The sequence below is a fragment of the Primulina tabacum genome, chromosome 15 (genome assembly GCF_025594145.1).
Source record: "Primulina tabacum isolate GXHZ01 chromosome 15, ASM2559414v2, whole genome shotgun sequence".
NCBI classification, from domain to species: domain Eukaryota; kingdom Viridiplantae; phylum Streptophyta; class Magnoliopsida; order Lamiales; family Gesneriaceae; genus Primulina; species Primulina tabacum.
Genome location: NC_134564.1, coordinates 10110975 through 10183063, shown reverse-complemented (window position 1 = coordinate 10183063; position 72089 = coordinate 10110975). Strand labels below are relative to the sequence as shown.

General features: G+C 37.8%; 2 protein-coding genes across 2 annotated transcripts in view; one reads left to right on the top strand and one right to left on the bottom strand.

Moving 5' to 3' along the window:
• Positions 1-31652: 31652 nt before the first annotated feature.
• LOC142525869 (uncharacterized) lies at positions 31653-36611 on the bottom strand. Its single transcript, XM_075630154.1, has 7 exons — positions 36441-36611; positions 35930-36394; positions 34897-35809; positions 33988-34287; positions 33237-33684; positions 32255-33152; positions 31653-31697 (listed from the first exon to the last, which is right to left on the bottom strand). The coding sequence occupies exons 1-7, from the start codon at positions 36609-36611 to the stop codon at positions 31653-31655; spliced, it is 3240 nt and encodes a 1079-aa protein (XP_075486269.1).
• A 35172-nt stretch (positions 36612-71783) lies between these two features.
• Positions 71784-72089, top strand: part of LOC142525868 (uncharacterized) — a 4365-nt gene continuing 4059 nt past the window's right edge. The window contains exon 1 of the mRNA XM_075630153.1: positions 71784-72089. This exon is cut by the window's right edge and continues 274 nt beyond it. Within this exon, the coding sequence (XP_075486268.1) occupies positions 71784-72089 (306 nt within the window).

Here is a 72089-nt window from a genome sequence, read left to right as displayed (position 1 = left end):
AATCTCTTCCTTAATATCCCCATTAAGAAAGGCTGTCTTGACATCCATCTACCATATCTCATAGTCATACCATGCATCTATGGCTAGCAATATCCTTATAGACTTGAACATTGAAACTGGAGAAAAGGTTTCCTCAAAGTCAACTCCTTGCCTTTGAGTATATCCTTTTGCCACCAATCGCGCCTTGAAGGTCAATACCTTCCCATCCGCCCCAAGTTTCCTCTTCTAAATCCATTTACACCCTATGGGAACAGTTCCCTCGGGTGGATCCACGAGATTCCACACTTGGTTCGAATGCATGGAATTCATCACAGATTCCATTGCTTCAAGCCATTTGGATGAATCGGCATCAGATAACGCTTTCTTGAAGGTCCTTGGATCACATCCATGGTTAGGCTCATCATGGCCCTGTGGGGACCCGGACGCTAACTCATTCTTTTTAATCATCATTAGAATTTAATGGATCAATTAAATAAACTGGGTCATAAATGTTTTTTTTTAAAGTTGAACACTTTATAAACAAGTGTACAAAGTTCTACAACAAGTTAGGACCCATCTCATTCAAATGCACGATCAAGTTTGATATCTACAACAAGATCAAAGTACAAGTCTTGTACAAAAGAAAATCATAACAAACTAATGTTCATTCACTACATATCAAGTGATGAAAATAAACTCTACTTCTGGGTCCGAATCTCCAGTCTAAACTCAATCTCTCATCCTCTTCTCGACCCTGATCCTGTCCCACCTGCTGTCATGCACACATACAAACACAACAACAGCTGGATAACTCCGATGAGAAATATATTTCCAGTATAAACAACGTATATATGCAGTCATATAAACATATAGAAAAGCATATAACATTTGTAAATTAATATGCATCGTAGTCTACGAAAGCATAAATTGATACAAAGCAATAAATCAAACTCTTTAACTCATAATCTTGACTCGACTCTTATTTAGGGATCCCGGTTTGACTAAGAACGCAAGAGTCTCCCACCTACTCTTCCCAGCTTGATGGTTGTACGTTCTTATTCCCAGACTTCGGCCTTCTATATCGAATCTCTACAATAGGAGTCGATCTACCCCCAAGCAACATCGATATAAACCAAATGTCCAGTGACTTGGCACTTCTGCCAAAGACTTGGCACCTCTGCCAAAGACTCTAATTCATGCTTTGCTATAAATCAATAGACTAAGCATATCAATCTCATGAATTGCAAATATCAAAGAAATTACAATAAAGTATGTGGTTTTGGGAAACTCAAGCTATCTCTTACTCGAGTCGTATCTTTCCGGTTTAATATTGATTTATACCTTTCTTTTGTCGATCTGACGAAGTCGAAGTCTTGAATTTGAAGCTGTCAACACTCAATCTGGCAATGACATTCGAAATATACAATATCACTGTACAACTCAAATCAATACTGGATATGATCAGAACTCAATCTAATTCTGTTTCGACGGCATAACAGCACAATCTCAATATATCCAGCAACTCAATATCAACAGATACCAATCTCAACTCATAAACAATCAGCAAATACAATTCTAATATCGACTCTATATATTCTCAATCAAATCAAATCTGAAAATGATAACAATTTCATACGGCATCCGTTCTTCAATCTGATTTCGATTATACGATCATCACAATCTCAGGAACACATAATATAAATCAAACTCTGATTCCTCTAATACCAAGTTTTCAAACCATGCTAGAACATAAGAAAACTTACATCCTTTTGAAAGCTCTTGACAAGAGGAGCACGGTACTACACTCGGATTGAAATTCTGACGGACGGATCTGGCAAAATCAACAATTTAAAATATAAGAAAACCTTGAAGCTTTCTCTCGGTTTCTTGCTGCTGATTCTGAATGAAAAATGAAGGAAGGTCAACCTTTTGTTGCATGCCAAGAACAAGTGGCTTAATCTTTATGCTGCATGTCTCGCGTATATGCGCGACCATCATCGACGCATATGCGCGAGACCTACTATCTCGTCGCATAACACTTCAACTGCTCGCGCATATGCGCGCCCCGTCTTCGAGCATATGCGCGAGACCTACTGTCTCGGCAGTTCCTCATTTCACATGCTAGCGCATATGCGTGGCTCGTTTTGCGCATATGCGTGAGACCTTATGTCCTCGCACAACACAATATCACATGCTATCTCAAATCGTGCCTCGAAGTGGTCCTTCTATAATTACATCAATTCATAATCAATAATATCAGATTAACAGAATAAAATCTCGGGCATTACAGGCCCTCTTCAAGAAGCAGACCATACCTCATAGGTAGTCTCGAGACTCTCTCGGATCTTCTAGGAGCTTGTATCTCCTCTCTTGGCTCTTCGGGTGTGGGTTCTTCAATTGTGGGTGTCTCTCGAATTTCTTCGAGTTCTATCATCTCCTCTTTTCTATCAAATAGAAATTCCTTTTTCAAAAAGGTTGCATTCCTAGAAACAAACACCTTTGTTTCTTTGGGATGATAGAAATAGTATCTAACTAAATTCCTTGGATATCCCACAAAGTAACAAAAAATGGATCGACTATCCAATTTATCTCCCACTACCTACTTCACATAAGCAGGGCATCCCCATATTCTAAGATAAGAATATTTGGGATGCTTACCCATCCATATCTCATATGGTGTCTTATCAACTGCCTTTGAATGGACATTGTTCAACAACTGTGCCGCTGTTTCAAGCGCATATCCCCAAAAGGATGGCGGCAACTCCGTGAACCCCATCATAGACCGAATCATGTCCATCAAAGTCCGGTTACGACGCTTTGAAACACCATTCAACTGTGGTGTAGCAGGCGGAGTCCACTACAAGAGAATCACATTCTCCCTAAGATACTCTTGGAACTCGGCACTCAAGTACTCACCAACTCGATCCGATCAAAGTGTCTTGATGCTTCGTCCCAACTATTTCTCTACTTCACTTCTGAATTCTTTGAACCTTTCAAAGGCTTCAGACTTGTATTTCATCAAATACACATACCCATACCATGAAAAGTCATCGGTAAAGGTGATGAAGTAGGCATGTCCATGCTTAATGGTGATGCTAAGCGGACCGCACACATTGGTATGGATCAAATCCAATAACCCTTTGGCTCGCTCCACATGGCCCTTCAAGGGAATTTTGGTCATCTTTCCTTTTACACAAGATTCACAAGTTGGGAGAGAATTAATATCAGACATATCAAACATGCCCACTCCCACTAGCTTGTTCATCCTTCTTAGAGAAATATGTCCTAATTGAGCATGCCATACTTGTGCCGTTTTAAGAGTATCTTGCTTTCGCTTGTTTGTTGTTGTTATTGCTTGGACATTGTTTAGTGGAATATATTTCAATTTTAAGTTATAGAGATCGTTTTCAAGTTCTCCAGTACCAATTAAACATTCATTCTTGTAAATGTTGCAAACACCTTTGCTAAATAAACAAGAATATCCATCTTTATCAAGCATAGAAATGGAAACAATGTTTTTCACCAAATCAGGTACAAACAAAACATCTCTTAAAATCATTGTTCAACAATAAGTAAGCATCTCCCACGGCCTTGGCAGCAACTTGTTAGAGTAGGTGCCCGTCGAGCCAAGTGTTGGCCGAGTGTTCACAATGAAACTCTATGTATAAACAATCTTTATTTTAATTATATTTGAAGTTATTGTTTTGGCATATCTTTATCTGTATACCCATGCTAATTGCATAGATAAAGTCCTTGAATATACAAATAGTATAAAGAATATGAGATGCTCATATGATGAGTATCATGAAACTCGTATTTGCAATACTGTATATTCTAAACAGTTCCTATTCGATTCAGCCGCCGCTAAGAAGGATATAGGTCGCTCGAGTTTGAGACTAGTATCTGCGATGTGAGTACCATGTTTCATTGGTAAGGGACATTGTGATGTCCGAACATGCAGATAGGTGCTCCTTGTAGAGTGCAGTGAACAACCCTCCATAAAGGACTCCAAGTGGTTCTCACTTATCGAGTGGAAACGTCCTAGTTTATGGTTGTACACCATTAGTCCTTATGACCCGGGACAACATTGAGACTCTATATGTTAGCATTTCACTTTGACTTGTTTACCGACTCTCATGGGGTCATCAAGGTGGTAAAGGTTGGGTGTTTTGTCGAAATATATAGGAGTCGATGCATTGTAGTCGGGGATTCACCGCTTACCTTCGGGTATGGATATCCTATGTGATCACATGTATATGTAGTATGAAATCTCTGATCAGAATATGGTGGTAATTATGAAAAGGGTTTCATAGATTACACCATCGATGCAACTAAGACGTGACACATAGTATCGATTCTTTGACAGCTCTCGATATACCAATAGTTGTCGAATCGGTCGGGATATATGAGATGAAGGGACCGTACTGTACGCTAACCATAATTGAATGGTTCTTGCAGGCACTATCATTTGATACCTAGGGAATCATGTAAGCGATGCTGCTAGGCGTTTAACATGATTGGTTGGGTAGTATCAGACTTGAGTTCTAACATTCTTATTATCAAAGAGTTGATAAGTAAGAATGGAGCAATTGAGGTATGCTCATATAAGGACATGTTTAGTCCCAAATCACATAGAGATGTGAACCCACGGCTAGTTGTATCAATGAACCCTTGACGACTACACAAGTGCTAACTTTCTAGATCCCGTTGAGAAGTTAAAATAGTTCAATGTGTTGAACGGCTTATAAAGAAGTTTATAAGCGTAAATAAAATTGAAGTATGACTTCTATAAGGAGAATGTAACTTATAATTTGAGGAAGTGTTCCTAAATTAAAAGTTGGCCAAACAAATAATGTGTTTGAAAATTGTGATTTTCATAAACATTATTATGGACTAAACTAAATTAATTCAAGTGTTGAATTAATTAAACACTAGTGGGCCTAATAGAGTCCAAATAATTAAATTAATTCAAGTGTTTAATTAATTAAACAACATTGGTCCTTGTAGAGCCCAATTAGAAATAATTATTAAACTAGTGGGCTTGAGTAAAATCAAGTAAAGTTTAAATGGTCTCAAATGTGTTTGAGACATTTAAATAAAAGTCCATGGGCCTTGTAATTGTTACAAGTCCAAGTCAAAAGGCATGCAAGGGAGGTGAAAGGTTGGAGACAACTTTTTCACAAAACAATGAATGGCATGCTCATGCATTGAATAACTTTTTCAAGCACCAAGAAAAGTCTTTCAACCCCATTTCTCTTACCCTTGGCCGAAACTTGAAGAGGATTCTCCTTCAATTTTCTCTTCATTTTTGTTGAGTAAAACCATACACTTCTCATTGAAAAATCCTCTTATTTTTCTAGTAGGTTCTAGCTTGCAAGTGGTGTACCTAATTTTGAAGCAAGAAGAGCTTGAATATTGTCTTGCCATTCAAGAGCTAAGGTGTTTAGACCTTAGTTGGAGCCATCATCAATCTCAAGAGATTGATAGGTAAAAATCTTAAAACACCATATGAATGTCATTTCGTGTTTTTCGTATTTTCTACACATTATAGGCTTAAGGTGTTCGATTTTCTTGCTACAAAAATTATTTTGAAACTTCCGTTGCGCATTTCGGGCACCTTAAATGATCCCTTTCACAACTCTTGCTCCATTGCCCAACCTCAAGAAGGTCTCACCTTCTCTAAGTCTCCTACTGCCCATCCTCTGTAAATCATTACAGAGATGTGAGCCACAGCCGGTATCCAATACCCAAGAAGTAGAGTTAATTGAAATGTTTACTTCAAAATAGAACATATCGTTTCCAGAACTCTTCTGGGCAAGATATTCTCTGCAGTTATGCATTCAATGTCCAGGCTTTTTGCAGTGATGATAAATATCAGCAGTCTTGTCAGCCTTTACTGGTGTGGCTGCCACAACGGGATTCAGAGCTTGCCTCTTCAAGGGCACGTTCTTCTTGGGACGTTGGAAAGAACGCTTCTTTCTCTTCCCAGATGGACCAGTCTTCATACCAGATGAAGAGCCCACATAAAGAACCGACTTCTCATCTTTCATAGAAGCCTGCATATAACACTTGTTGTAACGTACCGTACTATTAAACTACTTGAAATTTTGCACAAAATAAAATTTTTCTTAAATATGAAATAAACTTTCAAATTGCGATCATCCATAATCCGTTCTAAAAAAAATAACCGCAACCAAACGTTCGAAATTAAAAAATTTTCTAAAACATTTGACTAGACATCATGACAGTAACATAAAATCATAGTATTTTAAACTTTCATAAATTCTTAAAAATATGGCGGTCCTCGGGTTTAGCCTCCCGCTCAGTCCAAGCAAGCTCACTGATCCTCACCCCTCGTCTCCTCAAATGCATCCTCACCTGCATCGATCAAGTCTAGTGAGTCTAAAGACTCAACATGTATAAATTGGGAGTAACGAGTAATACATAATAAAATCACATGAAACTTTAAAATAGAGTGTACGTACTTGAAATTTGAACTTGCATACTTAAAAGCCGGAACGTAACATACTTGAAACTTGTGCATACATACAAAAACATAGACGTGACATCATCATAAGACTTTTCTTAAACATGCTTGCATACTAGTACATACTTGAACATTCATAAACTTCATCATTTTTGCGTAGAGGCATGTTTCAAAGCAAGTGACCCATACATAAATACGCCTGATCAGACTAAACCATAGTACTGGGCTGACAGGGAAGATCCACTATCACATACATGAGATCCCCGTTCATGCTTTAACGTTTCTCAATCCTAATCTAAACCCGTTCATGCTTTAACGGGGTGGAGAGGTCCTCGACCATTCATAATTTGGTCACGAGACATTTAGCATACCTAAAAAACTTAAAATATTTTCTTTTGCACGTCGAACATACTTAATTGGCGTTGAGGGATTCGTTGGATCTCGCTTGGGGCCGCTGTTGCAACATACTAACATGAGTTCAAACACGTGTCTTTCATAGCTTAGACGTAGGTACTCGTGCTCACCACCGAAGTAAATAAATAGCTTATGACATTCTAAATCTCTCGGGACTTGACTTCGTTTAATAATCGTACTAAGCCATGATATAGAACCCAAAAACAAATCCTATATTTTTACATAAATAAATTTAAACCATCGTACTAAACCATGATATAGAACCCCGACGCAAATAAAAAAAAAAATTTTTTTTAGAGGGGGGATACACGGACCCCGTGTAGGGGTCCGGGTATGGGTCCTGGTAGGCTCGAAAATTTCGTATTTTTGAAGGAAAATGGACACGGACTCCGTGTCGAGGTCCGGGAAGAGGTCCGTGTAGCCTCTGGACGTGGAAATTCACTAACTTAGTGATTCATTCTTCCAATCCAAGCCTAAGGACCATGAACCAACACCTCAAGACTCATCCTAGGATGCTATTACATTGATTCGAACCCGTACAAACACCCCAAACATCCCCAAGCGTCGTTAAACAACTTCAATACACAATAACCCGTAATTCGATATCGTTTCGCTTCCTACGACTCCTATTACATCCCAAGCCAAGCCCGACCCAAACGAACCACCAAATAACACCTAAACACATCTCAGAACATATCTAAATGTATTAGCACAAGCCCGGCGGTACCCAATGAAGCCTGCAACAAATAACTTCAAAACATGATAACATCATTTTCATAAGATCGCAGGTTTGAGCAGTCCCACGAAAACAATCATAACTCACTAATTTCTTATCCAAATATTTCGAATTTTATATCAAATCGAAGATATCAAAAATTTCTACGTTTCATACGCTGTGTCACGCCCCGAGACCGGGGTTAGTTGACACCGGCGTTGTTTTACAACCACACAATTGAAAACAACAAGCCTCGTAGTACAGTATAAACCAAAAACCAGTTTATTACTCATAATCAATCAAAAGATTGTCTTTACAATGTAGATTCTTAAAATGATAAAAATAATATGCGGAAGCTTTTACAACTTACTAAGCCAAAACTAGAATAAACTTCTTGAATCATCTTATTATCAGCCCCAAAACTGGTCTTGCTCATCCTCTTCGATTTTCTTTTCTGATTTATCTGGGAAGAGTAAAGTAAGGGGTGAGTGATATGGTCGTCACTCAGCAAGTGGGGGCCGTTCGAGCACAATATAAAAACATGCATAATTTCAAAAATCACATGACTTGCCTTTACATAACATCATTCATATCACATGCATAACATTTACCAGCACTGAGATTCATCCACTTTCTATGGTTTACTTATATCAGTCCCTAATTTTTACTCCTTTAAGGGGGCGAGGCCGTATAGCGGTTATGTCTCCCACCGCGTAAGGGTACGTCATGGTTGGGATTCCCACCCATATACAGTCGACTCCTCACAGTGCTTAAAAACGAATGACAACAACACAAGAACGGAGTAGAAGAAGAACGTACTCGACCGTATTTTCAAAAAACGAAATAAATATGCATAAACGAAAGTTTAATCTTTAAAACAAGCCCACTTACCTTAGACTAGAAGAAAACGTGAAGAACTCTGAAACTATAGAAGAATCATGCAACCAATCCCTCGAAAACGCAGCAGCACATCTACCGAAAAATCAGCCGTCTTGAAAAATTCACTGCGCCTTATTTACACCGTTGGATCGGACTCAAAATTTTTCAGTACGTTCACAAGTACGTTAAATATATTATTAACGGTGGAGATCGGGTTTGGAAGTCGTTTAGGCCTATTCATACAGAAAAACCATAGGTATGTTGAATTCCCGCCTAAAATTTGAGCAGTTTTCTTTCAAAGGCTATAAACAAAAAACTAACCGTTGGATTTTGCTGAAATTTGGATATGTTATGTGAAATATACCGAAGCATATTCTGAACGGTGGAGATCGGATTCTGAGTACTCGACAAAGAGAAACGAATTTCTGAACTTCGAAAGAATTTTTACGACTCGTGCAGAATTTTTGGGAGGAATTTCGAAAATTGAAGAGCAAAATTTCGAAATTTGCTTGCTAGAATGAGGGGTGAATTTTGAATGAGAGTGTCTTCTTATTTATAGGGGTGAGATGAAAATCTTACCATAATTCGATTGATACTCTTTCCAAAATTTGGAGATAATTATTCCATAATTATCGAGATACTCATTCCTTAAATATTAGGATGCTACCTTGTTGAGAAAATCTACCTTGCGTGTAATATTTTCTCCCAAATTTAGTAGTTGTCCAGCCTTAATTTATCGTGTATCTTGCACGGATTTCGATTTCCATGTATTATTTATATTTTCGAATTTATTATAACTCGAAAATAAATTCTTATACATGTCTATATTTAATTAATTGCATGTCCAAAAATTTGGGTTCTCACATCCCTCCCTCCTTATTAGAAGTTTCGTCCTTGAAACTTGAGTCGGCTAGACCTTGGAAAAGGTAGGGGTATTGCTTGCACATTTTCTCTTCAAACTCTGAAGTAGTTTTCTCATTCTGTGTGTTTGACCATTGCACCTTGACATAGGGAATGATACATCATCTCGGTACTTGGTCTTTTTATCCACAATATAAATAGAGACATCTTCATATTTCAGCTCTTTCCCCATGTTACCTTTGATCATGAGCGGTTCAATTTCCATAACATGGCCTGGGCTCGAGGTGTATTTCCTTAGTTTGGACTTTTGAAATACATTATGGATTCTAGACATATCTGATGGCAATGCTATTCTGTAAGACAACGTGCCAATCTATCAAGAATTTTGAATGGTCCTACGTATCGATGATTCACTTTTACAGCTTTACTAAATCTAAGGATTCCTTGCATTGATGAGACCTTTATATAAGCCTTTTCACTCACTATGAATTCCACTTGTCTTATTTTAAGATCAGACTAACTCTTTTGCTAGTCCTATGCAGCCTTGAGTATATCTTTGATAATGGCCAATTTTTCCATTGTCTCTTGGAATAGTTCTGGCATGTCATGGATGTCTCCTTTATTTTGTCCCAGTACAGTGGTGATCGACACTTCCGTCCATAAAGGCTTCAAATGGAGTCATCCCAATATTGACGTGATAATTGTTATTGTAGGCGAATTCTATCAGGGGTATATGTTCACTTCAATTACTACTGAAGTCTATGACACATGCCCTTATCAAACCCTCTAGGATTTGAATCATTCTCTCTGTTTGACCATCATTTTAAGGGCGATAAGCCGTATTAAGAGTGACTTTTGTTCTCATGGCTTCTTGAAAGCTCTACCACAAACGTGACACAAATCTTGGATATCTATCCGACATTATGATTGTTGGCACTCCATGTAGCCGCATAATGTTATCCAAGTATAGAGTAGTCAACTTGTCAATATTATAATTCCTTCGAACAAGTGGAAAGTACGTAGATTTTGTGAGTCTATCTACGATTATCCATATCACGTCTTGACTCTGTATTGACTTTGGAAATTCTACACGAAATCCATGGAAATATGTTCTCATTTCCATTCTGGAATTCTAACTGTTGCAGTAATTCTCCATGTCGCTGATGATCGACTTTCACTTGTTGGCATACTTGTCACTTAAATATAAATTTGGCGACATCTATTTTTATTCTGTTTTGCCAGAAACTTTTTTTTCAAATCTCTATACATCTTTGTACTGATGGTATAGATCTGGAATGTTGACTTATGCGCCTCTAACATCACTTCTTATCGAAGATTGTCGATGTCTGGCTCACACAATCGTCCTCTCATCCCCAAGATTATGTCTGGGCCCACTTGAAAATCTGACGACTTTATTTCCTTGGCTTGTTCTTTGAACTTCTCTAGTGTCATGTCTCGACTCTGATTTAGCTTGACTGCTTCTAGAAGACATGATTGCACAGAGAGTGATGCTAGGGTTATCTTACCCATGTTTGACTCAAAGTATTGGCTACCTTATTTGCCTTGCTGGCGTGGTAGCTTATTGTCAAGTCACATTCTTTGAGTAACTTTATCCACCGTCCTTGTCCCATTTTTAATTCTTTTTGAATGAACAAATATTCGAGACTTTGTGGCCAGTGAGTGAATACTTCACACTTGGCATCGTAGAGATAGTGTCTCCAAATTTTCAAAGCAAAATCACTGCTGCCAACTAGAGATCGTGAGTAGGGTAGTTTTGCTCATGCGGCTTTAGTTGAATACCCTGTCGTTCATGAGTACGCCTCTGAGATCTTCCTTTGATACTTCGCTGTAGATGGTAAAATCCTTGTCCTCAGTAGATAATACCAACATTGGTGTAGATGCTAGCTTCTCCTTTAATGTTTGAAAACTATTTCACATCTTTATCTTCAGTTGAATTCATAGTTCTTTTGTGCGAGTCTCATTGGTGATACGACTACTGAAGAGAAGCCTTCGACAAATTTCAGCTAATAGCCTAGTAATCCAAAGAAGCTTCTAATTTTGGTTGCATTCTTATGTTTCGGATAATCTAGAATTGCCTCTACTTTCTTAGTTCCACTGATGACCTTATTTTGAATGCTGACATTTGGGTGTCTTCTGCTCTGACCTTTAGCTGATTATAGCTTGACCTCAGGTCGAGTTTGGAGAAGACTGTAGCTCATTTAAGTTGATCGAAAAGACCGTATATTATTGGAAGAATATATTTATCTTGATTGTGATCTTATAGAGTTCTCTATAATCTATACACAATCTCATACTTTAATAATGCTTCTTTACAAATAGGACTGGGGCTCGCCAAATAGATGCATTTGGCCTAACCCAATTTTTTTTGTCTAACAACTATTGGAGTTATTATCTTAGCTCCTTGAGTTCATCTGGACCCATTCGGTACAGTTTATTGGAGATTAATGCATCACTGGTACCAAATTTATCTCGAACTCTACTTCTTAGTCCGAGAACATTCCAAGAAGCCTTTCTGGAAAAACGTCTGAAAATTTTCGTATTACTTGAATATCTTCCAATTTCAGCTTATCTCATTCTTGCACTTTGTTCACCATTGCTAGGTAAACTTCTTCTCCCGATATTATGGCTTTCCAATTCTGGGTAACAGAAAAATGCATTTCTGTTCCTTGGCATCGCCATGGTATCTGATTTCTTCTTGGTTTGGGGTTCAGAGTTTGACATTTTTACTCTGGCCATCTACTATCGCACGGCTCTTAGCTAATCAGTTCATCCTTAGGATGGCGTCGAAATCTACCGAAGTGAGTTGAATTAAGTCGGCACTGAATATATGCGAATTGATACTAATTTTATCTTATTTTGAAATTACCCCAATTATTATCTCAAAACTTAAAACCCATATAGAATATTGAAACTTAACTCAGTATTGATCTATAGCTTATTGACTTAAATCCCGAAAATTATAACTTAGTCGTTACCTCAAATAATTATTCTTTTGCTAAATCTTATTTTCATCAAGATCACGAGCCTATCACGCTCTAAAACAAAGGAGTTCATTGAATGTCATTCTCTTTGAATCATTCTTAGTACCATAAAAGTCAAAACTTATTGTACTATACTTTCCTTGATACCCATCAATATCTCATAACTTACTTTTTTTTCTTTTTTACGTAAGGTCGTAGCCTACTTGTTATCCCAAAATAATATAAATTCCTTAACCTGATGATATTTTCTCACAAGATATTCCAATGTTCTACATATTTAAAGTTAGCGCTTAATATTCTTAATAACCCAAACATATTGCTCACACAATTAACTATCGACACAAAATCAACTTCTATAGTACAGTACCCAAAACTTATGATATAATCCTTATATCAACTTTTCTCATATTAGTTTTCATAAATAACTTATCATCCTCGAGTCAATTTTTTTTTTACTTAAATCAGAAGCTTAAGTCAACTTATCTCTGATAGATATATTCCCAAAATAAATACAAATACTAATTGTCCTCATAATAAAATTTCAAAAAATCGACAAGTAGTTCAAGAAACACGTTGAACAAGATTTTCGAGAAAGTTTCCAAAAATAGAAAGTTTGGACATTGACCCATGGATAGAAAGAATACGTCGAGAGGATTCTAGAACAATCGACGGAATTAAATTCTGAGTTTCCTATGAAAAGTTAGGAATTTTACGAAACTTTCCTAAAATAGCAAAAAACGCGATTTCGGAGGTCTAAACGAAAGATTTTCTTGTTTTCGGACCACGCCTCACATCAAAGTTGTGAATAATACTTGTTGGGAGTTCCGAAAGGGACTGCATCAGCCTTTTGCCATAACCTGACAAATTTTTCTTCCCAACTGGATTATGAACATGGCGGCTCTGATACCACTTAAATGTCACGCCCCGAGACCGGGGTTAGTTGACACCGGCGTTGTTTTACAACCACACAATTGAAAACAACAAGCCTCGTAGTATAGTATAAACCAAAAACCAGTTTATTACTCATAATCAATCAAAAGATTGTCTTTACAATGTAGATTCTTAAAATGATAAAAATAATATGCGGAAGCTTTTACAACTTACTAAGCCAAAACTAGAATAAACTTCTTGAATCATCTTATTATCAGCCCCAAAACTGGTCTTGCTCATCCTCTTCGATTTTCTTTTCTGATTTATCTGGGAAGAGTAAAGTAAGGGGTGAGTGATATGGTCGTCACTCAGCAAGTGGGGGCCGTTCGAGCACAATATAACAACATGCATAATTTCAAAAATCACATGACTTGCCTTTACATAACATCATTCATATCACATGCATAACATTTACCAGCACTGAGATTCATCCACTTTCTATGGTTTACTTATATCAGTCCCTAATTTTTACTCCTTTAAGGGGGCGAGGCCGTATAGCGGTTATGTCTCCCACCGCGTAAGGGTACGTCATGGTTGGGATTCCCACCCATATACAGTCGACTCCTCACAGTGCTTAAAAACGAATGACAACAACACAAGAACGGAGTAGAAGAAGAACGTACTCGACCGTATTTTCAAAAAACGAAATAAATATGCATAAACGAAAGTTTAATCTTTAAAACAAGCCCACTTACCTTAGACTAGAAGAAAACGTGAAGAACTCTGAAACTATAGAAGAATCATGCAACCAATCCCTCGAAAACGCAGCAGCACATCTACCGAAAAATCAGCCGTCTTGAAAAATTCACTGCGCCTTATTTCACCGTTGGATCGGACTCAACATTTTTCAGTACGTTCACAAGTACGTTAAATATATTATTAACGGTGGAGATCGGGTTTGGAAGTCGTTTAGGCCTATTCATACAGAAAAACCGTAGGTATGTTGAATTCCCGCCTAAAATTTGAGCAGTTTTCTTTCAAAGGCTATAAACGTAAAACTAACCGTTGGATTTTGCTGAAATTTGGATATGTTATGCGAAACATACCGAAGCATCTTTTGAACGGTGGAGATCGGATTCTGAATAGGCGACCAAGAGAAACGAATTTCTGAACTTCGAAAGAATTTTTACGACTCGTGCAGAATTTTTGGGAGGAATTTCGAAAATTGAAGAGCAAAATTTCGAAATTTACTTGCTAGAATGAGGGGTGAATTTTGAATGAGAGTGTCTTCTTATTTATAGGGGTGAGATGAAAATCTTACCATAATTCGATTGATACTCTTTCCAAAATTTGGAGATAATTATTCCATAATTATCGAGATACTCATTCTTAAATATTAGGTTGCTATCTTGTTGAGAAAATCTACCTTGTGTGTAATATTTTCTTCCAAATTTAGTAGATGTCCAGCCTTAATTTATCGTGTATCTTGCACCGGATTTCGATTTTCATGTATTATTTATATTTTCGAATTTATTATAACTCGAAAATAAATTCTTATACATGTCTATATTTAATTAATTGCATGTCCAAAAATTTGGGTTCTCACACGTTGAACATTTTTCCAGAAAACCGACCTAAAAAACACAGTAATTAAAAAGACAACAAATTCGAGTTTTCAGAACCAAAAACCGTTTCAAAAGTGATCCAACCATATTTGCTCAAACTCTTACATAACATATACATGATTTTCATACAATAAACATCAAAATATTAACTATGACAAGATCGATGCAGAAACGAAAGAATATACATGCCTTTGATCTTTAAAACTCACGATACGGTGAATATCGAAGCGACATGGTGCGGGAAATGATCCGGGCGACTTGAGGCAGGATATTTTTTTTTCTGCTAAACCAACGAAGGATTGCTGAAGGAAATATGGAGAGGTAGATGATGAAAAAGGAAGTTGATGGAAGAGAGTTTCAAAGAAACTTCTCTTCTCCTTCACCAAACCAAAAATGAAAATGTACACGTGTGTATTGGTAGAATAAATGGGTGATGTGAGTTTGACCAAAACAAATGAATAAAACGTGTGTGTGTGTGTGCAAGTGTAGTAAGTTATTTAGTTAATGATAATTAAGGGTTTTAAATTAATAATTAACTTGTTAATTAAGGCTACCAATCCACTAACAACCTTACTAAAAAAAAACCCAAAAGAAATAAAATAAAATACATAATTGATAAACTTTAAAATCTTAAAATAACCTATTATTTAAATTAGCTTTAAAATGTTAAAAATTCATAAATATTTTAAAATGCCTCAATCCTAACTTAAAATAAAATACCACATTTTAAAATTGCCAAAATCGTCGCCGGTCTCTTTCCCTCAATCCAGCATCGAATATTCGCCTGAAACATAAACTCGAGAAAATATTTTAACGTGCATCAAATAAACATAAATAATTAAAATAATGAAATTTCATAAATCATGCATCTCTAAAATCATTTTAAACTTAAATGATTAATTTAACAAATTAAATAAATGCACGGGTTTTACGTATACTGATTTTGGGTTCTACAGTTTCTCCCCCACTTTAATAAATTTCGTCCTCGAAATTAAATCTTACCAAACAGTTCCGGATAGTGACTTTTCATATCTGCTTCGGTCTCCCAAGTGGCCTCCTCTACTGATTGATTCAGCCACCGGACTTTGACCAACTTGCTCACTTTGTTCCGAAGTCTCCGCTCTTGTCTGTCTTGAATTTGGACAGGTCTTTCCTCATACGACATATCTGGAGCCAACTGCAACGGCTCAAAACTCAAAACATGCGAAGAATTTGCAATATACTTCCTCAACATCGAAACGTGGAACACATTGTGCACTCCGGTCAAAATCGGCGGTAGGGCTACACGATAAGCTAGTGTCCCAACTCTGTCAAGAATTTCAAAAGGTTCAATAAATCTCGGACTCAGCTTGCCTCTCTTCCCAAACCTCATAACACCTTTCATAGGTGTTATCTTTATGAATACGTGGTCTCCTACGGCAAACTCAAGATTTCTCCTCCTTTTGTCAGCATAACTCTTTTGACGACTCTGTGCGGTCTTCAACCTATCTCGGATCTTGACCACCACATCTGCAGTCTGCTGAACAATCTCTGGACCAAGTTCTGATCTCTCACCGACTTTATCCCAATGAATCGGCGATCTGCACTTTCTTCCATACAGTGCTTCATAGGGAGCCATACCTATAGAGGATTGAAAACTGTTGTTGTAAGTAAACTCCACTAGAGGTAGCTTTGATTCCCAATTCTCATTAAATCTATCACACAGGCTCGTAACAGATCTTCAAATATCTGAATCACTCGCTCAGACTGGCCATCTGTCTGAGGATGGAATGCAGTACTGAATAGCAACTTCGTCCCCATGGCTGCGTGTAAACTCTTCCAAAAGGACGAGGTGAATCTCGGGTCCCTGTCGGACACAATAGAAACCGGAATCCCATGCAAACGATCTATCTCCCGGATATAGAGCTCTGCATACTGAGTCATGGAGAAAGTCATCTTTACCGATAAGAAATGTGCCGACTTAGTTAGTCGATCTACTATAACCCAAATGGCATTAGATCCTTTGACTGACCTCAGCAAAAAAACCACGAAATCCATGGTGATATTCTCCAATTTCCACTCGGGAATAGGAAGTGGCTTAAGCATCCCTGCTGGCCTCTGATGCTCTGCCTTCACCTATTGACAAGTGAGACATTCAGACACAAATCGGCGGATGTCTCGCTTCATACCTGGCCACCAATAAAGCATCTGCAAATCCTTGTACATCTTGGTACCTCCTGGATGGATGGAATACGGAGATGTATGTGCCTCTGACAAAATATCTTCTCTGATCGAATCAACACTAGGCACCCACATTCTCCCTCTGTATCTCACAATATCATCAGACACTGTGTAAAGTACACTGCCCTTGGTCTCATCCTTCAGTCTCCATTTCTGTAATTGCTCATCTGAAGGCTGTCCTTTGTGGATTCGGTCCTGCAAAGAGGATTGGACTGTCAGATTAGACAGCTTGGGAGCTCTGTCCTTAAGATAAACTTCTAAGCCAAACCTCTGAATCTCTGACTGAAGAGGTCTCTGCACTGACAGCTGTGCTAAGATTGCTACCTTTCTGCTCAAAGCATCTGCCACAACATTAGCTTTCCCTGGATGGTAGCTAATTTCACAATCGTAATCTTTTACCAATTCCAACCACCGTCTTTGTCTCATATTAAGCTCTTTCTGCGTGAAGAAATACTTGAGACTCTTGTGATCAGTGAATATCTGGCATTTCTCGCCGTACAAATAATGTCTCCAAATCTTCAATGCAAATACCACGACAGCTAACTCTAGATCATGAGTCGGATAATTCTTTTCATGCACTTTTAACTGTCTAGAAGCATAAGCTATAACTCGACCATGTTGCATCAAAACTGCGCCTAATCCGAGCTTAGATGCATCGGTGTACAACACAAAATTGCCTTGCCCTGATGGCATGGCTAAAACTGGCGCCAAAATAAGAGCTTGCTTCAAGGTATCGAAGCTCTTCTGACACTCTTCACTCCATACGAATTTGGCATTCTTCTTGGTCAATGAGGTGAGTGGCACTGCAATCGAAGAAAATCCTTGAATAAACTTTCTGTAGTAACCTGCTAAGCCTAGGAAACTGCGGATCTCTGATGCATTCTTCGGCTCAACCCAATCCTTAACGGCTTCCACCTTTGCTGGATCCACCTCAATACCACTGCTAGATACTATATGACCCAAAAATGCTATTTTCTCCAACCAGAATTCACACTTACTGAATTTTGCATACAACTTGTGGCTATGCAAAACCTGCAGCACTGTTCTCAAATGCTGATTGTGCTCCTCATGGCTCTTTGAGTATATAAGAATGTCGTCAATGAACAATATGACGAACTGATCTAAGTAGGGTTGAAATACTCGATTCATGAGGTCCATAAAAATTGCTGGAGCATTCGTCAGTCCGAACGGCATCACTAAGAACTCGTAATGCCCATATCTGGTTCTGAAGACTATCTTATGAACATCTGCATCTTTCACCTTCAGCTGGTGATACCCCAATCGAAGATCTATCTTAGAGAACACTGTAGCTCCCTCCAACTGATCGAACAAGTCCTCGATCCTTGGAAGTGGGTATTTATTCTTGATTGTTACCTTGTTCAGTTCTCGATAATCGATACACAGCCTCATGCTCCCATCCTTCTTCTTTACGAAGAGTACTGGTGCGCCCCATGGTAAGAAACTAGGGCGGATGAATTCTTTGTCTAGGAGCTCCTGAATCTGCTGCTTAAGCTCTAACATCTCTGCTGGAGCTAAACGATACAGTGCCTTAGAGATTGACACGGTTCCTGGCAAAAGATCAATGACAAACTCCACCTCTCTCTCTGGTGGAAGGCCTGTGACGTCATCTGGAAAGACGTCAGGAAATTCTCTGACTACTGGTACATCAGATAATGATGGAGTGGTTACGTCAAGTGCAGAAACAACGCTGGCCAAGAAAGCCTGACAATCCTTGTGCATAAGTCTCCGCGCCTGGATGCAAGAGATCATGCGAGGGAAACTCCTCCATCTAGCTGGCTCAAAGAGAAACTGCTCCATGCCCAACGGTCTTACCAACACCGACCTCTTCTGGAAATCAATAAGAACTCTGTTCTTCGTCAGTCAGTCCATTCCCAAAATAATATCAAACTCTGGCATTGGCAGCACAATCAAATCGGCATACACTAGGTGGCCCTGCAGTTCCAGATCGATGTCTCTGACCACGCTAGTAGCTATTAATTCTTCCCCTGATGGGACTGTCACTGTATAGCTCACATCGAGTCCAATAGACTTGACGTCTAGATGATCAGCGAACGTCTCCGAAATAAAAGAGTGGGTGGCCCCTGAATCTATCAAGGCCTTTGTGGCTACTCTCTTTATGAAAATATTTCCTGAGAGACATTGGTACAACACAAAAACTTATATCCCAAAAATTCTAATCTTAACCTCAAGCACAGTAGAAAAATCTCTACCCAAGTCAACCAAAATACTAATAGCACACTAATAATCCCAAAAATCAAATTCAAAACATGAATGGCAAAACTAATACTGTTCTGAATTAAATAAGATACCAGTCAACTAGATCGTGTCTGGGTTCGCCTCCTGAGCGTGCATGGCCAACACCCTTCCCTGAGTCACCCTTCCCTGGGTCGGCTGCATCCACTGTGGGCAGTCCTTCAACATGTGGTCACTGGCTCCACATTTAAAGCATTTGCCCGATCCCCACAAACACTGTCCCAGATGTTGGCGATTACACTTCGGGCACACCGGTAAATTACCAGGCCTTTGAGGAGCCTTCTGCTGAGGGATAGGACCCTTGCCCTTCAGAAGTCCCTGAAATGGCCTCTTCCCCTGCTGTCCCTGGTAAGGTCTCTTAAACTGGGGTTGCTGTTGTTGAGGTGCCTGATAGGGCCTCTTGCCCTGTCTATCATTCTCGATGTCTCTTTGGTCCTGCTCTGCCGCCAAGGCTCTAGATATGGAAATAGTATAGGAAGGCGGACCAGCAACCCTCACATCACTACGCAAGATCGGCCGTAACCCATCAATAAAATTCCTCAGCTTCTCCCGGGCATCATTTGCACTTAATGGCACGAAGTGACACCCCCTCTCGAACTTCCTCACAAACTCTGCTACGCTGCTGTCTCCCTGTCGCAGCGTCATGAACTCCCTGGTCAGTCTGGATCGTACTTCATCAGTGAAGTACTTGGAGTAGAAAACTTCTTTGAACCCATTCCACGTCAGTGTTTGCAAGTTCACTGACACTAATGCACTTTCCCACCAAAGCCTGGCGTCTCCTGACAGAAGAAATGTGGCACACCTGACTCTGTCTGCATCCTGCAGCTCCATGAAATCAAAAATCACCTCGATGGATTTAATCCATCCCTCAGCCACCATCGGGTCAGTAGTCCCCGAGAACTCTTTAGGATCCATCCTCGTAAACCTTTCATACACTGCCTTTGGTTTGGGCCTCGTCTCTGTGTCCACTGCAGCATTGTTCCCCGCAAACTGTGCGAAGAACTGAGTCATACCTGCAAGCATCAGTGCCTGCATATCTGGCGGTGGGCGAGGAGGAGTGGCCCTCTCCCCATCACAAGCCTCTCTGTCCTCATCCCTTGCTCCACGGGCAACCAAACGTCTAGGAGGCATAGCGTTCTAAAATTTACCCAACACATAACCCAGCATACAATAACCTAATATCTGTATCGTAGGATGCACGAAATTTAAACTTAAAACATGTACATGCTGAAATCGTGACTTGATGCTTACTACATGAAAAAATTTAAAATTTTAAAACTTACAGACTTGAGGTGTGACTTCGTGAGCTTCTCGCAACTGGCAGAAGGCATAACCCTTTACAAGAACACCGCTCTGATACCAACTGTAACGCACCGTACTTTTAAACTACTTGAAATTTTGCGGAAAATAAAATTTTTCTTAAATATGAAATAAACTTTCAAATTGCGATCATCCATAATCCGTTCTAAAAAAAATAACTGCAACCAAACGTTCGAAATTAAAAAAATTTCTAAAGCATTTGACTAGGCATCATGACAATAACATAAAATCATAGTATTTTAAACTTTCATAAATTCTTAAAAATATGGCGGTCCTCGGGTTTAGCCTCCCGCTCAGTCCAAGCCAGCTCACTGGTCCTCACCCCTCGTCTCCTCAAATGCATCCTCACTTGCATCGATCAAGTCTAGTGTGGGGACCCGGATGCTAATCATCTTCTTAATCATCTTTGGGATTTAATTATCAATTAAGATAAACAGGGTCTAAAAATTTTTCTTTTTAAAAATGTAATTGCGGAACGTAATGGAATTTAACTAATATACATCTCAGTATAAAAGTACAATAAGGTACAACACTTATTCAAACTAGTCTAAGGTTCAACTACTAAATTTCAAGTATTAAACCAAGTCTACAATAAGTCTGAAATCACCACTCTAACTCATCTTCTCTCATCATCTTCTTGACCCCGATCCTGCCCCACCTGTTGTCATGCACACATACAAAACAAGACAACAGTCGGATACTCCGGTGAGAATAAATCCCAGTATAAAACATGTATACATGCATGTCATGCCATTAATGCAAATCATAATACATAATCAGTAATTATGACACATTAGTGAATACAGATAAAACAATCTGATTCTTACTCTTTAACTTGACTCGTATATAAGTCTAGGGATCCCGGTGTGAATAAGATGTAACAGGTCTCCCACCTACTCTCCCAATCGTGGTGGCGTTACATCTTATTCCTAAACTTCGGTCTGGTCTGTATCGAAATCTACAATCGGAGTAAATCTGATCCGAAGCATCGATATCACCGAACGTTTAGAAAATTGGCGTATCTACCAATGACACTCCTATCTCAGTACATATATATAAATCAATATAAAGTACAAACAGAACAAGTATGTGATTTTGTTGGGAAACTCAAATTGAACCTCATTTGAGTTGTGTCTTCCCCAAACAAAACATGAATTATACCTTCTTGTCGTTCAGTCTTTATCGTGATCGAAGTCTCGATGTCGAATCTGTCAATATCAAATCTGAAATGGCAATGTTGAGATGCATTCTATCAATCTCTATTCAATTCAACACATCTACGAATCAATGATCAATCTTGACGGTATAACGGCGTAATCTTTCGATACCGATCAACTCAAACAATAAGAATCTCAACATATATCAACAAACCATAATCCTCAATTCATAACCAACATAATATACTCGTTAGCATCTCAGAATCTACAGAAATCGGAATATGTATATGCTGGAAATTGAGAACAATCATATACGATATTATTTCTTCAATCCGTTTACGTTTCTACGATGTACAAAATCTCAAGAACATATATCTCTACTCAAATCATCATTCCTCCAACATATAGATTTTAAAACATGCTGGAAATGAACAATACTTACATCCCCTTGTAGCACTTGAGAGAGGAGCAATAATCTATGTTTGGATTGAAGTTGGGATGGTTAAATCTTGAGTAATCACAATTCAAAGATGGAATGAAGCTTGAGGGAATTTGCTGAACTTGCTCTCCCTTTCTCTCGGTTCTTAGGCTAGCAAAGAAGGAAATGAAGACACATACACCTTATATGCATGGCCAGGACAAGTGTTATTATTTTTCAATAAACACGTTGCACCGCGGGTGCGGTGGCTTCTTGACCGCAGGTGCGGTCTGCTCTCGGCAGCCCTATCCAAAATGCAGAGCCATCGACCGCGGGGGCGCTCTGATTTACACCGCGGGTGCGCTCACCCTGCTGTAGCAGCACCGCGGGTGCGCTGCCTCTGGGACCGCGGGTGCGGTGTTGCTACTGTAATTCTATTCAACTTTCTGTCCATGCACTGCGGATGCAGTCCTTCTTTAGGCGCGGGTGCGCTCATGCTACTGTAATTCTTCCACAATTCATGACCTCAACCGCGGGTGCGGTCCTTTCGTTACCGCAGGTGCGGTCTATATCTCATGCAACACTTCATAGTCTCATTTAGTGCCTCTCATTACATGTCATGCATACTCATATCTTCCGAATATCACATCAATGAAGACTAATAAATATCAAGCCTTACATCTAGTGAGTCTAAAGACTCAACATGTATAAATTGGGAGTAACGAGTAATACATAATAAAATCACATGAAACTTTAAAATAGAGTGTAGGTACTTGAAATTTGAACTTGCATACTTAAAAGCCGGAACGTAACATACTTGAAACTTGTGCATACATACAAAAACATAGACGTGACATCATCATAAGACTTTTCTTAAACATGCTTGCATACTTGTACATACTTGAACATTCATAAACTTCATCATTTTTGCGCAGAGGCATGTTTCAAAGCAAGTGACCCATACATAAATACGCCTGATCAGACTAAACCACAGTACTGGGCTGACAGGGAAGATCCACTATCACATACATGAGATCCCCGTTCATGCTTTAACGGGTGGATTGGTCCCCGTTCATGCTTTAACGTTTCTCAATCCTAATATAAACTCGTTCATGCTTTAACGGGGTGGAGAGGTCCTCGGCCACGTTCACCGACTTCCAAACCCATTCATAATTTGGTCACGAGACATTTAGCATACCTCAAAAACTTAAAATATTTTCTTTTGCACGTCGAACATAATTACTTGGCGTTGAGGGATTCGTTGGATCTCGCTTGGGGCCGCTGCTGCAACATACTAACATGAGTTCAAACACTTATCTTTCATAGCTTAGACGTAGGTACTCGTGCTCACCACCGAAGTAAATAAATAGCTTATGACATTCTAAATCTCTCGGGACTTGACCTCGTTTAATAATCATACTAAGCCATGATATAGAGCCCCAAAACAAATCCTATATTTTTAAATAAATAAATTTAAATTATCGTACTAAACAATGATATAGAACCGCGAAGCAAATAAAAAAAAAAATTTTTAGAGCGGGGTACACGGACCCCGTGTTGGGGTCCGGGAATGGGTCCGGGTAGGCTCGAAAATTTCATATTTTGGAATGAAAATGGACACGGACTCCGTGTCGAGGTCCGGGAAGAGGTCCGTGTAGCCTTTGGACGTGGAAATTCACTAACTTAATGATTCATTCTTTCAACCCAAGCCTAAGGACCATGAACCAACACCTCAAGACTCATCCTAGGATGCTATTACATTGATTCGAACCCGTACAAACACCCCAAACATCCCCAAGCATCGTCAAACAACTTCAATACACAATAACCCGTAATTCGACATCGTTTCGCTTCCTACGACTCCTATTACATCCCAAGCCACCGACCCAAACGAACCACCAAATAACACCTAAACACATCTCACAACATATCTAAATGTAGTAGCACAAGCCCGGCGGTACCCAATGAAGCCTGCAACATATAACTTCAAAACATGATAACATCATTTTCATAAGATCGCAGGTTTGAGCAGTCCCACGAAAACAATCATAACTCACTCTTTTCTTACCCAAATATTTCGTATTTTATATCAAATCGAAGGTATCGAAAAGTTCTACGTTTCATAAGTTGAACGTTTTTCCAGAAAATCGACCGAAAAATCGCAGTAATTAAAAAGACAGCAAATTCGAGTTTTCATAACCAAAAACCATTTCAAAAAGTGATTCAACCATATTTGCTCAAACTCTTACATAACATATACATGATTTTCATATAATAAACATCAAAATATTTACTATGACAAGATCGATGCAGAAACGAAAGAATATACATGCCTTTGATCTTTAAAACTCACGATACTGTGAATATCGAAGCGACACGGAGCTGGAAATGATCCGGGCGACTTGAGGCAGGATTTTTTTTTCTGCTAAACCAACGAAGGATTGCTGAAGGAAATATGGAGAGGTAGATGATGAAAAAGGAAGTTGATGGAAGAGAGTTTCAAAGAAACTTCTCTTCTCCTTCACCAAACCAAAAATGAAAATGTGCACGTGTGTATTGGTAGAATAAATGGGTGATGTGAGTTTGACCAAAACAAATGAATAAAACGTGTGTGTGTGTGCAAGTGTAGTAAGTTATTTAGTTAATGATAATTAAGGGTTTTAAATTAATAATTAACTTGTTAATTAAGGCTACCAATCCACTAACAACCTTACTAAAAAAAACCCAAAAGAAATAAAATAAAATATATAATTGATAAACTTTAAAATCTTAAAATAACCTATTATTTAAATTAGGCTTTAAAATGTTAAAAATTCATAAATATTTTAAAATGCCTCAATCCTAACTTAAAATAAAATACCACATTTTAAAATTGCCAAAATCGTCGCCGGTCTCTTTCCCTCAATCCAACATCGAATATTCGCCTGAAACATAAACTCGAGAAAATATTTTAACGTGCATCAAATAAACATAAATAATTAAAATAATGAAATTTCATAAATCATGCATCTCTAAAATCATTTTAAACTTAAATAATTAATTTAACAAATTAAATAAATGCACGGATTTTACGTATACTGATTTTGGGTTCTACACTTGTCTTTCAAGTCATGGTCACACCATTCCTTGTGAGTCTGCAATTCCTCAGTAGTGCAGTCAGTTGGAGCCTCAACAGGGGACAACTCAGTAAATGTATACGCTATCATTTCCGAATTCAAGACGATTTTCAGATTTCTTAGCCAATTGAGGTAATTAGGTCCAGTTAATACATGTTTGTTGAGTATTACAGATAGCGAATTGCGAATCGAAGATATTGTCAAAAAGTATTGAAAAGTAAAACAAATAAATGTTAATGACTATTTTAAAATATTTAGTAAGATATGAAGTATGGACTTTTACTTCATAAATTTTTACTCCCACTGTTTTGACATTTTTCACTACGTTCTAGTGAAAACGGGAAACTCCTTTCCTCAGTAGGTACGTAAGGTCCAATTAGCAAATCATGATTTTGAATAATATCAGTCAATCGCAATTCCTAAGAGGTAGTTTCCAATTGCATCACCATGCAACCCTCTACGTAAACTTTTGCCTCACATTTGATTAGGACCCAATAATATGACGTCGTTCATCTTACCCATCGATGTTGAACCTTAATGGACGGTCGCCATGAGTTTCCTCAATAATATGAGCCGAAATCATGGGAGTTCCACGTAGTTCACATCACCATGTCAATGGATGTCACAGCTTTCCGGTGTCCAAGGCCCCCTCAATAATATGAGCCGAGCCCCAAACACGGGTAGCGTTCATCATGCACCCACTGTCGATGGAAGACATGGAAATTATAAACAACTTTATAATTCCCCTTTTCGGGCTTGATATTAATTTTGAATCTTATTCAAAATGAGGGTTTTTAATTTTGAAAGGTCTCATCATTAATTTTATTTAAAAGATCGCCATGTTTGATCGTATATTTGCCGGATTCATGCAACTTTGTTATTATCATAATAATAACGCACGTACTCATTATTTATAACATATCATGCATATATTATAAACAGTAAACAAAACAAGGATGGTCAATCGCCCCAAAACGAATGGCCCGTGTGAGCTAAACACGGGCCTAGGTCCAATCCTAGGGAAATGCATGGGATGCAAATGCAACTATTACATAAGCTTCCAATATTTACATGTATTCGATCTTCATAATCATCAAGGCCACCATCTTCCAATCTTGATCTTCCGCTATACTAATATTTACAAATAAATATCCATGGCAAATAGGGATACATCTCATGGGGTGGGAACGGGCCATAAAACAAGCCCACTTTATAAATTGATAATTTTACAATCATTGAACACAAAATATCCTAGCATACACCTAGCAAATTGGCTTGGGCTTTTGATCATCCTTCATGCATAATATCTCATATCATACACCATCAATTAATTATCACAATAATCAATTAATCCAATATTATATATCTTGATCCAATCACTAACCGCCACGATTATAAACTAAATTAACAAAGTATTCAAACTCTTTTGTCTAATTTCTAATTAATTTATTTATAACCGAATTTCTTGTAAATCACCATTTACTATAAATAATTAAAGTCCAACTTCAAGAGAAAATATGTACAACTTTTGTAAATTTAAACTTAAGGGCCCAAAAATCATTTTTTCACCAAAAAAAATTTTGGCCAATTTAAATTCACAAATTGTGTTAGCCATCTAATGGCCCAACAACTTCAAGGTCCATGACACTTTGATATTCCAAACACTTTTGGAAACCCTAGTCGTCATCGCCGTCGCCGGATTCCGGCCAACTTGCACACAAAATTTTTTTTTTCGAAGGGGGCTTCGGGCAGCCCCTCGGGCTGCCCTTGCTACCCGAAATAAACAGCCCCTCGGGCAGCCCGAGCTGCCTGAAATGGGCAGCAACTTGCCGCCCAAAAATGGCCTTTGATTTGTCGTTTAGATTGTCTCATGCGTTTAGAAATTGACCCCAATATAATATCATGTATTTGCTACACTAAAATTGTAACCATAGCTCTGATACCACTTGAAAGGGGATCGGTTACGGTGCCCAGTTGCGCAACGGAAGTTTTGTAAGAATATTTTTCAACAAGAAAACAAAACCGAGCACCCACTAGTAGTGGTGCAGCAAATAACATAACACAGAATTATGTCATACATAGTGTGTTATAGAAATATACCTATCAATCTCAAGAGATTGATGATGGCTCCAACTAAGGTGTAAACACCTTAGCTCTTGAATGGCAAGACAAATCTTCAAGCCTCCTTGTTCTTGGACTCCTTTCTTCAAAATTAGATCCACAACTAACAAGGTAGATCCAATTTAATTTTGCACTAGAAAAATTAGAGCATTTTTCTTTGAGAAGCGTGTGCTTTCATCAACAAGTGAAGAAGCAAAAATGGAGGAGAATCCATGTCAAAAATTCGGCCACCATAGTCAAAGGGAGAGAAGGGAGAGTTTTCTTGGTGTGTGAAAAAGTTGTTGTGTCCCAAAAGCATGCCATGCCTTGGATGTGGAAAAATTTGTCTCCGAACTCTTAACCTCCCATGCACATTTTATTTGGGTTTGTAACAATTACAAGGCCCATTGACTTTTATTTAAATGTCTCACACATTTGAAACCATTTAAACATTACTTGATTTTACTCAAGCCCACTAGTTTAACAATTATTTTTAATTGGGCTCTACAAGGTCCAATGTTGTTTTATTAATTCAACACTTGAATTAATTTAATTATTTGGACTCTACTAGGCTCACTAGTGTTTAATTAATTCAACACTTGAATTGATTTAATTTAGTCCATAATAATGTTTATGAAAATCACAATTTTCAAATACATTATTTATTTGGCCAACTTTTAATTTAGCAACACTTCCTCAAATTAAAAGTTACATTCCCCTTATAGAAGTCATACTTCTATTTTATTTGCGCTTATAAACTCTTTTATAAGCCGTTCAACACATTGAACTATTTTACTTCTCAATGAGATCTAAAAAGTTAGCACTTGTGTGATCCTCAATGGTTCAATGATACAACTAGGCGTGGGTTCACATCACAATGTGATTCAGGACTAAACATGTCCTTATTCGAGCATACCCCAGTTGCTCCATTCTTACTTATCAACTCCTTTTTAATAAGAACGTCAGAACTTAAGTCTGATAGTACCCAACCAATCATGTTAAACGCCTAGCAGCATCGCTTACATGATTCCCTAGGTATCAAATGATAGTGCCTGCAAGAACCAATCAATTATGGTTAGCGTACAGTACGGTCCCTTCAACTCATATATCCCGATCGATTCGACAACCATTGGTATATCGAGAGTTGTCAATGAATCGATACTATGTGTCATGTCGTAGTTGCATCGATGGTGTAATCTATGAAACACATTTCATAATTACCACAATACTCTGATCAGAGATTTCATACTACACATACATGTGATCACAAAGGATATCCATACCCGAAGATAAGCGGTGAATCCCCAACTACAATGCATCGACTCATATATGTTTCGACAAAACACCCAACCTTGCCACCTGATGACCCCATGAGAGTCGGTAAACAAGTCAAAGTGTAATGCTAGCACATATAGTCTCAATGTTGTCTCGAATCATAAGGACTAATGGTGTACAACCATAAACTAGGACGTTTCCACTCGATACGTGAGAACCACTTGGAAAATCCTTTATGGAGGGTTATTCGGTGCACTCTACAAAGAGCACCTATCTGCATGTTCGGACATCACAATGTCCCCTACCAATGAAACATGGTACTCACATCGTAGATACTAGTCTCAAACTCGAGCGGCCTATATCCTTCTTAGCGGCGGCTGAATCAACTAGGAACTATTTAGAATATACAGTATTCCAAATATAAGTTTCATGATACTCATCATATGAGCATCTCATATTCTTTCTACTATTTGTATATTCAAGGATTTTATCTATGCAACTAGCATGGGTATACAGATAAAGATGTGCCAAAACAATAATTTCAAATATTATTAAAATAAAGATTGTTTATACAAAGAGTTTCATTGTAAAAACTCGGCCAACACTTGGCTCGACGGGCACCTACTCTAACATGGAATGCATAAGTAACGGCAGTAGCATAATCCAAAGGACGCATCATCATAACATTATTCTGTATGGTGGGTCGTAAGCCATCCATGAAGTGTCTAAGCTTCTCTTCAGCATCCATGGCAATAAGGGGTACAAAGTGACAACTCCTATCAAATTTCTTCATAAATTCAGCAACACTATCGTCTCCATGATGGAGAGTCATAAATTCCATCTTTAATCTCCCTCTGACATCAGCAGTAAAATATTTCTCGTAGAATATAGTTTTGAATTGAGCCCAAGTAAGTGTAGCAAGGTTAACACCCTGCTCGGCTCCTTCCCACCATGAAGAAGCGTCATCTCTAAATAGATAAGTAGTACACCTCACACGGTCAGCATCTCCCATATCCATATAGCGATAGTGTACCTCGAGTGAACGAATCCAACTCTCAGCAGCAAAGGGATCGGTAGTGCCAGAAAATTCATTCGGCCCTAGCCTCCGAAACTGATAATATATGTCATGTTGTGGCCTAAGTGCCTGCTGCATCTGCTGTAACTGCTGCTGCAACTGCTGCTGCTGTAACTGTTGCTCGAAGAGACGAGCCATCCCTTCTAAAGCACGAGTAGCAGAATCCCCTGGAGGAGGTGGTGGTGGTGGTGCATTCCCTTGACGCTTCACACTGTTCTCTGCTTGGTTTTCATTGACAGGGGCACGTCTAGGAGGCATTTTATCTGAACGTTTTCCAAATTCTAACGTAACCAACATGCATTTAAATCTAAGTTTTCTAGTCATGTGACATATCCTAATTAATTTAGCAATTTAAGCATGCACAACATAAGTACTCAAAAAGCTAGTAAACATTTTACGTAAACATATTATTCATGCCATCATGCAGGTAACATCATATTAAATCATATAAATCATGTAAAACTTACAAATTGAGGCTTGACGACTGATCTTCCTGGCGCTGATGGTGGCACAACCCTTTGCAGAACCATTGCTCTGATACCAACTGAAACGTCTGCTTAATCGTTTTCTTAATATGTGCTAGAAATTTTTTTTTCCTCTTACATATATATATATAAATACTTTCAAAATATCTTGCACCATTTTTAAAAATAAACAATTAACTAACATTTAAAAATCAAAGGAAAATATTTTAAATCGTCAAACATTTTATCAAACCTAAAAATACCATTTGAAAAGTATAGCCCATACTAAACTTCTCAAAAAAATCTCTCAACAAGCATAAATAAAATGTCGTAAAATCTTTTGACATAACTTAAAATCATGAATCATAGCTAGTGCGGAAAACTAGCGTCCGTCCTCGAATTATGTGCATCTTCAGTCCATCAAAGTCATCCATCAAGACCTCCATTGTCACGCCCCAAAACTCGGGAATGACACCGGCGTTGTTTAACAATCACACAATCGCAACAACAAGCCTCTTGTAGCACAGTATAAACCGAACCAGTTTATATATCATAATCTTAAATTAAATAACCATTGTCTTTACAATTCCCGAAATAAATAAGACGACATAGTTTTAATGCGAAAACGTAAATCTACTTAGAAATAACTTAAACTGTATTCCTTGAACGTTCACCATCCCCAGAACTGTTCGGACTCCTCATCCTCGAGTTCTTCTTCGGGCTTATCTGGGAAGGGTTGTAAGGGGGTGAGTATTTGGGAATACTCAGTAACTGGGGGAAAATCGAGCACAATAAAGACAACATGCATAAATTTCGAGAATAAAACATGACTTGCATACATACTTCATAAACATGCATAACATTGACACAGCACTGCGACTCATCAACTTTCTACGGTTTACTGACGTCAGTCCCTAATTTTTACTCCTCTAAGGGGACGAGGCCGTATAGCGGTTATGTCCCCCACCGCGTAAGGGTACGTCATGGTTGGGATTTCCTCCCGTATACAGTCGACTCCTTACAGTGCTTTTGAAATCGTATGACAATTACACGAAAAGAGTAGAAAGGATATTGTACTTGAGTGTATTTTCAAAAACCGAAAAATTCACATATGCATAAAATTCGAAACTTTGAGTTTTAAAAACAGCCCACTTACAGTATGTATTTATGCTAGGAACGTAGGTGTTTGGCTTCGAGAATTGGATTGCTTCTCCTTCTTGCTCAGACGGCGCTTCGGCTTCGATTTTTAGGCTAATGTTGGGACGATATTCGGGCAGAGTTTCGGCTAGGGGATTGCTGAAAATTTCGAGATTTCAACAAAGGGGATTTCGAAATTGTGGTGTCTTGTGGAGTAAGGGGATGGCCTATTTATAGTTGAGGGGAGTGGAATGGAATATGGCATCAAAATCCCACATATTTGTACTCAAGATTCACACGATTTTTTTCCTAAGAAAATCATTCCATGGTGAGTTGATTTTGTTACCAATTTATGAGATTCATTCCTTAATCCCTTGCCCCTCAATATTTTCGAAAATTAGGTTGCTAGGTGGGAAGGATTTTGAGCCATCTTGGATGATATATTTCCCAATCACACTAGTATCTATCCATCACCATAACCAGGAAATTAATCTAGGAGGGATTTTCGAAATCTCTAGCAATTATCATGCCTCGACCCTTTTACTTTGTATGATACTCCAATCATGCAAATATTCTTTCCAATTTTCGAAGATTAGCATACCTTAGTGTAGGTATTATTGACTTGGTAAAAAGATTTCCAACAATTAATTTCCCAAGGTGCATATCTTATTATCCTACAAATTTCCTTACAATTGTTAATTGTATCTTTAAAAAATTTTCGGTCCTCACATCCCTCCCTCCTTATGAGAAGTTTCGTCCTCGAAACTTGGGCTGGCTTGGTCTCCAAACAAGTAGGGATAATCCATTCGCATTTTCTCTTCCACTTCCCAAGTTGCTTCTCGCTCGGTGTGGTTGGACCACTGTACCTTGACGTAAGGGATGATGCGTCGTCTGAGGACTTGTTCCTTGGTGTCCACGATTCTAATAGGGATTTCTTCGTATTTCAGTCCTTCTCCCAAGTTTCCTTCGATCAAGAGCGGTTCTACTTCCAATACGTGACTTGGGTTTGGAATGTACTTCCTTAGTTGGGACACATGGAACACGTTGTGTATCCTTGACATGCTTGGTGGTAATGCCAGTCTGCATGCTAGCGTGCCCACTCTTTCCAAGATTTCAAAGGGTCCAACATATCGAGGGTTCAATTTCCCGACCTTACTGAATCGGACAACTCCTCTCATAGGCGAGACTTTCACATAAGCCTTCTCGCCCACATGGAACTCCACAGGCCTTCTCCTAAGATCTGCCCAACTTTTCTGTCGATCTTGAGCTGCCTTGAGTTTCTCTCGGACAATTTTAACCTTGTCCACAGTCATCTGCACTAGCTCGGGTCCCACTAAGGCTTTCTCTCCGACTTCGTCCCAATAAAGTGGTGATCGACATTTTCTTCCATAAAGGGCTTCGTATGGGGCCATTCCGATGCTGCTGTGATAGCTGTTGTTATAAGCAAACTCAATTAAGGGTAGATGAGTGCTCCAGTTGCTACTGAATTCAAGAGCGCAAGCTCGCAGCATATCTTTTAAGGTCTGTATGGTTCTCTCCGTTTGTCCATCGGTTTGAGGATGATAGGCAGTACTGAGGGTCACTTTCGTTCCCATGGCCTCTTGGAAGCTCTTCCAAAATCGCGAAACGAACCTCGGGTCTCTGTCAGATAAGATGCTAACTGGCACTCCATGCAGTTTCACGATGTTGTCCATGTACAGTGAAGCCAACTTATCGAGGTTGTAATTCATGCGGACGGGTAGGAAGTGTGCAGTCTTTGTGAGTCTGTCCACGATCACCCATATACCGTCGTGGCTTTGCCTAGACTTTGGCAATCCTACCACAAAATCCATGGAGATATGCTCCCACTTCCATTCGGGAATTTCCAAAGGTTGCAGTAATCCCCCAGGTCGCTGGTGTTCTGCTTTGACCTGCTGGCATACCTGACATCTGGAGACGAATTCAGCTACATCTCTCTTCATGCCATTCCACCAGAAACTATTCTTGAGGTCCATGTACATTTTCGTACTGCCTGGGTGGACTGAGAATTTTGACTTGTGCGCCTCTGCCCTTATCTCTTGGCGAAGGTTATCACTGTCGGGCACACACAGTCTCCCTTTCATCCACAAGATTCCCTTATCGTCAATCTGATGATCTTGAGACTTCCCTTCTCTGACCTGCTCCTTAAGTTTAGTCAGTACCGGGTCTCGATCCTGGTTTAACTTGACGTTCTCCTGTAGGCATGGCTGGGCAGAGAGGGACGCTAGAGTTACCTTGCCACGGCCCTTCCGACTTAGCGCATCGGCCACTTTGTTCGCTTTACCCGGATGGTAGCTTATGGTCAAATCATAATCTTTCAGAAGTTCGATCCATCGCCTTTGCCTCATATTAAGTTCCTTTTGGGTGAACAAGTACTTGAGGCTCTGATGGTCTGTGAAGATTTCACATTTAGCACCATAGAGATAGTGCCTCCAAATCTTTAAGGCGAAGACAACCGCTGCTAGTTCCAGGTCATGAGTAGGATAATTCTGCTCATGCGGTTTCAACTGCCTTGATGCGTAGGCGATCACTCTTCCTTCCTGCATGAGTACGCATCCAAGACCTTCCTTAGATGCGTCACTGTAGATGGTAAAATCCTTATTCTCTGCAGGCAATATTAACACTGGTGTGGATGCGAGTTTCTCCTTCAATGTCTGGAAACTCTTCTCACAATCGTCATCCCAGATGAATTTAGAATTCTTCTGTGTGAGCTTCGTCAGTGGCACGGCTATCGAGGAGAACCCTTCAACAAACTTTCGGTAGTAACCCGCCAATCCAAGAAAGCTTCTGATATCGGTGGCGTTCTTAGGTCTCGGCCACTCGGTAATTGCCTCTACTTTCCTTGGGTCCACTGACACTCCTTCTCTTGAAATCACGTGTCCTAGAAACGACACACTCCTTAGCCAGAATTCACACTTGCTGAACTTAGCGTATAGCTTATTCTCTCTTAAGGTCTGTAGTGCAAAGTGAAGGTGCTCCTCATGGCTCGTCTCGTCAGGAGAATAGACGAGGATATCGTCGATGAATACCACTATGAACTGATCCAGGAATGGCTTGAACACTCTGTTCATCAGGTCCATGAATGCTGCCGGTGCATTGGTCAGACCAAAAGACATCACTGTGAATTCGTAATGCCCATACCTGGTTCGAAAGGCTGTCTTGGGGATATCTTTAGCCCTGACCTTCAACTGGTGATAACCTGTCTTCAGATCCAGTTTAGAAAAGATGGCGGCTCCTTTAAGCTAATCAAACAGATCGTCTATCCGAGGTAGAGGGTACCTGTTCTTGATGGTGATCTTGTTTAATTCTCTGTAGTCGATGCATAATCTCATACTACCGTCTTTTTTCTTTACGAAGAGTACTGGAGCTCCCCACGGGGACACACTCGGTCGAATCTTTCTTTTATCTATCAATTCTTGGAGTTGTTCTTTTAATTCCTTGAGTTCGGCTGGTGCCATTCTGTAGGGTGCTTTAGAGATTGGTGCAGTACCGGGAACCAAGTTGATTTCGAACTCAATCTCACGGTCCGGGACCGTCCCTGAGAGCTCTTCAGGAAAAACATCTGGGAACTCTCTCACTATCAGAATGTCTTCCAGTTTCATTTCGACTTCTTCTTTTCCTTCCCTGACCATCGCTAGGTAGATGTCCTCCCCGGATTTCATGGCTTTCCAGGCTTGAGATGCGGAAAGTAGCAACTTTCGTTCCCTGGATTTACCATGAAACACGACTTCCTTCTGCTCTGCGGTTAGGAGTTTAACTCTCTTCCCTTTACAATCTACTATTGCACTGTTTCTTGCTAACCAATCCATTCCTAAGATTACGTCGAAATCGACCATGATTAGCTGTATCAAATCGGCGCTAAAAGTCTGATCACTAATACTGATTCTACAATCTCTGTAAATCTCGTTCGTTTCAACGGCTCTATTAGTAGGTGTGGCTATTCGGAAAGGTGCAGTTAGTTTATCAGGCTTACTTCCTAACTTCTTAGCAAACCTCTTAGACATAAAGGAATGTGTAGCACCACAGTCAAATAATGCGTAGGCAAGTACTGATTTAATTAGAATGGTACCTGACACGACTTCAGTTGCGTCGTCAGCCTCTTCCTGAGTCATGGCAAAGATCCTAGCATTGGGTTTGTCCTCCTTTGGTTTACTAGGGCCTGCTCCCGTATTTGGCCCAGTTCCTCTGTTTGGCCCTGCTGGTCGGTTGGCGGCGGTAGGACATTCTGCAATTCGGTGCCCCGCTTTTCCACATCCAAAGCATACACCGCTGGCCCTTCGGCATTCCCCGGTGTGCTTGAAGCCACATGTTGAGCATGGCTTGAGTCCTGGATTGTTATTGGCGGGGAATTTCCCTGAGGGAGGTCCACCCGACTGATTGGGCCTCTTGAAAATTGGTCTGCCCTGAGAAGGCGGGTTGACAGGGGGTCGCTTGTTCCTGTTTTCCCCTTCTCTTCGACGAATATCAGTTTCGGCTCAGATATCCGCACCCATCAAATCTGAAAAGTTGGCAGGTTGGTAGACCGCTAGAGCTGATTGGATTCTGCTGTTCAACCCCTTCTTAAAGCGGTGCAATTTCAGAACTTCATCCGCCATAATCGCTGGAGCATATGATCCAAGGGCATTGAACTGAGATGTATATTCCACTACTGACATATCTGGGGCCTGGCTGAGATTTTCAAACTCACTTAGCTTTTGTAGTCTGACTTCTGCCGGGTAGTACTGTTTCAGAAATGTTTCTTGGAAGATTCGCCATGTGATTGGTCCAGCAGCGGTCATAGCTGGCGAGACTGCTTCCCACCATTTAGCTGCCTTATCTTCCAAGAAGGGCACTATCACGTCCACTTTTAGTGCATCCGGGACTTCCAACAGTCTTAACTGAGTTTCCACGCTTTTTAGCCAACTCTGGCTAACTTCGGGGTCGGCAGCGCCACTGAAGGTTGGGCACCTGTTCTTGCGCAGTGACTCGTAATGAAACTTGACCCCATGCTGTGGTGGAGGTGGGGGCTGCTGATTAGCATTGGGGTTCACTAACCCCTGAAGTATTCGTCGCCACGATCGTGGCTATGGCCATTAGGTCTGCTTGATTGAGATTGAACTGAGGTGGAGGCCCGTTGCCTTCTTCATTAGTGTTGTTGTTGTTGTTGTTGTTGTTGTTGTTAGCATAACGGGGGTTGCGGTTCTGTCTTGGTGGTCTACCGGCCATTTCCTACAAGTCAAACGCTTCTAAGAATTTGTGGTATAAATCGACAAGATTGAATAGGTAAGTTATGCTCGAACAACTGAGTAAATAAACAAACATAATTTGGATATAGATTCACGACTGAGATAAATAATAATCATATTTTATTAATTTTCGAATTTAAAGAAACAACTGAATGAACAAAGCGTACTGAATGGAAATGTCATGCTGACTGAAAATAAAATAGCAACAATGGAAGGATAAACTCCTAGTAATAAGGAAAGGTAACTAAGGAACTCTAATCATCTATCTCTCCATCTCCTATGGCAGCTATGGGCTCATCGATCTCTATCGGCTCCTCTTCTTCCGGCTCCTCCTCCGGCTCCTTCTCTTGCAGTAGCTCCACCATGTGGGTGAGCTGGGCATTCTCTGCATTAAGCTGGGCCACCTGTGTCTTCCACCCCTGAACATCTGCCTCTGCCTCGTCCAATATATCTATGGTACTTTGATGGCGTAGTTCGTACCCCTTCTTATTCTCCTTGATCTTGTTCTTCAGCGCTTCACCCTGTTGAGTCAGCTGGTGGTTCACTTGGGCAATGCAGCTTATCGCCTCACTTAAATTTTCGAGTCTCCTCTTACCCTTGGCATTCTGCTGTTTCTCCTCTTCAAGTTCCTTGCGACAGCGCTCCGCATCCTCTCGTAGCTTTTCATTTTGATATTTGCATTGCTCTATGACGTCCCGTAGGTCCATGTTATCTCCCCTAACTAGTTCACCCTGATAGATAGACTGATTAAGGCGGACCTGAATCTCTTCTTTCTCAGCGGTTAAGGTTTCGACCTCACTCCTCCTCTCACTTAATTGGGCTCTAAGTCGTCGAATCTGGCGTGACTGGAAGTGAAGGGCAAGCTCCTTCAAACGAAGGGCAGCTTGGACACGAGTACGGGGTCGCATGGGAGTAGCTGGAGCCATTTCCTGAAATCAAAAATGGAAATGCTCAGAATCCGAAATAGACAGTATATAACAAGTGAGAATATGCAATATATATGAAATTTTCGAAATTTAAATAAATATATATATTTTTTTTTCCAAAAATGGAAAGTTTGGAATTTGACATATGGGTTCGAAGAATATGTCGAGAGGATTCCGGGACAATTGACGAAATCGAATTCGGAATTTCCTACGAGAAGTTATAGGGTCTACGAATTTCCTAAAACGGCAAAAACGACGTTTCGGAGGCCTAAACGAAGGATTTTCGCGATTTCAGCCTGTTGCTCACGAATTTAGGGTGGTGAGCCTTGCTCGTTGGGCCGTTTCGGAGGGGTAGCATCGGCCTCGAGTTAAAATTCCACCGAAAATTTTTAGGGTTTTTTTTTTTTTTCCACTCGGGATTATGAACCTGGCGGCTCTGATACCACTTAAATGTCACGCCCCAAAACTCGGGAATGACACCGGCGTTGTTTAACAATCACACAATCGCAACAACAAGCCTCTTGTAGCACAGTATAAACCGAACCAGTTTATATATCATAATCTTAAATTAAATAACCATTGTCTTTACAATTCCCAAAATAAATAAGACGACATAGTTTTAATGCGAAAACGTAAATCTACTTAGAAATAACTTAAACTGTATTCCTTGAACGTTCACCATCCCCAGAACTGTTCGGACTCCTCATCCTCGAGTTCTTCTTCGGGCTTATCTGGGAAGGGTTGTAAGGGGGTGAGTATTTGGGAATACTCAGTAACTGGGGGAAAATCGAGCACAATAAAGACAACATGCATAAATTTCGAGAATAAAACATGACTTGCATACATACTTCATAAACATGCATAACATTGACACAGCACTGCGACTCATCTACTTTCTACGGTTTACTAACGTCAGTCCCTAATTTTTACTCCTCTAAGGGGGCGAGGCCGTATAGCGGTTATGTCCCCCACCGCGTAAGGGTACGTCGTGGTTGGGATTCCCTCCCGTATACAGTCGACTCCTCACAGTGCTTTTGAAATCGTATGACAATTACACGAAAAGAGTAGAAAGGATATTGTACTCGAGTGTATTTTCAAAAACCGAAAAATTCACATATGCATAAAATTCGAAACTTTGAGTTTTAAAAACAGCCCACTTACAGTATGTATTTATGCTAGGAACGTAGGTGTTTGGCTTCGAGAATTGGATTGCTTCTCCTTCTTGCTCAGACGGCGCTTCGGCTTCGATTTTTAGGCTAATGTTGGGACGATATTCGGGCAGAGTTTCGGCTAGGGGATTGCTGAAAATTTCGAGATTTCAACAAAGGGGATTTCGAAATTGTGGTGTCTTGTGGTGTAAGGGGATGACCTATTTATAGTTGAGGGGAGTGGAATGGAATATGGCATCAAAATCCCACATATTTGTACTCAAGATTCACACGATTTTTTTCCTAAGAAAATCATTCCATGGTGAGTTGATTTTGTTACCAATTTATGAGATTCATTCCTTAATCCCTTGCCCCTCAATATTTTCGAAAATTAGGTTGCTAGGTGGGAAGGATTTTGAGCCATCTTGGATGATATATTTCCCAATCACACTAGTATCTATCCATCACCATAACCAGGAAATTAATCTAGGAGGGATTTTCGAAATCTCTAGCAATTATCATGCCTCGACCCTTTTACTTTGTATGATACTCCAATCATGCAAATATTCTTTCCAATTTTCGAAGATTAGCATACCTTAGTGTAGGTATTATTGACTTGGTAAAAAGATTTCCAACTATTAATTTCCCAAGGTGCATATCTTATTATCCTACAAATTTCCTTACAATTGTTAATTGTATCTTTAAAAAATTTTCGGTCCTCACATCCATTATCATATTCATAATCAATATCACCTGCATCAATCACACCTAGTGAGTCTAAAGACTCAACACATCATATTCTTGATAACGAGTACTACATATACAGATCACATACAACAGTGAAAAATACTTGTACTTAAAATATCGTTTTCATGAAGATGTATAAACTTTAAACAAATCCATTTTCATAAATATTTTCATGATGCATAAACTTTAAATAAAAACATTTTCATACACATTTTCATATAAATGTAAACATATTCATATTCGTATCCATATTCATATCAACTTATTCATATTCATATCAACATATTCATATTCATATTCGTGTTTGTTGAATTCAGATCGTGATTATGACTCGTATTCTTAAACATATTGGGCGATAGATCCATCTAGAGAAAACCACAGTACTCGGCGGCGGGGACACCAGCAACACTCTCATCGGAAAACTGGGCCTTGGCCAACGTATTAACATATTCTTATTCGTATCCGTATCCAAGGAAACACGATCGTCGGACTACCACTGGGACCATAACCCTCACGATATTTCCAACATATCACGTATTTAGTCACAATCCCTTCACGTCCTTCAACATGTTATCATCACTTAACAAAAATCATGAATATAATATCGTTTTTATTTTTTAAACCAAGCATGCATCATATCTTCTAAATGTCCAACAATTAACCCATAAAAATCCACGAACATTTAAAAATCATAATTTAACATATAAAAATTCATAAAAATCCATAATCATTGAAAATAATCATTTTAGCATATAAAACAGCATTTAAGACACTTCCATGACGCTTACTAATTTTCAGGTGTAAAAAGACTGTTTTATCCCTGAACGTGACATTTTATGTTTTTGACTTTTGCTTGATTTCTTTGACTCTAACATGACCCAAATAATTATTTAAGTTTAAATTAAAATTACAATAATTTTATTTAGCTTAAAAACTAGGCTTTTTAATTAATTCGTAATTAATCGTTTTGAAAGCGTTTTAATTCCGAAAAATCCCAAACTTTAATATAAAATTCCTAAATTCAAAATTTAGTTTTTTTATATTATTTTAGCCCTCGTGAACCACATTATAAATAAAGTTTTATGCATAATGACAATTAAATCATATTTAACATATAATCATGCATGTCACATAATCAATTAAGCAATTAAATCAATTAATTACTTATTTTTCATATTTTCTAGATTTTCATACAGTGGGATTACGTCGTCTTAATTTTGGACCTTACAGGTTTTTAAAAAACTGTTGTCTTTGATAAAGAAGAAATTCACAAAAACAATGGTTCCGTTGTCTTTTGAGTGTGGTTGAATATGGAATTTCTTGTAGAGATCTCTGCATATACATATTTATATATATGTGTGTGTGTGTGTACTGTTTAATATGATGTCTAACAATCGTGTCAATCTATGTGTCAACCAATGAGGTGACACACCTATTTGATATGATGTACCATATGTCACCTCATTGGTGGGCACAAATGTAGATATGGTTGGTGGACAATATAGCAAAACTATATGTATATATTTGTAAATGAATTTATAATAATATCTAAATAACCCACACTTATTATTCAAAGAAGCATAATTAATTTTGAATTTTTTTAAAAATACTATAAATATGATTGACCTCCAAGAAATTAAAATCGAAGTTTTTTAAAAAATACTACTGAATTAACATGATCATTATTAGCCTCAAAGAATAATATTTTAAAAATACTATTGAATTTATATGATTGGCCTCCAAGAAATTAAAACCCATTTAAAACACATTCCCAACAAACCTTGTTTTTGGCATTTTCCCAATGGCTTCTCAATTCGCAGGGTTCCTTTCTCTCCCAGATTCTCTGAAGGGGTCCTCTTCAATAAACTGGAGGATATCAAAGGCTTTACCAATTCTACAGTGTTTCCGAGAAATAGGCGTCACTTGTTTTTGATACTCGCTCTCTGTCTCGTTGTGCCATATGAAATGGCTTTGGCATCTAGAGAAAAGTGTTAAAGACCGGAACTTGGCACGCGAGTCAATGAGGAATGTTTGCAACATGTTATGTTCTTTCCGGAAAGTTCTAGCCTCGCATGAAGAAAGAAAATTCTAGAAGGTTCTGGAACACTCAATAGTTTGGTAGAAACAAGATGATTCATCTAGGATGTTTGTGAAGGGCCTTGAACATCCCCTAGAATCGTGTATGAGGATCCGGAATAGTGCTAGATTATTCTAGAATGGTGTAGCAACTTGAAGGGCCTTGAACATCCTTGAACATCCTAGAATAGTGCTAGATTATTTTAAAATGGTGTAGCAACTTAGAACACCTTAGAATAATGTGGTTGTATATGCAAGACAATAAAGTAGAGCACTCTATAATCTTTCCATTGTATATAATTTTAGAATATTCTAGAAAGTATTATGAGTAAAATAAATAGATTGATACATTTCATTTATAAAGGGCCCCAAGTTTCTCATCAAGTTTCTCAAGTTATAGCAACAATACATTTTCTCTCCAAACCTCTATTAAATTCTCTTGTGCTTTTGTTTGGATAATGCTTAATAATTTTTGGAGAAGTTTTCGTAAGTGTCGCACGGTGCTCCACCTAAAGAATCGGCACATGACAAAAGTCTGAATGGCCGAAGGGTCTTATGGACTTTCTTGAAAAATTTGCATGGAATCCATCACCGTAATATTCTCTCCAACTTCTCCAATGGATAACATGAACCATGTCCTAAGGTGGAGAGGAGACATTAGGCTTTGTTTTTCGTAAATCCCGAAGATTTGATGGCATCCAGGAAGAAGTGTATTTGACAGACAACAGGCCACCATTGCCTGATTTGCCAACTAGGATCTAATACATACATTATGTATTCTATCGTAAATCATTTTTTATGTATTCGATCCTAAATCATTTTTTGGTACATTATGTATTCAATCCTAGTTGGCAAATCAGGCAATGGTGGCCTGTTTTCTGTCAAATACACTTCTTCCTGGATGCCATCAAATCTTCGGGATTTACGAAAAAACAAAGCTTAATGCCTCCTCTCCACCTTAGGACATGGTTCATGTTATCCATTGGAGAAGATGGAGAGAATATTACGATGATGGATTTCATGCATGCAAATTTTTCAAGAAAGTCCATAAGACCCTTCGGCCATTCAGCCTTTTGTCATGTGCAGATTCTTTAGATGGAGCACTGTGCGACACTTTGTACTTATCTACTTGATTAGATTCGATTATCCAAAATTTTAGCCAAAGATATTTTGGTCTTTCGATTCTTTTGCTTTTGTGTTTTTAGAGTTAGGAATGACAAATAATAATAATATTATTATATTAATGTTAGGTCCACATTAAACTACAAAACTTTATTGTGCATGTTTTTCTTCAAATTTTAATCTATCTCCCAACCTTTTTTGCACTTCTTTATTTTATTATTAACTATAGTTTTAAGTCTCAAATGTAAATAAAAAAACTCATTGTTCTCATTTAGCTGTCCAATTAATTCCAAACCACATTCTTTACTAGTTATATAAGAAAAGGAAAATGTTTAATTAAATACAAGAAAACCATAATCTTGACACATTATAAATATATATGTCTCATGGTCGTTACAAGTCAGAATTTCTACCATGAACCTCAAAAAAATCACACAATCTGTTGTGAAAGTCAACCAAGAGCATACAACACATCCTAAAAAAAATAAAACGAAAAATAAAATAACCCCACAATGCCACAAAATTTTCTGAGACACACCATCCTCCAACAAAAACTCAAATCACTTCCACAACCTCCAAGTATATGATCAAATTATCCAGGTAAAATCTAAATTTCCGATCAGATGGATGGGGGATTTCAAAACACTGGGAGATATTTGGTGAAGTGATAAATAAAATATACTCGTCGACTAAGGTTATCTCGGGGGATCACTTTCAGGTTAAAAATACCTTGAGCAAAAACATTCCCAGCCCATCAACAGCCAACGATGCTAAGACCATGGAGAACTTGATGGGTTCAACATCTGGAGTTTCACATCTGCCGTGTATTGTATCGCAATGTGATCTTATGGAGCTCACATTTTCTCGTGCAAGGTTGTTAAGATTGTCGAGCTGATGCATGACTTGACATTGTACACGTGTTATGTTCGATAGCAGCAACAAAAGTCTGACCAAAATCAATCTTGGTAACTAATGTTATAGGCCGAATCCAGCAATAGGCCAGTCCCAACTTCCTATTTCATATCTGGTCTAGGCGATGGTTCTTTAACGGTACACTTAAATGACGAATTCCATGCCTGCCTCCCAATTAGCAAAAGAGTCTTCTTTGATGGGAGATGGTTCTTTGGTCGGACTTTTGTGAAGTCAACCTAGATACGATAGGTCGAAAACGATGAATAAATCAAGTGAGATGAATATTCTTACATAAGCTTTACATACATTATTACATCTAAATTTGAATTAATTTACCTTACTTGCCGATGTTGTTGGTGAGTCTACGATTCTATTATCTAATCTTTTGTTCATCTTCAACAAGTTCTTATCTGTGCATCCCGTGTATGAGTGTGACATACCCCCGCTAAATCAAGTAAGGATATGATGCACTATCACTTGATTAAAACGGTAATGGCTAATCGTAGAAACTCACATACAATATTAATAGACAAATACCCATTGAATCCAGATAGTTCAAACTTTTATTTTTAAGATTACAAGAAATTAAGTTCGGTTATATGCGAGGAACTCTATTATGGCAAGAATCCAACTCATATCAATATAAATATGCATATTATTAAATACAGCGTCACTAGCAAGACACTTGATTAAAATTCATACACCACAAAATTTTATACATTATCAAGAAGTAAGAACATCTGGAGACTCAAAATATATATATATATAGGATAATAAATGCACCTTTTGAGATTCTTGATTCTTGTTGGGGCCCATTTGGCTGAGACTCTGGAAAGTGCTTCCTTAGAACTTGAGACAAGATCCTCATCTATGCTAAGTTTGGTTCTCAAATCATCAGGCAAATCCTGTCAATATCAAGATCAGAAATGCCTTTGGGAAAAAAAATAATAAAATGTCTGCTGTTTGTCATACCATGACATCATTGATCATTTTCTCAAGCTGTATTTATTCAATCTAAGTACGTAGAACATATGAACCTTCCAATCCCAGCTGTTAGCTACACATTTTGTCATATTTTACGACGAGGCGGTCTCTACCTTGTACCTGTCTCAAATAAAACAGTTTCAACTTCTTAAATAACCACATGGAACGCAAATACGCCAGAGTTGAGCACTTCACTGCTATTTTCCCCCTTTATAGATAACTATCTCATGAAAAAGGAGGAAGTTTGAGCTATATACACATTAATTATCAGGAGGAAAATCGTGATAGAATGAGTAGCCACATTAAGAAAATTTAAATTGCATACGTTTAAAAAATATCATGAAATAGATAGTAGGTGGCAAGCACTAGTTAGAAAAAAGCATTATTCAATATTAGAGAACTTAGTGTCCATGAGAAACAAGAATGGAAAGGGGAAAACAGTGGCGAAACCATACATGGCAACTGACATTAGCATTGGCCTTAGAAGTTTCATACCATCGCACAAAACCATACACTGGCCAACACCAAAAAGCAACTAACAGACTTAACATTTCGATCATTCATAGATCAATCCACTAAAATAAATGAAACTAATCGAACCTCAAGTTCTCAAGAGCATATCTTTCGCAATGCTTTTGATTTTTCATCCAAATTATATTAAACATATTGAATGTTATAAATGTCATAAGAAAGGACATATTGCTAACTATTGTAGATTAAATAAATGGTTAGGATCGAAGATAACATTTTAGAAGAGGGTTGAATTAAATATTATGCAAACTATGTCAAATAATGCTAAGTTAAGACAATAATCCAATCAGATTTGAGTAATTTGAGCTATTGGAAACTTGTTCTAAGTGCGGAAAAGTTCAGATTACTTAGTGACTATGATCTAAATCGCAACAACTTGATTTACTTCAGGTCACTTATCAGCACATGTGATAGACTTAGCAGCTCAAGTAAATAGGAGTAAATAAAGAGGCAATAAGTTGTTTATGAAAGTTCGAAGGCTAAGCTTCTACATCTCCCCTTCTTCTGTTTCCAGAATAATTCTGCTCAAAGGCTTTATCAGTACAACGACTTGTACAGACCTATTTCAGCTTGGTTCCACAATCCTAATAACTGAAACTCATAATACTCTTTTCTTCAATTTGATCTGTTAAGAAACATGCTTTTGATAGTTACGATTGATTCTTACAATACAACAACACTCGTGTGTAAAAGATAAGTGAGAATAAAATGTTTACAATATTGATCTTTAATCAATCTGAACTGTGTGCCAGAACAACTTGAAGATGAGTTTGTTGAGAGATGTGCGATTTGAATGCTTGAAGAAGATTGACAAAGCAGCAATAGTTTTTCCGAGAGTTCTTCAGTCTTGATGCATTTCTTATTTATAGGTTGTTGGTTCCCAATGATCATAAATATATCTAGTACTCACAGATGTACTGGGTAGCCGACATTTATGTGGATAAAACCACGAGTCCTTGTTGATTTGTCAGATATAGTGTCATATCTTTCAAATTCTTTGGATACTAGATGAAGAAGTAACTAATTAGAACAAAGAATGTTTGACAGACTAGTCTTGAAGTTGATTTTTTTTTCGACAGATTGGTTCAAGTCGTGCTGATGAATAATCTCTATCAGATCGAAATAGTTGAACAACTTGATCTGTCTGTTAAGTTTAGTAGTCTGCATTAATATGAGCTTGAATAAGATCAGTTTATTATCAAATCTTAGATATAAATTTTTATTTTAACAATTCCCCATTTTTTATGATGTCAAATCTAAGATGTCTATAATAAGTAAGATATATATATATATGAACATATATTAATGCGCAATAATAAATTATGAAAGTTTTGCAAAAAAAATATATCATAATTTATTATTTTTTTAATGGTTGATGAGGGGTAAGGCTTGGTTTGTATGTAGTACTTGAGCTGTTGTGATGAAAACCACGACCACTACCACCAGAACTTTCACCATGTGGCTTCCTATGCTGAGGTGACGTAGAGGAAGGTTTAGATTTGTCTTGTTCTTTCAACTTTTCCGCCTTTTTGACATCAACCTTTCCACCTTGTAAAAATGTAACCATCTCGGAGATCTGAGTCCCAAGAGTTTCAATTTGTCATGTTAGCACAGCTTCTTGCTTTTAAATTTCGCGCATAAGATCAATAGTGTGCCTGTTTTGAGTATGTTTAAGTTAAGAAATCTGACTGGAATGCATATTCATAATCTTGTGTGCTTCAGTAATATGTTCAGAGAGATTTTTTTTATAAAGATCAAGCCAGAGAGTGATGTCGTTATTCATATTCATCACTGATTGATGAATGAATTGCATTCTATCAAATTGTGGAAATTCTAGATGATATCATGGAAATTTGGAGGAGATATTGGTGGAGAAGTGTGTTAGCTCAAGTTCAGGTGCTTCTTGTTCTGTTTTAAAGGATGTAAGTATTCCCGGTTCAGGACCCTCATCGATCTGCTTTGTTGGTATTTCTTTTCTTCTTCTTGAGCTGGTATCTTTTGCGGAGTAATGATGGATGGAATTTGAAACATGTTGAGAATTATTTCATCAATAGATGATAGCTGATTCAAAGATACTTGATCTGTCTGATCTGTTATATGGATCTGTTGAAGATATGAGACACATGTCTATTTTTTCGAGGATGCAGTGTCAGACTTGGAATCAACCATTGCTACTGATTTTCGTTGTATGGCCATTGTGATCATTTCATCAGTCTCTGCATTAGATGTGAAGTTATTTTAAGAATAATCATGTTGTTCAGGGTCTGCAGCATCTCGGCTATTGTAAGCAATGAAATTTCAAGAAGAGCTTCTAAAACGTGCATGGTCATTGAGTCTTTCTTAAGTTTTTCATCTTGTTGCGGGTGCAAAGTATTTTGAGAATCTGATCAATGGAAGGATCAGATGTTGGTTGTTGGTCAGTTTGACTTATCATTTATTCTTCTCTATCAAACTGTTTCATTTGTTCCTCTATAACCATGTGATTCGAAGGACTGTTTTCATGAAGTGCTTCAATAGATAGAGGTAGTTGAAGCTCTGTTCTCATCAAATTGACTCTCATGGACATCCATGTAAATCAATTTATAACAGACTGATGATTGTAGAGTCATCATGTGATGTTGGGTCATGAGGATTAAAATTTTGTTTTTTTTCCTTATGTGGAGCCTTAAACCACTGTCCCTTATCATCATGGCCAAAAAATCTCTTCTCTTCAGAGCTTCAGGAATGATCTGAGTTTAAGTCCATTCCTGAATTTGATCTTCTTGAGATGTCATTTGTTCGAGTTTCTTAATAGTCTTTATCTCTTAATAATGTCCGAATATTTTGTTGTTTGCCCATTTATCAAACTTCTTCAGCTGAATTTGGACTCCGTTTTCCACTTCCTGCATGTCCGGATTGATACTCGTTTGAAAAGCTGACAACAACTTGGATGTTTCTATAAGAGTGCCCTTGCATTTTTCTTTGGGGTCAATATGAGGTAACCCCGATTCATGAGAGGCAATGTTTGTTTCAAATATCTTCATGCCTTGCAGAACATTGCTAATAGGAATAGCTGGGATGAGAGCTGGTCTGATAGGTTCGTTGAAGTGCTTCACAAGTTTAGTTTTCTTGGTCCTTTTTTCTTCTTAGGAGCTGGTGAGAAAACTTGAATGAGAGATAGCTTCTCTTCATTAGAATTATTGTCTTTTGAGTCAGATACATCAATTTTAACTTTATTTTTTTCACATGTGCCTTCTTAGGTGATTTCTTCTTCTTCTTTTCTGCATCAACTACTGTCTCAACATGTCATCTGTAGTGATGGTATTATTTGATTTGTAAACATCGATGGACTTTTTGTTGAGCACCTTATGAACGTGCATATTGATTGACGGTCCGAGCTGTGCTTGAGTCTTTTCTGTCAGTCGGCAGATTTGAACAACAAATCCTTTGTGTTGTTTGTCTGGATGAGAGACCATTGCCACTAATAAGTTATACAAGACAATAGACCGGTTGATTTTTATATCTGCAGTGTTAGCAATCATCATTTCCTATCTTGCAACTGTAAAGGCATCGAATGTTCCTTCCTTAGCTGTAAGAGGTTTGGCCACTATGTCATTGAATAGTCTGAATACAATCTTCATATCTTTCTTTTTTCCTGAATGATTTGAGAGGATCATCTGATAGAGAAAACTTGAATTTCATTGCTTCAATGGTTGCAGATGACAATTTATCGAACTCGATGATTTCTTCTGCTGGAAGATCGATGGTGTCAGTGAACTGTTGTTGGTTAAAGGGGAAGGTTTGATCGACAATAGCATAGACAATAGCTTCATCTTCAATTATTGCATATGCAAATAACTGAGATAGCCTTCTTCATAGATATGTTTAGAGCAGCCAAAAAATCCATGGAGTTTCTCTAGAGATTCTTTATCAATACACATACAATATTTGCATGAATAAAAATAAAAAAATTGCTCAAGAAAACTCTGTCTATATCAAAAACAATTATATTTTCCTTAAAAAAATTAGTCCAAGGACCACATGTTTTCCCAAACACATGTATAAAATCGCCTAAATTCTGCAATCCTCTCATTGTTCAACTGATAAGAATTTTCTCCTGCCATTGTAAAAGTTACAAAAGTGATGGTATAAACCTCACACTCACCGCCGCAATAAAAAAGATATTGAAATCCTATTTTTAAAAACAGATAGTGAAATACATCAAAGCATTTTGTATCATAAAACATAAATTACAGAAAAAGTATTAAAAAATATAAGAAATTTAAACCTGATCTTTTGTGTTGGTGAATCATTTGGCCGAAATATATTTCATTCTATAACCAAATACCCACAAACACACAGCACAACTATAATATGTGAGATCATAAGCGCAATCGACTTAATATGGTTTAAAAAAAATTTCAATCTGGTACACGCTGTGATCTAAATCCATAACAATGATATTCCTAATTTTAGGCACACATTTCAATAATATCTAATGGCGAGGAAGATGAAAAAGGGTAAAAATCAATTTGACCTTTTGTCATGGGACTGTGAGCTATTCACAATATTTTTCTCTCACATATTGCATCAAACTTGCTATATTGATCGACTCGCCCTCGTTGAAAGCACTCAAAACAAGCTGGTGGAAATCAGGGTCCATCAATGAAACATCTTGTGACATGAAATATGGATAGGTCTTTTGCAATTCAATCAACCCTCGTTGACATCCTTGAATATGCTGAAAAAAGTAAAAATTAAATATGTTAATTTCTAACTAAAGGTAATAAACCAAAACACAATGAAAAAAATTACATCATTGCACAACCGACAACCAGATGTCGCCAACTCAAGGAACCACTTCTTATTTTAAGATGGGATCAACCCATATTTTTTATTTATTTTTGTCGCATGATCAATCTTAGTTTCATCATGCCCACGATCTACTAACGGGTCTACTTTTTCTTTTCTCCAAGTGCATAACAACATATCTCTCAAAAAAAATCATGCACTGTCAAAGTCATATCCACCTCCTCCTCTGCTCTCTCAGCCCTCTCAAGCGTCCCATCCCTCTTAAACAAACCCTCTTCTTGTAATCTAAATGATGTCTCATCAACACCAGTTGTGTCTGAACTTGTATTTCTGAATGTCGTATCCACTTCCTCTGTTGTCCTAGATGGCCCATCTTCAGATATTCTCAACGATATCTCGCCACCATCTGACAAACAAGATTGATACAAAATATATAGGCTGCATGAACATATAGTTAAAAATGATTTCAATATTGGTAAAAATTACCAATAACGAAAGTCTCCCCATCATCTGTTTTAAGCTGGATTTTTCACAATATATTTATTATATGTGAAAATCCATCAGCTTAATCCTTTTATAGCACCGTAAGTTTTTCAGACAAACTTAACATATCTGCCTAAGACGGATGAGTAATGTTTTTGGGTGGGGGAGATGAATGAATCTTGTCTGTACGAGATGGTGACAGGATGGACCCTGTCTGTCTTTGCGAGGGAGCCATATCTCTAAATCATCGAGAATATGTACGAGCCCTATCTGTAGATAGCCAGCGAGATGTATGGCCTCTGTCTCCAGATATAGAAGGGCGGGGAGACGATCGATCCTCGTCCACATTCTCCACCTGTATTTCCAATTCATCCTGCTTTGTATCGACAAATAAATATCGAATACACATGACTTTGACACCCTGACTCATCAACTCCGTGGTATGAAGTGTCACTAAATCATGAGTCGAATAGTGCACTAACAACAGCTCCGCCACAATAAGAGTAAGCATGCCCACTATAGCCTACATTATTTTTAAAATTATCTAACAAAAAATATATTAGCTAATGCAAAGGTAAATAAATTAAATTATTCGTACTTACTTTGTCTATAGCACTACTAAATGATTTGGTGACATTATCCATCGAAGGGGAATGCTTCTTACTCCATTTCTTTGTTATCCAATGACACATACGAGATATCGGGATATTTTAACCCTCTCTACGAGTAGTAAATGTTTCATCAACAGATGGAAAACATTCATATGCCAAAATCTATCAAAAAAATTTACACAAGTATATTCATATGACATAAAATTAGAAATTTTTATTAAAAAAACATACAATTATAATTTACCTGCAAAGGATGAATAAATCTAGTAATATGGAAGCTACCGAACCCACTGAAGTACATTTCATTCTTACGTTATTCGACCATATTTTTTTTACTTCTAAGCTTAATTTCTAGGTCTTTTTGCAATCCATAAATTTTTTTCTCGAAAGCTAATCCACCACATGGATAGTTATTAAAAAACTCAAAGTCGTCAACTAATATAATCCACTTCGAGCCAAATTCATCATGCTTGATTTTACATTGAAGACCCAATACAGCTGTCACAAAATAAATTCTAGCCAATTTAAAATTTTCAATATCCACTTGTTCACCTCAACCATTTGCATATTCATCAATCTTAATCTTCAAATAACCCAAACATAGGCTCGATCTCCCACTAAAATGTTTAAGCCTAAATCCATCTTCCTTGGATATTGTGGGATAAATTTTAGAGCAATAGAGGCTATTGAGAAAACAATACTCTAACAACGAAAAACGTGCAAGCCTCTTATGATACACAATCCAAAATTCATCACTCTCACTATCATAGGTCTGTCCACTGATCAAAAACCAAAAATCTCATTCGAATTCCTAAAATCTTTCAAAAATATAAGTAATTTACCAAATTTGGTTTGTTGGAACAACTGTTCCAACTCATTTTTATTTAAAAAGAACATATTTTATCATACATCTCAATGTAGCAAGACCCTAATGTCAGCTTGCACTTGTAAAAATGATTTTTTTCAACTTTGAGAGGGAAATAAATATGCACGGGAGCGTTGGGAGTCTTACGGTTCTTCCTTCTTCCTTTTAGGCCGTTGTTTTAAATTCATTCTTTTTATGATGTTTTTTGTGACTGGAGTTTTCATGGAGGCGAAGATCAAAACATGCTTTTCAATTTTCTTGAAATTTTAGCGCAAATATTGTTTTTCTGATGTAGTATTTTGTGTTCAGATTGTTGTAATTAGCTGGTTCAAAGTTAATAAGTTGATGATGATTTTCAAGTTTTTGATTGGTGATAAAACTGAATACATTTTGATGGTTCTATGCTATCTGTTGTTCTAGAAAAATTACACGTGACATTTCGAATGTTCCTACCTGCTCTCTGATTCATTTAAGACGAATAAATCATTCCAAGTCCAAGATTCTTACATTTCATATGTGTGAATTGACTATTGTGTAACTTTGCCATTTTTAAAATGAAAAACTCGTCTCTCTTGCATGCAGTTGATCTTCTACGTAGGAAAAATTGGTATGAGCCCAGATTTCATACATATGCAAAGTTGTAATTAATGCTCAGCAAGTGCAAGCTGACTGGTCAGACAACCGTTCTTTTTAAGACCATGCTGACTGATGGCCTCCAGCCTACCATCGATTTTCACACAGCTTTTGCCGGTGTCACTACAAGAAAATATGCCTTCAACAACACTCAAAAGACAACGGTTTTATTAGAAAACTGTTGTGTTTTTACTTTTCACAACGGTTTTAACAAAAATCGTCGTGGATTAGTTTGTTTTTTGGACAAACGACAACGGATTTAGAAAACCATTGTCGATTAGCGTGTTTTTTGGACAAACCACAACGATTTTAGCTAACCGTTGTTAATTAACGACGGTTTTAGAGAATATTTAGCAACGGTTTTAATAAAACCGTCTTAATTTTTAAAATAGCGATAGTTTAATAAATTAGCGACGGTTTTTTCTTAACAGTCGCTAAAACCGTCGCTAATAGCGACAGTTTAATAAATCAACGACAGTTATACCAAAAACGCCGTAAATTGTTTATAATACTAGCATTTTCGGTCCATTTTCCTCCACACCGTCCACATCTACGATAAATCTTTCTCTCTTAAACGATTTTAGTTTCGATTTATGGTAAGTTTTTTCGCTTCAATTCTTGGTAAATTTCTAAGTGTTAGTTAAGATCATGAATATAATTAGCTTAGTCAGATTGTAAGGTTTTTTGGTAGATTTAATAAATTATAAAAGTAATTTTTTTTATTTTACTTAAAAAATTAGTGACAGATTATGTCTAAACCGTCGCTAATTTGCGATGATGTTTCTCTAAACCGTCGCTAACATCGTCGCTAATTAGCGACGATTTAGTCAAAAACCGTCGCTAATTAGTCAAAAAATGTCGCTAATTTTAGTGACGATATATCTTAAACCGTCGCTAATTAGCGACGGCTTAGTCATTTTAGCGACGGTATATCATAAATCGTCGCTATCTAGCGACAGTTATTTTTCAACGATTTTTGAAAACCCGTCGTGTAATGTACTGTACTTTTTACTACTAAAATTTGCGGAAGAATTAAAAATTTACATAAATAAAAACGTGAGTATTCAAAATTCGATAAAATAAACTGTATGTCTCAACAAAGATCTAAAAATAGAGTTTGACGAAAGTATTTGAACATTTTCATAAAGACTTAAAAACATGGCGGTCCTTGGGTTTAGCCTCCCGCTCAGTCCAAGCCTACTCCTTGGTCCCCATCTCCTGTCTCCTCATAAACCTCCTCACCTGTATCGATCACGTCTAGTGAGTCTAAAGACTCAACACGTATAAACTGGAAGTAACAAGTACTACATAATAAGATCACATGCAACTTTAAAATAGGACATACATACTTTAAACTTGAACTTGTATAATAGAAACTTGAACATACGTACATACATACTAAGACGTGCCATCAACATAAACTTTTATTAAACATGCTTGCATACTTGAACATACTTAAACATAGATAACTTCATCATTTTGCGTAGAGATATGTTTCAGAGCAAGTGACCCATAACGTAATCGCCTGATCAGACTAAACCACAGTACTGGGATGACAGGGACGTATCCACTGCCACATACATGAGATCCCCGTTCATAATTTAACAGGCTGATTGGTCCCCGTTCATGATTTAACGCTTTCCAATCACGATCTAAACCCGTTCATAATTTAACGGGGTGGGTTGGTCCCCGTTTATGATTTAACGCTTTCCAACCCCATACATAAATTGGTCACAAGACATTTAGCATACCTCAAAAACTTGAAAATATTTTTCTTGCACGTCAACATACTTACTTGGCGTTGAGGGATTCGTTGGACTTCGATTGGGGCTGTTGCTGCACATACTAACATAAATTCTTAACTTATGCAATTTAGACGTAAATATCATGCTTACTTACGAGTTCATTCCATTCCTTAGGACGTTCTAAAATTCCCATGACTTGACCTTGTAAATCATTGTACTACACCATGACATTGAACCTCAAAGCATACTATAAAATTTTCCCAAAATATGAAGGACACGGACCCCGTGCCCAGGTCCGGCTCCGGGTCCGCGTAGACTCGGTAAAACGTGTCGTGCAGAAGGGGAAGCCATGGACCCCATGACCTAGTCCGTGTGGGGGTCCGTGTAGGCTCGGAAAATTGACATTGAGAAGAAAACAAAGGCACGGACCCTGTGCCCTGGTCCGTGTGGGGGTCCGTGTACCTGCGGGAATTGCAAACTCACGAAATTCCAATACATGCAATGCTTATCATCCTAGACTCGATTGTAAGGACCATGAACCGACACCACGAGACCCATCCTAACATGCCATAACATCGAACCAAATTCATACAAGCGCCCAAAACAACGACGTCCACCCTACGACACATACAATTCAAAAACGTGGCAATTGACACCAACTCGCTTCCTACGACTTCTAATGCATTCGAGTGCCTATTGACATTAAACGACATATCAGATAACATCCTAACATCATACTGAGCATACCTAGATGCAGCACCGATCACCCGTCGATCCCCAACAAAGCCTGCAACATTAAAATCTCAAAAACACATCAATACATAATTTTCTGAAAAACGCAGTTTGAGAAGTCCCACGAAAAACGTCATAACTCACTCAATTGTTATCTAAATATTTCGAATTTACTGTCAAATCGAAGGTATCAAAAAGTTCTAAAATTTTTGTGTTGAAAGTTTTCTCATAATCACGACCGAAAAGTCGCAGTATTTAAAAAGATAGTAAAAACGAATTTTCAGATCTAAAATTATTCCAAAACTGATCCAAACCATTTTTTCGCTCAAACGACGAACGTCACACATGAATTTTTACGCATAAAAATAACACAACGCATAATATGACGAGATCGATGCAGCAATAACAGAATATACGTGCCTTTGATATTTAAAATTTACCAAACCGGTGATACCGAAGCGGAGACGGAGCGAGGCTTGTTCCGGGATGAACGTGGCACTAAATTCTTGCAATAACACTCACGAAATTGCTGGGAGATTCGAAGAGAAGGGGACGGCTGCTGAATGCTATGGAACCCTAGGTTTCTCTCTTTTAAAATCTGAAAATAAAATGTGTATGTGTGTGTAGTGTGTTTTTACGTGAGAGTGTGTGTGAAATTGTGTGTGTGCGTGTGTTTTTAATATCTAGAAAATAAATTAGGCTTAATGATAATTAGCCACTAATTAAAATGCCAACCTTCAATTAACTTTAACAAAAATCCTAATTAAAAAGCATCCACACTAATTTTATAAAATTCTCTAATTAGCACAATAAAACTCCAAAAATGCTAACTTTAAAAGCTTTAAACTCTTAAATCACTAAATACATAAATAAGACTTTAAAATACTAACAACTTAATAAATTAGTTAAATGCCCCAACCTCAACTTAAAATAAAATGCCACAATTTAAATTGCCAAAATTGTCACCGGTCTTTTCCTCGATCCCGCCTCGAGTAATCGCCTGAAACATGAAACTTGACAAACATTTTAACGTGCATCACTTAAACATTAAAATAATGCAATTTAAATAAATCATGGATTACTAAAATCATTTTAAACTTAGATAAAATATTTAACAATTAAATAAATGCATGGGTTATACGTGTACTGAATTTGGGCACTACACGTCGCAATATGATAGCTATGACAACGGTTGGTTTAAAACCGTTGTTGTTGAACGCTCTTTCAACAACACTGTCAGTTACAACGGTTTTCTGGCAGCTACGACAACGGAATATCCGTTGTCGTTTTGCATTTTTGTTGTAGTGTGTCTATGCAATTATTTGCCTCTTTGACAAGGCATTTGGTGTAGTTCATGATACGAGGTTTGTCTGTGATTATAAACCTGATGATTTTTTATTTTTTTTAGAATAAAACCTGATGCTTTTACTTACACTATCCTTATGAAATCTTGCATGAAACTCCATCAATTTGATATAGTAAGGATAATCCTCGAAGAGATGTTGCATTCAAGAATTGAGTGTAGTACTCTAATTTATTATATTCTGGTTGATGGATATGGCAAAGCTAAAAGACTTGATTTGATGAAAAACACCTTGACAGACATGATTTAGAGTGAAGTCATCCCGATCAGTGTTCTAAATAACGGCCAAGGTCACTGCCTAGGCGGTAGGCAGCCCTCGCCCGCCCATGAGGCACTTGGTGTAGTTAATGATATGAAGCTTTCTCCGTGATTGCTAATGCGAAGCTATTTTTTTTTTTTTGAGAATCTAACCCAATGCTTTTGCTTACTCTATCCTTATGAAATCCTGCATGAAACTCCATCAATTTAATATGGTAAGGATAATCCTTGAAGAGATGTTGCATTCAAGAATTGAGTGTAGTACTGTAACTTACAATATTCCGATTGATGGATATGGAAAAGCTAAAAGACTTGATTTGATGTAGAACTCCTTGATAGGCATGATTCAGAGTGAAAAATTTCTTCCCGATCAGTGTTCTAAATGGTGGTCGAGGTGGCAGCCTGGAAAAATTACAGGTGACATTTCGAATGGTCCTACCTGCTCTCTGATTCAATTAAGACCAAAAAACCATTCCAAGCCGAAGCTTTTTACATTTTATATTTTCAAAAGGACTAGTGTATTACTTAGCCATGTTTTAAATGAAAAAATCGTCTCTCTTGCATGTAATTGATATTCTACGTAGGCAGAAATTGGTATGAGCCCAGATTTCATACATATACAAAGGTGTTATAATGCTCAGCAAGTGCAAGAAGACTGGTCAGGCAACCGTTCTTTTTAAGACCTTACTGGCTGATGGCCACCAGCCTACCATCGATTCTTACACTGCTCTTGTCGTGTCTATGCACTCAATGGCCTCTTTGGAGAGGCATTTGATGTAGTTAATGATATGAAGTTTGTTCGTGATGTCTAATCCGATGTTTTTTTTTGGAAAATCAAACCCGATGCTTTTACTTACTCTATCCATATGAAATCCTACATGAATCTCAATCAATTCAATATGGTAGGGATAATCCTTGAAGAGATGTTGCATTAAAAAATTTAGTGTAATACTGTAACTTACAATATTTTGGTTGATGGATTTGGCAAAGCTAAAAGATTTGATTTAATGGAGAACTCCTTGACAAACATGATTTAGAGTGAAAAATGTCATCCCGATCAGTGTTGTAAATGGCAGTCTAGGTGGTCACCTGGAAAAATTACACGTGATATTTCAAATGGTACTACCTACTCTCTTATTCAAATAAGACGGCTAAAATTTTCCAAGACCGAGTTTTTTACAATTTAAATGTGCAAAATGACTAGTTTTGTAACTTTTCCATTTTTAAACGAAAAAGTCATCTCTCTTCCATGTAGTTGGTCGTCTACGTAGGCAAACTTGGTATGAGCTTAGATTTCATATATATACAAAGTTGTTATTAATGCTCAGCAAGTGCAAGCAGACTGGTCAGGCGACCATTTTTTTTAAGACCAAGCTGGCTGATGGCCTTCAGCTGACCATCGATTTTTACACTGCTATTGCCGGTGTCTATGCACTCAATGGCCTCTTTGACGAGGCATTTGGTGTCGTTAATGATATGAAGTTCGGCCGTGATTCCTAACCCGATGCTTTTTTTTTTTTGAGAATCAAATCCGATGCTTTTACTAAATCTATGGTTATGAAATCTCGCATAAAACTTTAACAATTCGATATGATAGGGATAATCCTAGAAGAGATGTTGCATTCAAATATTGAGTGTAGTACTGTAACTTACAATATTCTGGTTGATTGAGAACTCCTTGACAAACATGATTCAGAGTGAAAAATGTCATCTCGATCAGTGTTCTAAATGGCGGTGGAGGTGGCCACTTGGAAAAATTACACGTGACATTTTGAATTATTCTACCTGCTCTTTGATTCAATTAAGATGACTAAACCATTCCAACCCCAAGCTTTTTATATTTTATATAAGCAAAATGACTACTGTTTAACTTTGCCAATTTTTAAATTAAAAAACCATCTCTCTTGCATGTTGTTGATCTTCTACGTAGGCAAAATTTGTAGGAGCCCAGATTTCATACATATAAAAAGGTGTTATAATGCTCAGCAAGTGCAAGCAGACTGGTCAAGCAACCGTTTTTTTTTAAGACCATACTGGCTGATGGCTACCAGCCTACAACCGATTCTTACACTACTCTTGTCAGTGTCTATGCACTCAATGGCCTCTTTGACGAGGCATTTGTTGTAGTTAATGATATGAAGTTTGTCTGTGATTGCTAACCCGATGTTTTTTTTTGGAGAATCAAACCCAATGCTTTCACTTACTCTATCCTTATGAAATCATGCATGAAACTCCATCAATTCGATATGGTAGGGATAATCTTTGAAGAGATATCGCATTCGAGAATTGAGTGTAGTACTATAACTTCCAATATTCTGGTTGATGGATATGGGAAACCTAAAGGACTTGATTTAATGGAGAACTGCTTGACAGACATGATTCATAGTGAAAAATGTCATCCCCATCAGTGTTCTAAATGGCGGTCGAGGTTGCCGCCTAGGTGGTAGGCAGCCCTCGCCCACCCACGGGGCATTTGGTGTAGTTAATGATATGAAGTTTTCTCCGTGATTACTTAACCGATGCTTTTTTCTTTTGAGAATCAAACATGATGTTTTTTCTTACTCTATCCTTATTAAATCCTGCATGAAACTCCATCAATTCGATTATGGTAGGGATATTCCTTGAATAGATGTTGCATTCAAGAATTGAGTGTAGTACTGTAACTTACAATATTCTGGTTGATGGATATGACAAAGCTAAAAGACTTGATTTGAAGCTATCGACACGCAAACTGAAAGTGTCAACTGATTAACCAAACTGAACCAGTCCAACTGATATATCAAAGCCTAGTTCAACTGATTGTTTGTGGGGACCCGGACGCTAATTCATTTCTTAATCGTCTTTGGGAATAATTGGATCAATTAAATGAACTAGGTCTAAATTTTTTTTTAAAATACGGAACTTGTATTAATTAAATGAGCAACACATGATAATCCGTCTAATATAAACATCGAAATAAAAGTACAAGTCTGGTACCATTACATTAAAATCAAACTAGGTTCAACCACTAAATATCAAGTGCTGAAACCTATTCTACTTCTGGGTCCGAATCTCCACGCTAAAGTATACTCTCTCATGCTCGTCTTGACCCTGATCCTGTCCCACCTGTTGTCATGCACACATACAAACACAACAACAGTCGGATAACTCCAGTAAGAAATACATTCCCAGTATAAATCATGTATACATGCAATCATATAAACAGATATAAAAGCATGAAACAAATATCAATAACATGTATCAAATCTGAAAGACCTGAATCGATATAAAACTGTAAATCAAACTCTGACGCATAATCTCTTACTCGACTCTTTCCTAACCTAGGGATCCCGATCTGAATAAGAACGTAACAATCTCCCACCTACTCTCCCGATCGTGGTGGCGGTACGTTATTATTTATGGACTTTGGTCCTCTCTATATCGAATCTCCGCGATAGAAGTCACTCTACTCCTAGGCAACATCGATATGACCAAACGTCCGGTGTCTTGGCACCTCTGCCAAAGACTTGGCATCTCCGCCAAATTGGCATCTCCGCCAAATATCAGGCACATCAGCCCAAAGACTAGGCACATCCGCCCATGACTCTTCACATAACATATGCTTAACTATAAATCAATAGAATAAGCATATCAATCTCAGACATTGCAACACATCGAGGCAATGACAATTAAGTATGTGATTTTGGGAAACTCAAGTTGAATCTAACTCGAGTTGTGCAATCCCGGATCAACATTGATTTATACATTTCTTTCGTTGGGTTTGGTTCTGATCTGTCTTCGAAGCCTTCGATATATCAATCTGGAAGGGCATTCCCAAAAGGTACAATATCAATATACAATCTCAATCAATACTGGATATAATCGGAATTCAATCTAATTCTGTTTCAACGGCATAACTGCATAATCTCAATATACCCCGCAATACAAATCAACAGATATCAATTCCCAAAACTAATAATCGATAACAATACAAATCTGATATCAAATCTCAATCAAATCCATTCCAAAAATCATAACAATTTCATACGGTATCTGTTCTTCAATTCGATTTCAATTATACGATGTCTAATATCGCAAGAACACCATATATGAATAATATCTGATTTCTTCAATATCATATTTCCCAATCATATCAAAACATATGAAAACTTACATCTGTGAAAAGCCTGTAACGAGAGGAGTACGAAACTGAACTCGGATCGAAATTCTGACGGACGGATCTTTCACAATCACAAATCTAAAATATGAAAAGGCGTAATATATATATTGCATGTCTAAGGCGTAATATAATATGAAAAGGCGTAATATATATATATTCTGACTGACGGATCTTGCACGAAAAGTCTTCACCAAAGTTTCCTCGGTTCTTCTTTCTGCTGAATGTGGTCTGAAGGAAATTGCAACTCTTAAAATATATATTGCATGTCTAAGGCTAGGTGGCTCTCTCCTTAAGCTGCACGTCTCGCGCATATGCGCGACCTCCTTCGGCGCATATGCGCGAGACACTATGTTTCAGCGCGTATCTTCACGGCAGCTCGCGCATATGCGCGCCCTCTCCCGGGGCATATGCGCGAGGTTCTCTGCCATACTCGCGCATATGCCCGGGTCCTGTCGCGCATATGCGCGAGGTTCTCTGCCTACCTCGCGCATATGCACCCGGCTGGGTCGCGCATATGCGCGAGGTGCTCAGTCCTCGCACATAACATTCTTCTCCGGTCTTCCCCGGTCCGATCTTTTCCGTCTATAATCACATCAATTATCAACCAATCATTTCAGATTACAATAATCAAAATTCTCGGGCATTACATTGTTCAGCAGATAAGTGGTTCAGCAAAAGACCTTCAGAAACCCGGCCAGCTGACGAAAATTTCAACTGATGAAGAGCTCAGCTGACCAGTTCAACTGAATCAAGTAAATCAGTTCAGCTGACGAGCCAACTGATTTCACTAGACTAGTTCAGCTGACTAGTTCAGTGCATCAGTTAGGAGCCAATCAGTTTGCAGAACAAGACAAGCTTATCTAATTGAAATCCAGCTTTGCACAAGAGTATAAAAGAAATTTTCCAATCAAAGGACAATAATAAACATTGCATCAGAGATTAAAGTCAAGATGTTCCTAAATGGCTGTCAGAAAATACAAGACACAAATTTCGAGGAACGGATTTAAACTGCAACGAACATATTTGATAAGTCTTGATGTACGGTTACGTTGCCCATATATATACAAGATCAAGAACATCAACAAAAAAAAGTGTGTGTTTGAACACAGATAAGAGAGGGCACACATAATGCATATCAGCTTACAAGAAGCAACCAGCCAGATTTGAGGGAACACTTCAACATGTTATCAATTTAGATTAGAAGCACAATTCCATCATTGTTTGAGAACACCTTAGTGTTGTATTCATAGATTAGTTCTAACACACGCACACACAATCATCAAAAATACAGAAAGATAAATTCAGTTGAGTGAGTATGGCACAAAGAAATTAAACTTGTGTATGTAGTATTTTCATGTGAGACGTTAAACAATGTGCTGAATGAGAGGTGCGGCCTTCAGTCTGTTAGTGTATCCTACCCTTGAGGTAGAAGGGGTGACGTTGGAACAGTTGAAGTCTCCGAACATCCATAAACATATATTGTGTCTTTAACTGTTTAACTTTGCTTTTAAATTGATTTGATCAGTTGAGATGATATCAGTTAAGTTCTCACCATAACTGAACTGATTCATGCTCGAATTGATTCCCCTTATTTCAGTTATAAAGTTTACACATGCTAAAAGCTTTAAACTGATCAGCTTTCTTAAGGAATGATTATTCCGAGTATTTTCCGCTAGATGTAAAAAAAATTCAATTTAATTCATCGTTTTTTACATTTTAAGAACACGGGCTGTTGCAGCTCATTGAGAATATTGTGTTTGAAACACCTTTGTTGGTGTCAATACCGATCCTGTCAATTTCCATCAATTGGTATCAGAGCAACATGTTCTAAGAATAACATTTGAAAACTAACATTTTAAAATTTATTTGAAAATAATATTTAAAATGGCATTCAAAATCATTTTAAAAATTTTATATGTGTTTTATCCATCGAATTGAAAATTTCTTCTTATTCGCTTAAATGTTTTAAAGGGGGAGAATTATTAAATGTTTAAAGGTTTTATTTTTTAAATCGCTTTATTTGCTCAAGTTTTGTGATCATCAAAAAAGAGGATGTTGTTGGAACATTTCATGTTCGCAATATTAATTTTGATGTTAACAAAACTTTTTGTTTTGTTTCTAACGAATTTATGTAAGTGCGCAAAAATCTGAAACTGATCAGGCTTCGGACTGATCAGTTACTGAGCCAAAACTGAAGCTATCGATGTGGGGACTCGGACGCTAATCATCTTATTAATCGTCATTGGGACTAATTTAATAAATTATAATACACAGGGTCTAATTTTTTTTTTAAAATGCGGAACGTAATGTCATACATCTTAACATACACGTCAGTATTAAAAGTACAAATCTTGCACTATATACAATCAGTTTCAACTAAGGTTTAACAACTATATAACAAGTGTTTAAACCCTAACTCTAGTCCAAGTCCGTAGTCTCCACTCTAACTCGATCTTTTTTCACCTCTGTGACCCTGAACCTGTCCCACCTGTTGCCATGCACACATACAGACAAGACAACAGCCGGATAACTCCGGTGAGATATAAATATCCCAGTATAAACAATGTATCAATGCAATCATATAAAACATATATCAAAGCATAAACAATCATTAAAACATGTATCCAATCTGACTACATGCACCAATACGAATCTGTATTTAAGTCAATGACTCGTTATCTCATCTCATCTTCTTTCTAATCTAGGGATCCCGATCTAATTTAGACTTTGGCATGCTATATCGAATGTCTACAATAGAAGTCGATCTACATCTAAGCTCATTGATACACCGTAAGTGTCACGCCCCGAAACTCGGGAATGACACCGGCGTTGTTTAACAATCACACAATTGCAACAACAAGCCTCTTGTAGCACAGTATAAACCGAACCAGTTTATATATCATAATCTTAAATTAAATAACCATTGTCTTTACAATTCCCAAAATAAATAAGACGACATAGTTTTAATGCGGAAACGTAAATCTACTTAGAAATAACTTAAACTGTATTCCTTGAACGTTCACCATCCCCAGAACTGTTCGGACTCCTCATCCTCGAGTTCTTCTTCGGGCTTATCTGGGAAGGGTTGTAAGGGGGTGAGTATTTGGGAATACTCAGTAAATGGGGGAAAATCGAGCACAATAAGGACAACATGCATAAATTTCGAGAATAAAACATGACTTGCATACATACTTCATAAACATGCATAACATTGACACAGCACTGCGACTCATCTACTTTCTACAGTTTACTGACGTCAGTCCCTAATTTTTACTCCTCTAAGGGGTCGAGGCCATATAGCGGTTATGTCCCCCACCGCGTAAGGGTACGTCGTGGTTGGGATTCCCTCCCGTATACAGTTGACTCCTCACAGTGCTTTTGAAATCATATGACAATTACACGAAAAGAGTAGAAAGGAGATTGTACTCGACTATTTATCTTTCTTGTAAAAATCGAAAACATGCATACCCGAATCCAAAATTTTAAAGTTTAAAATTAAGCCCACTTACTGAATATTTGATGCTAAAAACGTGGATGATTGGCTTAGAAGATAGGTCGCTCCTTGATCCTCACTTCGGCGGCACTTCGGCGCGATTTTCCTTGGACGACTTTGAGTGGATTTCGGGCAGAGTTTGGCTATGGAGAGGCTGCTGAATTTCGTGAATTTCAACAAGGGAATTTCGAGTTTTTAGTGTAGGGAATGCTAGGCTTTGATGTGGTATTTATAGGGGAGAAGGGTGGGGCTCAATATGGTAGCCCAATCATGCCTAAATTTGGTTCAAATCTCTCAATTTTGGCTCTCATCTCCTTGCCATTATTTCGAAATTCTTGATGCTTAATTAGTGAGACTTATTCCTTGATCTCATGCTCTCCATTGGTTCAAGATTTAGGTTGCTAGGTGAAAAGGATTTTGGTCAACCTTGGATTATTTAATTCCATGTACACTAGTATCTATCCATTCCCATACTAGGCAATTAATCTAGGAGGAATTTTCGAGATTCCCTAGCAATATCCCACCTCAATTCTTTTAATTTTTATGATACTCAATTCTTGCAAAAATTTTCCTTCCCAATTTCGAAATTTGCATGCTTTGGTGTAATATTATTGACTTAACAAAAGATTTTCCAACAACTATTTCCCATATACAAATATTATTCTAATGATAAAATATTGTTCTAAAATTTTCCTACAATATTTATTTATATACAAATTTTTGGTTCTCACAGTAAGTCTAGAGTCTTAGCTATTCTGTCAAAGACTCGGCGATTCTGCCCTAGCTAGGCTGATCTGCCCTAGACTCGGACTCTTGCTCTGCTATAAATTCAATAGACTAAACATATCAACCTGATAATTTGCAAATATCAATGCAATAAAATAAAGTATGTGATTTTGGGAAACTCAAGTCAAACCTAACTCGAGTTGTGCAATCCCGAATCAACATTTATTTATACCTTTCGTTCTGTCGCTCTGATACAATCGAAGTCTCGACTCAAAGCCTGTCAATGTTCAATCTGGCAATGACAATATCAATATATTGTAACAATATTCTATTCAAATCAAAACATCCCCGTCTTATCAAATTCTGACGGAACAACAGTACAATCTTGCGATATCGGTGATGCCATACCAGTGTATACTAATTCCAATAACTTATAATCAACCACAGTGCAAATCTGACATCACATCTCAGTCAATTTATATCTGAAATTCATATCTGTTTCTTAATCTGACTTCGATTCTATGATGTCTACTATGTCAAGAACACCATATTTGAATCATATTCGATTCTGACAACCTCATCATTTCAAATCTTAACAAAACGTAACAAAACTTACGTCCTGTAGTAGCTGTCAACGATAGGAACACAGTACCGAAGTCGGATTCACAATCGGACAGACGGATTGCAATATGAAGGCGTAAGGATTTTCTTGTAGTTCCCGGAAGCTCTTCTCGGTTTCCTCCTTAAAAATTCTGAGGAATGAAACTTGTTATATATCCTAATGCATGCAAAAGCAACGTGTCTATTTTTCATGAATTTCGGTCGGCGCTCGGGCGGAGCTAAACTACCGCTCGTGCGCGGCATTCTCTGTCCAAGCATTTCCAAATTGCACCTTGGCGCTCGGGCGGTCGATCTTTACCGCCCGGGCGCCACTTCTTCTGCCCGCAACATATATGGGATGAACACTGGCGCTTGAGCGGTCAAAAACTACCGCTCGGGCGCCAGACTCTCTGTCCACAAGTTGTGTAATTCATATGCTTGGCCCAATTTGGTCTCGTAATGGCCCGACTATAATCACATTAGTTCAAATTCAATAATCTTCTCTTAACATGATATGAAATCTAGGGCATTACAATCGAAACGCAAACTGAAAGTGTCAACTGATTGACCAAATTGAACCAGTCCAACTGAAATATCAAATACCAATTCAATTGATTGTTCAGCTGATAAGTGGTTCAGCAGAATATCTTCAGAAGCCCGACCAACTGATGAAGAGCCCAGCTGACCAGTTCAACTTAATCAGTGAAATCAGTTCAGCTGACGAACCAACTGATTTCACCAGACCAGCTCAAGACCAGTTCGGCTGACCAGTTAAGAGCATCAGTTAGGAGCCTATCAGTTTGCAGAACAAGACAAGCTTATCTAAGTGGAATGCAACTTTCCACAAGGGTATAAAAGAAATTGTCCAATCAAAGGACAATAATGAACGTTGCAGCAGAGCTTAAAGTCAAGACGTTCCTGAATGGCATCAGAAAGTACAAGACACAAATTTTGAGGAACGAATTTAAATTGCAACGGACATATTTGATGAGTCTTGATGCACAATTATATTTCCACTATATATACAAGATCAAGACCATTAACAAAAAAAAGTGTGTGCGGATCAACACAGATAAGAGATGGCACGCATAATGTATATCAGTTTACAAGAAGCAACTAGCCCAGATTTGAGAGAACACTTCAACGTGTTATCATCTTATATTAGAAGCACAATTCCCTCAGTGTGTGAGAACACCTTCGTGTTATATTCATAGATCAGTTCTCACACACGCACACACAATCACTCACAAATATAGAAAGATAAATTCAGTTGAGTAAGTCTTGCACAAAGACATTAAACTTGTGTATATAGTCTTCGCACAAAGACTTTAAACTTCTGTATTGTCCTTAACACATAGACGTTAAACAAGTGTTGGCTGGAAAATTTTGCCTTCAATCTAGACTAGGAGTTCAGTTAGGCAGTAGTGCAAGTCCTAATCTGAGTGAGTTTGTACAAAGAGTTGTATAAATTAAAGTCTTCTAGTGGATCGTACCCGAGGTGGTAGAAGAAGTGTGACGTATGAGCAGTTGATGTCTCCGAACATTCATTAAAAAATTTGTGACTATTTGTTTATTTCATTTACTTACCATTTTCATTGTTTTAAAGATGCATTGTTGAAGCATTTTATGTGTTCTTCAAATACCAAAATATTGCATACAAAGTGTTTGATAAAATGCTTCAACTAAAATATTTTTACTCATTCAACTTCCATATATTTTAAATGCTTTACAAAATGTTTAATCGGTTTCTACGAAGGATTATTTCGAGTGTCTTCCGCTTGATTTGAAAATCAAACTCGATTTAATTCATCGGTGTTTACTTTCTTAGAACATGGTTCATTGCAGCTCATTGAGAATATTGTGTTTGAAACACCTTTGTTGGTGTCAAAACCGATCCTGTCACATTTGGTGTAGTTAATGATATGAAGTTTTCTCCGTGATTACTAACCCGATGCTTTTTTCTTTTCAGAATCAAACCTGATGCTTTTTCTTACTCTATCCTTATTAAATCCTGCATGAAACTCCATCAATTTGATATGGTAGGGTAATCCTTGAAGAGATGCATTCAAGAATTGAGTGTATTATTGTTAATTACAATATTCTGATTGATGGATATGGCAAAGCTAAAAGACTTGATTTGATGGAAAACTCCTTGACAAACATGCTTTAGAGCAAAAAATGTCATCCCGATCAATGTTCTAAATGGAGGTCGAGATGGCCGCTTAGGCGGTAGGCCACCGCCTTGTCTAAGGCGGTCCAAGGCTATCCGGCAGTGGAAGCGACCGAGACGGTCAAGATGGTCATTGATTTTAAAATCCTATTCAACTTTCAAAGTCAAATAATTTTAAAAATCAGTCCCACCTTTATTTGTAATTATATTTAATGATAATATATAAATATCTAAAAAATTGCTAAAAATAATTAAACCGTCTAGTGCCTAGGTGACTGAGGCAGTAGGCAGTCACTGACTTCCCTGCCACCTCCTCCCACCATTTACAACATTGATCCTGATGTAATACTTTCAACTCTCTTATAGGGTCTTATGACAATTGTGGAAGATTAAAGAAATAGAGGACTGGTTTGATGATTTTCAATTAATGCGAATAAAACCTGATGTTATGACTTACAACATTCTGATAAAGTCATATGGGAAAAGTGGTATGTGTAGAAAAATGGGATCTGTTATGGAGTTTATGAGAAAGATCGAGCCTATCATATACAAGGAACGATCGAGGCTGCTCAGATTGTAGAGAATAATATGATATGTGCTAAGGAGGCTTTAGATACCGAGTAACCATCTTATTAACTTGTAAAAGTTTTTTCTTCTTTCTTGTGTAGCGAAGTTGACATATCATTTACTTTTCTGTATTGTTTACTCACTAGTTTTATATTTTGTTGATAGAACTCCATAAACCTTGGCGCTGAGGAATAGTCTTGACTATAATCAAAGTTAATCAAGAGTTCCGATAAGTTATATGGATTTATCTATTCTTCTGGGATGAAGTTGGTCGGTAGGAACTAAACCTTCGGCTGGTCAGTACTTTCTCCTTTAAGTCTTAGTTAATTTGCAATATTTGAAACTTTACGAACTAATCATTTCAAGACCATGTGATTTTCTTCAACTTATTGCATTCGTTAAAGTTTTCTATCTTTAAACATCACAAAACATATTCACCATGTTTTGAATATACATGTCATAAATAAACTACTTTTCAATGGACCACAACGCACACACTTAGTAGAAGAATGCATGTCTGTCTAAAACATACATTATAGAAGGTGACAGGAATATTTTATTCCTTTATTATTTTTTGCTAAATTTATAATATCAATTTAAAATTTTGCCTTTCTAGATTATGAAATCTTATTTTATATTCTAAATGATAAGATCTTGCTTGATTTATCTCTAGATATTATAGGATTTGTTTTTAATATGATTTGTATCTCTAAGATAACTTATCTTTGTTTAAAAGAGTTTTATATCTAATGCAAATCTTGTTTTCCATATTTTTTAGAACTCTGTTATGAGAAGATTTTTAGGTCAAGCATGAGATATAAATATAGAGTGCCTTACAGCCGTCTATGTTTTTTTTCAGAGAGTTGGACGGGAGAGCTTTTCGCAGAGAGAAAATAACAAGAGTCCAACATATATTTGCTCTACAATTTTTATGTGATCAGGTGATCACTTTGTGCAGCTGCTGAAGTTTTTCGTGTGATCGGGTGATCACTTCTGCAAGGGCACAGCTGCTGGAGGTTTTTGGGAGTGCACGTAAAGGTTAGCAGAAGAGTTCTTGCTTAGAAGAAAAATACAAGAGCTGAGCCTATTTTGATGGGACGTTTTTGTATGATCGGGTGATCACTTAGCTGCGCAGGAGAGCTGCTAGAGTTTTCTCTAAACCCACTTATATTTCAGAGTTATGTCGTGTTGTTGATTGGTGTTGACGACACTAAAGAAAAACATTGACGCAGATTGTTGATCGAAGAGTGGTTTCGTTTGGTTTTAAGCAATATGTTTGTGATGTATGCATCTAGTATTTACATTGAGTTTTTCATGCATTTTCATTCCTTGGAAATCGAAGGAATTTAGTTTTGTTATTCTCACTAGTATTGTTTTGTGTAAACGATTTACATATTTTTCTAGTGAATTTTTACCATGAGGCATCGCACAAGTATTCGTACTTGTGCATAATTTTAATCTGGTGTTTATTTATTAAAAATTTACGCGTGTGTTAAATAATCAATTTCCGCTGCATGTTGTGCGCTCGTGTTGACAACACCAAAGCATAACACTAACTTCTGATACACACAATATTTTAATTTCTTGTACGTTTATGAGCAACAGCACTTTGAAGTGGTATCAGAGCCAATGCTTGATACAGTAAGTGATTGATTCTGGTCTTCTGTTGTTTTTAAAGGAAATATATCAATATATCAATGGATGCATTGACTTCAAGTGTTGTTTTTAGACCACTGGTCTTGGATGGGTCGAATTATGCGTTTTGGAAGGTCGAGATGAGGATGTACATAAAGTCAATCGAGGAAAGAGCTTGGCAACGGGTTCTAGATGGTTGGTCACCACCTAGAATTGTGGATGCTAATGGTGACAGCCGAGTCAAGCCTGAGAATTCATGTACAAATGATGATGTTCATACCTCAAATTTTAACTCGAAGGCGCTCAATGCTATTTTCACCTCTGTTGATGTCAACATGTTCCACCTTATCACCAACTGCATATCTGCCAAAGAAGCGTGGGATATTATTCAGAAGCACTGCGAAGGGTCTGAGATTGTATGAAGAACCAAAATCAGGATGTTAACCTCCAAATTTGAAAGCTTGAGAATGGAGGAGAACGAGACTATTGTTGAATATGATCGAAGATTGCGTGACATTGCAAATGAAGCTTTTAGTCTCGATGATCCTATGTCGAATGAGAGACTGGTTAGCAAGGTCCTGAGATCCCTCCCAGAACGCTTCAACATCAAAATATGTGCTATTGATGAGTCTAAGGACACTTCTACACTTAACCTAGAAGATTTGATCAGCTCACTCAGGACATTCGAGATGAATCTAGACTTACAGAAAAGTGACAAAGGAAAGGCTGTTGCACTCCAAATTTCTGACGATTCCTTTGATGATCTAATTCAGGAAGTCAATGAGTCTGACCTATGTGAAGATTCAATCTCACTGATAACGAAGAAGTTTGGTGATTATCTGAAAAAAATAAGAGACAAAAAGAAAATCGTTCAAATACCGAAACCTCTGTTTGTTGTTTCTGAAAAGAACAAGAGACATGGACTTTCTCAATAGATTTCGTAAGAACAAAGGCATGGCAGTTTCCGTGAGTGATGATGACTCAGAAGAATAACTGGAATCTTGTAAAGGAAAAGAGCACTCTTCCCTGTCTGCTGTTTTGAAGGAAAAATGTTGGATGCAAGTCAACCCGCGCGGTGTTTCCTCTGGTGTTGCAACACCAGGCCTCAACACCACTTCAAAATCCTTGTGTCTCAATGTTAAATCTCATAGTGACTCAAGTAAACATGAAATCCAGGATACTGATTCTGATGAACTCAGCTTTGAAAGTGTGCAGGCTATGTATGAAGAGCTATACAAAGATTGGATAAAAAGAAATAAAATAAATTCGATCTTCTCTAATGAGAATACTGATCTTAAAGAATGTATGTGTCGACTTGAAGTTGTGCTTAGCAAGAAGGATCTTGAGCTTTGTAGAGTTAAGGATGATCTTAAGAATGCCTCAAAAACTCTTGGAAAATTCAACTCAAGTTCAACAAAACTTGACTTGATGCTAATGATGGGAAATGACAGTAGAGCTGGTCTTGGATACGTGAAAAACACATATGAACATGGAGAAACTTCCAACTCCGGATGACAATCAACTACTTTCATAAGGGAAAGGAAAGTCGATCTGATCCCTTTAAAGATTGATCCTGTGGTGAAGACTCTCCCAACCAAGATGCAAACGCCGAAACAAAGGAAGCGCCACTTTATTAGCCACTACTGTCATAAGCCAGGCCACATCAAAACTTTATTTTTTAAGCTGAGAAATTAATATATGAACTAGCATGCAAATCGGGTGTTGCCCAACACCAGGCGCAACACAACAGTCAAGAAACCTCCCGTGAAGAAAGTTTGGGCACCAAAAGCTGTTATTCATTGCAATGTCATTTATACGTCTTTTAAAACTAACGTTGCAGGTATATGGTATTTTGATAGTGGGTGCTCACGCCGCATGACTGGATCCAAGAAACACCTTACTAATTATGTTGAAGTGAGAAGTGGACGTTTGACCTATGGAGGTGGTGCAAAAGGGAAAATTGTCGGCAAGGGAATCTTAAATGTGGATGGACTTCCTAAACTTCACAATGTGCTTCATGTTGAAGGACTCAACTCAAACTTAACAAGCATTAGTCAACTCTGTGATGATGATTTACATGTTAAATTCAATAAAAATAATTGTGAAGTTTTTAATGATGCCAATATTTGTGTAATGTCAAGTGCTCGATCTGCTGACAATTGCTACCAATTGGGAGAAGGT

Excerpts from the sequence above, each read along its gene's own strand:
- LOC142525869 (XM_075630154.1), bottom strand. The coding sequence starts at position 36,611 with ATGGCCGGTAGACCACCAAGACAGAACCGCAACCCCCGTTATGCTAAC. Across the intron at positions 36,395-36,440 it reads TGGCGACGAATACTTCAGGG|CATGGGGTCAAGTTTCATTA; the intron begins GTTAGTGAACCC and ends CCTCCACCACAG. Across the intron at positions 35,810-35,929 it reads GAATCCAATCAGCTCTAGCG|GGCAGACCAATTTTCAAGAG; the intron begins GTCTACCAACCT and ends CCGCCTTCTCAG.